Source organism: Pinus tabuliformis, chromosome 7 (assembly GCF_031772625.1).
Source record: "Pinus tabuliformis cultivar Carrire ecotype Pingquan chromosome 7, CPIR1, whole genome shotgun sequence".
Lineage (NCBI taxonomy): Eukaryota > Viridiplantae > Streptophyta > Pinopsida > Pinales > Pinaceae > Pinus > Pinus tabuliformis.
Window position 1 is genome coordinate 1,155,365,479 of NC_142293.1, and position 60,948 is coordinate 1,155,426,426.

Sequence of the window (60,948 nt, forward strand, 5' to 3'; positions counted from 1 at the left end):
TGATATTTAATTTTTAATTATTTAATAATATTATTAATCGATAATATTAATAATATTAATTAAACATAATAATATTTACTTAGTAACAATTATAATTATTTTAAAATGATTATAATAATCTTTAACTAATAATAATTATTTTTAATTAACAATTATTTTTAATGATAGTTAATTAACGATTATTATAATATTTTAACAATGGTTAGTTAAAAATTATTATAATATTTTTAAAATAATTATTGATATTAATACTATCTATTAATATTATTATTAGATAATTAAATAATATTAAAATAATTTAAAATTAATTAATATTACATAAAATTATATATTAAATAAAATAATAATAATAATAATTTTATTATTAATGTGGTTGTATATAATATTAATATTTATTAATAAAAGTAAGAAAAATTATATTTCTGAACTACGGAATGTTTTCTAAAATAAAATTATATATTAAATAATAATAATAATAATAATTTTATTATTAATGTGGTTGTATATAATATTAATATTTATTAATAAAAGTAAGAAAAATTATATTTCTCGACTACAGAATGTTCCTCTTTTCTTTTTCCCCATACAAATTCAAACGTGCAGCTTTAGATTTTACACAGAATTTAAAAAATAATAGTGATGACATCGCCATACACTGATCATGGCCTGGGCAAACCCATGAATGGGCAGTGGTATTGGGATTACATTAAAAATCAGTCGTCTTGGGATTACATTAAAAATCCTATGAGAAAATTGTTCATAAACCCAAGTTTTTAAGTCTAGTTGTGTGACATCCAGTCTGCTTGCTTCTTCGAGCCCTAGACATCCGTTGGAATGGGCGTCCATCGATGTCACCGAACAATCACCCTCAATGAGCGAACAATCAGCATCAATGAGCGAGTATGCTTGATCCAACGGAATTTCTGGTTAACGTCATCTGCGTGCAATTGGTTTTTCTGATATGTCTCCTCCTCATTACATCGCTCATTCGATCCCCTGCGATACATAAAGAGCTGAATCCGATTCAACGATTCTTGCACTGTCTGATCGGTCATATTCGCAAAGCAGAACCTAAACCACCCGGGCTCGCTACAATGGCAAGAAGAACCGGGAGAAACATTCAACCCAATCTCTTTTAAGATTATCTTCCACAGTCTTATCTCTCCTTCTTCGTTACGGGATCGCAGAAGATGTCTGAGATCCACCCAGTAGAACAAACCCGCATTGCCATTCAGGCAAGTGATGCCAGCCACACGCAGTCCAGAGACGAACATTTGGTGTCTCTTTCGTAGTCTCTTACTATTCTCTGCTAAATATTTTCTTACAAATTCCGTGTCAGATAGCATTGAAGCAATCAGGTGTTGTGTCTGTGAAGAAACCAACGAAAAACTGGACATTCTACGAGCAGCCGTAACCACCGTATCGTTGTAAGAGTAAATTACTCCGACTCTGAAGCCCGGCAGTCCCAGGTCTTTCGACAGGCTGTAAACAATGTGAACACGCTCTCTCAGGGAAATATTTTCAGTGGACAAAATCTCCGCAATGCTTGTGAATTCCGGAGATGAAAAGACTGATCCCGAATAGATCTCGTCGCAGACTAGATGAATGTTCTTCTCTGACGCAAAAGCAAGCAACTTTCCTAGAGTGGTTGCCTCCATGGTGGTTCCTAATGGGTTTGAAGGATTTGTTACCAAAAGGCCCTTCACTTGTACATTCCGAGCACTGGCCTGCTGATAGGCTGCTTCAAGCGCAGGTACCGTTATCTGGAAATCGTTATCGCTGCTACAGTGGACAGGTATGAGTTCGACCCCTGTCCGCCATTTTAGATCTCTGTCAAAACTGCAATAACAAAAAGATTCATTCAGTCATGCTTTTGAAATTCTACCACACATTGCACAATGATAAGTGAAGGGACAATTCAAAATATTTTGCCACTCTTATCGTGTACTGGGGCGTTGAAAATAAATATTCTGTGCTGACATATATTCATAATTTTATACCAAAACTGCAGAAACAAAAAGATTCATTCAGTCATGCTTTTGAAATTCTAGCATACAATGATTAGTTGAGGGACAATTCAACATATCTTGCCATTTTTATGGCGTAATGTGGCATTGAACTGAAATATATTGTGTTGACATATATCCATAACTTTGTACCAGCATGTCAGCACTAAAATCATATTTGATTATCTCAGCTTACCCTGGGTAATATGGCGTTGGTACTAGAAAGGCTTCTCCAGGATCAGCCAGACAGAATGTCAGCACCTCGTGGGCTGCAGTTGCTCCTGCAGTGAGAACAATTCTATCTCTTTCAAACTTTGCTTTTCTTCCTCCAACTTCTTCCATAAACATAGCAATTGCCTGAGTCAACCGTTAACCATACTAAGTCAATAAGCATTAACTCCGTTGCAGAGACACTGGCATTCCGTGAATTGCAATTTTTACCGGCTCGCATTTCACATGTACGGTTTGATTAACAGGAAAGAAATTCAAGCTTAGTCTGGAACATGTGAAGTTTGTAAACGAGTTACAATTGTGTACCTTTCTGCAAGCAGGGAGGCCATGGTAATCTTGATAGAGAGCGATTTCCTTAAAACTTGACACGCCCTCTTCGGCGCAGATCGATGCCTTCGGATGCTCAAGTAACCAGCTTTCCAGCAAATCGAATGACAACTGCATGTAATTTCAAACATGTTAAGTAACATGTAACTCAACGCACTCAAAATTGGTTTCCAGCACAAATGCGTGTGAGAAATGATAGAATATATATGAATAGATATGTAATGTTATCTACCTGATTCTCTGCCAAGCCCATTTGGATGATTCCAGATGGATTGCTTATTGGATGGTAGGGATTAGCGTCATACTCCTTCCAGCCATCAAAATAAGGAGAGTCTTCCCCATGGGCTTTAGACGTCGCCAATGATGAAAGTCGCGCTCCCCTTGCGGGCAATCGCTTAGAAGCTTGTTGTTGCTGTTGTGATCTTGGGCTGTCCATCTATGTCTTTACCTGAAAATGCTGGCTCTATGGAAAGTATATCCCAATAAGCTGCTCTGGGTGATTCCGTTGTTTTTTAATGAAGTATAAACAACCAGCGGCGATTATAGCTTTTACAAGCGACGTGTTTGTGTGGATGGAAGGGGAGCCTTTGCATTTATAATGTCACGAGTGCCGTGCAGAGAACTCAATGTCTAACTTCTAGCCCGCAATTAAACGAAGACCACTCAATGTCTAACTTCTAGCCCGCAATTAAACGAAGACCAGAAATTCCACAAATGCGTGCATTACTTTTGAAAAATGTATGAACGTGCGAGGAGCCCACTGAAACTCAAATCGTGGACTTTTAATGTTGGACAAAATTCCAATGCGAGAGTGAATAGAATTTTTTCCCTTTCCCTATAATCACGGTAGAGAAAATTCCCGGAAGTTGACACATACTAAATGTCCACCTTGCACACTCATAACTATCGTACATTCTTGGAACTTTAAAACACACATGCGGTCAGACTTGGAATTTGAAATTAAGTGTGCCCGTCAAAATTGACAAGTGATGGACTATTGAGGCAAGTTGGCAGCCGTATTCGTTTTTTTCTTATATTCCATCATATGGGTAAGGACCTGCGGTCCTTGGCACGACCGCCTGAAGAGCGACCGTGGATGAGCGCGAAGTGTGGTTGGAGTGATCTTGGAGTGTTATGCGACGATATGGAGGCCGAGCGTTGGTTTATATGCATGGAGCGTGGAACGATACGCTAGGTAGGCAGACCTACGATGGGAAGCAAAGCTGACATGTTGTTGGGGCGTTTTGCAATGGCGTTGGGGTGTTGGGCAAGTCAGCTGGGCAGCCATACTTAGCCCCACACTTGTGTATATATTGCAAAGGTGTTGAACACTTGGAGATGATCATTCGATCACTCATACATCTTCGCTAAAGGAGTAGAGGCGCAGTCTTGTGCGCAAATACAAGGAGGAATGGCGCAGTTTACACATGCGCCCATCCTTGGACTAGTCTCACAAATGAAAGCGTTTGGATGTGTGGCGCCCGGTTTGTGCGAAGGCGTGGGTGTCTTGGCGACTCGGGTGAGCGCTCGCCCATCGTGCAAGTGTGCACGAAGACTTGTTGGTGTGTTGGGTTGTGAACAGAAGTGTGTCTCGGTTGGAGGCCCCCGTGTGTGGCGACTTGGAGGTGTGCCCAAGTTGGGCAAACAACACGATCGTGCGACAAGGTGAACGAAGGGTTGGAGAGTCGTGCGGCGACCATGCGGAGGTGCCGACGCGCTGGGAAACCGAGTTTGCCAAAGTTGTGAAAATTGACTAAGTGTAAATTTGGGGTTTCCCAAGATTTAACTTGTACATTGTAAAAGTGAAGATTGTATAATATATTGATTCGGGCAGACTCATATTGTAGGAAGTTGCCCCTCCCTTTATACTGTTGTGCATTTCTCTTGTATAACGCTCTTGATAATGAATGTGTATGGGTATTCATTGGTATAAAGGAACACATTAATAATACTTGGTTGCGAAACACAAACTAAGTAGGATAAGTGGAATGATAGGCGTAGTCCACGAACATAAGTATTGGTAAAAAGAAAGTGTTCGGTGGTGCTGCACCTCGCTATAAGTGGTTTAAAGACTACCGCAGGTGTAGGGGCGTGACAGTTGGTATCACAGCAAGCTGATGACCGAGTTGACGATGAAGTGCTGATCCCACTGCACTATCGTGACAGTTGGTATCAGAGTTTGTACTTGACAGTTGATGGTAGTGGAAGCAGGTACTTGTAGGTGAAGGAAGTTGGTTTCGCATACAAGTGGAACAAGAGCTGGTTCATGGTTGTAAGGAACTTGGTGAAGCTGGTGAATGGTGAAGTAGGTTTAGCAGAGGTGAAGCTTAGTGCTTGGGCCAAGCTAAACGACAAGGCATGGCAGGTTTGGAGGAATGCAAAGGGAAGCTCTTGCTTACCTTATACAGGTTGAAGCGGATGAAAGAAGAGAATCCCCAGATTCGAAAGGAACTTGAAGTCTTGGAAAGGAATGTTGGAAACGAACTTCTTCAACTTGGTTGGAAAATGGAGCAAGATGAAGTTGCAGATTGTGCTGACAAGGAAGAGGAAGCCGTGATGATTGAGGATGTTGCAGACGTGACAACGATGGAGAATGAACTTGAGATTGATCGAGTTGGACCAGGATCATGCAGTTTGCAGACATGGATGGATGAGGATACTCATATGGAGGAGCCTCATGATGATGAAGTAAGTATTGATACTTGTGTCTTACTTGAGCATTTGGTAGATGGAGCGTATGCAGGGAAGGCCAAAGTCAGTTTGTCGTTGCTAGGGAGCATCTTACCATGGATGTTTATGGTGAAACCTTGTATGTAGAAGCAAGGATTGTTGACTGTTGCAGGACTTGTTGGGGTTGTTTGTGGCCTTATGGTAGAAGGTACAAAGGCCCGTGACAAGGGAGAAACATGATGATCGTTGTGGAAGAATTGGGTCATGCTTTAGCCACATGAAGAATTGGCTAAGTGCCTAACATGACTCATGAATAGATTGGAGGGCACACACTAGAGGTACGATGATTCTTGGGTGGACTTCTCATGGTCGAGACCAAGAGCAACTCTTGGTGGAACCTTCAGTGGAGGAGCCATGATGGAAGGGACTCGTGATGTGATGATGATGATATGGTTGCGTGACCGAGTTCACTAGATCGAAGATTGCAGACTTGGATGAGGATGACCAAGTGTTGTGATGGGTCTACTTGGTTGGACTACATGGGCAACTTAGTGATGGACATCAGGTTGGAGACATGGAGCATGGCAGTCTTATGCAGGGACATTGTGCATGAGCACTTGTAGAGGTGTCACTTATGAACATCCAATGAGGAGTGCCAAGGCAGGAGTGTTATGCAGGTGGATTTGCTGAGGAGACTTATTACTTATGAGCCGATGGAGAGGTTGTGCACTTATGTACAACAAGGCCATGGACTTGGATGGAGATGTGAGCAGACTATGGAGCATTTCTACTATGTGGAGAGCAGAGGCATCTTGCAGAGACCTTTGGGCCGAGACTTGTATGCTTGTTGAGATGTTGGTTGGAGATGACTCATGGATCTCATGATGACATGAGATTGTTGTGACTTTTGGGGGCTTCATATATGGTGGACTTGGGGAAACTTTGGAGCAATGGAGTTACAACGATGATGATGCCTTGGTGGCAACACTTGGGCATGGGTTGAGCTGAGACTCAACCACTTTTGACACATGGGGGCTGATTGATCTATGATCATGGACAGCACATGGATAGATGAGACAGGTGTATACTTGTTTCTATGGCAGACTTGAGGGATGACACATTGCAGATATGATGGAGGTTGCGTCATGGACCTGGATGTGGCACATCAAGAGTCAGAGTTTGATGAGATGGTCTCTTGATATTGAAGAGATACACATCTGGATGATGATGTTGGGATAGATGTGGCTGATTTCATGCAGCACATTAGTACCAGACATCATGGACATCATGTTGTAGATGAGATGAGGACTACTTCATGGACCTGAGCATGGCTTATACTTGTATGGAGATGGATTCTTGATTGAGTTGAGGATGTGACAGGATGTTTTGAGAAACAACTGATGGTGACATGAGGATGTGCATTCTCATGGTTGAGCATGACAGTTGGACTGGCCATCCAACTAGTTTAGACATGGGCGCCGGCATGTGCAGAGATGTGTTAGCATTGGGTTGGAGTATCATGGCAGCAGTTCACATGATGACACATGATGAGGTCGACACGAGATGTTGCAGGAAGCATGTAGCTTGAGATGGAAGGACCAGCCTTCCACGATGGGAAGCAACATGTGGAGATTGTGACAGGGTGATCAATGGTCATGGATTGAGATGATATCCGATGTATGACATATCGATGGGGTGTATACCTTGGTCTGGTGATCTTGGTGACAGATGGTTGCCAGGACAAGACATGATGGAGACGATGGTTCTACATATGTTGCAGAGATGTTTGCAGTATGTGGAGGAGTTGACATCATGGATATTAATGATCTTGGTGGATGGCTACCAGGATGGTATGTTGTCGAGGACGACAACGACTTCAGGTGGAGGAGGATGTAAGGACCTGTGGTCCTTGGCACGACCGCCCGAAGTGCGACCGTGGATGAGCGCGCCGGTTGGATGTGCGAAGTGCGGTTGGAGTGTTATGCGACGAAGTATGCGACGTTCTCTTGGAGTGTTATGCAACGATAATGTGACGATATGGAGGACAAGCGTTGGTTTATACGCATGGAGCATGGAACGATATGCTATGGAGGCCGACCTACGATGGGAATCAAAGCTGACATGTTGTTGGGGCGTTTTGCAATGGCGTTGGGGTGTTGGGCAAGTCGGTTGGGCAGCCAAACTTAGCCCCACACTTGTGTATATATCGCAAAGGCGTTGAACACTTGGAGATCATCATTCGATCACTCATACATCTTTGCTAACGGAGTAGAGGCGCAGTCTTGTGCACAAATACAAGAAGGAAAGGTGTAGTTTACACATGTGCCCATTCTTGGGCTAGTCGCACAAAGGAAAGCGTTGAACTCGGTATTGGGTGAAGGTGTGGGCAGGTGCACCCGGTAGTTGGGTGAGGCGTGCACGGTGGATGTGTGGCACCTGGTTTGTGCGAAGGCTTGGCATGGGTGTCTTGGCAACTCGGGTGAGCGCCCGCCCATCGTGCAAGTGTGCATGAAGACTTGTTGGTGTGTTGGGTTGTGAACGGAAGTGTGTCTCGGTTGGAGGTGCCCGTGTGTGGCGACTTGGAGGCGCGCCCAAGTTGGGCAAACAACACGATCGTGTGACAAGGTGAACGAAGGGTTGGAGAGTCGTGCGGCGACTGTGCGGAGGTGCCGACGAGCTGGGCAACCGAGTTTGCCGAAGTTGTGAAAATTGACTAAGTGTAAATTTGGGTTTTCCCAAGATTTAACTTGTACATTGTAAAAGTGAAGATTGTATAATATATTGATTCGGGCAGACTCATATTGCAGGGAGTTGCCCCTCCCTTTATACTTTTGTGCATTTCTCTTGTATAATGTTGTTGATAATGAATGTGTATGGGTATTCATTGGTATAAAGGAACACATTAATAATACTTGGTTGCGAAACACAAACTAAGTAGGATAAGTGGAATGATAGGCGTAGTCCACGAACACAAGTATTGGTGAAAAGAAAGTGTTCGGTTGTGTTGCACCTCACTACAAGCGGTTGAAAGACTACCGCAGGTGTAGGGGCGTGACAATATGGGTACAGAGAAGAGGCTTAGGCTTAATGCTGGATGAAAATAACCAACGTGCCAAAATTACATAAATATTCACTATTCACTAGTTTGTCAATGGGTATAAATATATGGTCGCTGTATATGTCTATGGTTAGATTATTAGTATATCAAAATCAAATAAAACAACCAGTGTATAAGGTCGTCAAATATTTATGACCCATAAATAAATTAGTTTTTTTCCAAAGGAAAAAGCGTAATCTTTCATTATGAGGAAAAATTACATGTAGCAGATGCCAGAGGCATATGCGATAATTGTAGGTCATGGACCTTGTCAAAAAATAGTTGTATCAAAATGTGTGGCCTTGCCATTCTTTGTACCAAAGTTTAGTGTGTATGTCTCTTTATCAGCGAAAATTATAAATATATACATATTGTTTTGTCTAAAAATTGTCAGCAAAATAAAGATATAATTATGGCCTTTCCACCATATAGTATTCCTGATCTATATATGGCATGTGATGATACTGATAGAACTCTGATCCCTGTTGTTCATCAATTATACACAAGCCTTGGGGTAGTATCGAGCCCTCCTTGGAAAGTCTGTCAGCATCTTCATTGTATTCCCTGTATATATGACGACAAGATGTGTTAAAAACTGCTTTGAGATTGATGACTTCATCCAAAATATTTTGTAGTGAAATAGCATGACAATGATTTTTGTTGTTGAACCAATTGATGATGATTTGTGAGTCACCAAAGATCTGTATGGTAGTGCAGTTATGAGCAAGTGCAAAATGCAGTAGGTGTCTGAGAGTGATAAGCTCGGCAAAATTATTTGTTCCCTCCCCTAGTCCTAATTGAACTTTGTAGCAATGTTGTTCTGAGAGGTATAACAAGAAACCCCCTCTGCAACCATGTGGTTGGGCAGCCCCATCGAAGAAGGCCCACCACTGTGATTTATCAATCTGTCCACGGCCCGAGATTTTGCGGGTGTGTGGATTTGCCTCTTCTAGGATGTCATGATAGATAGCCACTACCTTTGCAATGAGAAGTGGCCAGTTGGCGGATTCGTTCTTAAATATAATGCGGTTTCGGGTAAGCCATAAGGTCCAGTAGATGATAAGAGGTAGGCAATGTGCCTTTGCTCCCTTGTATACTGTAATCCAATGGTTCCAAGTTTCGAGGATAGAAGAACCTTGCCCTGCATTTTGCATAGAGAGCTATTGTGTAACAGCTTGCCAGAAATGAGAGATAGATGGACAGAGCAAGAACAAGTGCTTGGTTGCTTCAGATGCTTGTTTGCATAATACACACCAAATTGGGCCGTGTATAGATCTGCGGATGAGGGCTTCACCTGTGGGAGTTTTATTACTTAAAACACACCACATGACGAGGCGCGCCCATGGGGGAGTTTTCAGCTTACATAGCTGTAGCCACCAACCGTTAGTGAGTGTGGGCTTGCGGTCCAATAAAAGATGGTTATAGCCCAGTTTTGGAGTGTATTTACTATGCTCAGCTGGGATCCATACTAATACATCAAGGTCCTGATTGAGAGTTACATGTGCTTCAGACAACGCCACTAGATATGATTCCCAGTTAGGCTGCCATTGAACAGGAATATCCAGATCATGTGCTGTTCTCCAAAGTTGTCTAAAAATGGTATTGTGTTCATGATCAACAACTTGTGCAATTGTCGTGATATTCTTATGTTTTAGATGATGAATGAGATCCGGATGCAATTGGAATTTGTTTCCTCCACCTAACCATGGATCGATACCTAATCGAACGGATGTTCCATTGTTGATGTGCCAAGCCAAGCCTGCTCTTATCAAAGGCATCGTTTGTAGGATTTCTTTCCATACTATGGATATGCCCCCACAAGGTCAATCTTGTAAACGGACCCAGTCCAATGTCTGCTGCAGCCAAATGTATTTATGATATGTCACAGTCGTCCATAGATTCTGTGTTGTGAGAAGGGACCAACTCATCTTGCCTGCAAGAGCTTGGGCAAAAATAGGCAGATCTTTTAACCCCCACCCCCCCATTTTTTTGGCAAAGCAATTTTCTTCCATCTTGCCCATGCGAATGTTTTACCTTGCTTTTGGCCATTCCATAGATATCGACAACATAATTGTTGTATACGGCTGAGAATTACCAAATGGATCCAAACGAATGACATCCAATAAACTGGGGTGGCTTCCAATACTGATTTTATCAGGACAAGTCTCCCTTCTCTTGAAAGAAATGTATTGTTCTAGATTTTCAACCTCTTCTCAATTTTAATCACTAACTAGATCCAGCCATCAATCCGGTAGTTGTGGGGTTTGATCCGAAAACCAAAGTATTTGAGTCCATCCAAGAGGTTGTGTGATTGATAATGAAAATACTCATGGGCTACTCTATCCTCCTGTGGGGTGGTATATGACAGAGTAATAGTAGATTTTGACTGATTTGCAGCCATGCCAGTAGCTTTTTTAAAGAGGATTAGAATATCATGGAAGGAGGTTGAGTCCCTTATGCTACCATACAGGAAGATCATGCCATCATCTACAAAGAGCAGATGTGTGAGGTGGTAGAGTTCATTCATTTTCAGTCCTTTGAGTCTACCTTCCCTTTTTGCTGAGCTGATGAGTCTATTGAGACCTTCCATCACTAATAGGAACAGAAGACGAGACAAAGGGCACCCTTGCTGAAGCCCAAGTTCGGCATGAAAGAATTGGGATGCTGAGCGATTAACCAGAATACTAAATGAAGTTGTGGTTATGTAGTAGATAATCCTGTCTGTGAATGCTAGAGGGAACCCTATGTGAATCAGGATCATCTTGATGAAGAGCCGGTTTACCCGATCAAATTCCTTAGCAAGATCAATCTTGAGGATAATGCTTTTTAGATTCCTAGATTTAATAGAATGAATGGCTTCTTGAGTTGTGCCTATGGCTTCATGGATATGCCTATTATGGAGAAAGACAAATTGCTTAGGGCAAATATGGTGGGAGAGAATGGGTCAAAGCAGATTTGCAATGATTTTGTATAGGGTATTGCAGAGTGAGATGGGACGAAAGTCATTGAAGGATGTAGGTGGGTCAGATTTCGGAATGAGAGCAATAACAATGTAAACTTTGAAACGGGAACTGGCACTGTTACCCATTTCGTAGAGGTGGCAAAAAAATGACCCGATTTTCAAAAGTGGTGATGCAGAATACACATGTTTTTTTTAGAACATGGTTTTTGGAACTTTAATTTTTTTAAATTCTTGTTATGTACATTGCGTTTTAGAATGGTAGTGATTTTCATGCCGATTTAAAAAAGTGGTTATTCTGCATCAGACCCTTTTTTAAAAAGCCTGTTTTCTTGACTTTAACTTTTCTAATGTATGAAATGTAAACAATTATTTTGTAAATTTAATAATTTTGGAAGTGGTCTTCCTCTTCATAGTTTTTTGTTTTTTTTTTTTTTTTTTTTTGTAGTGAGGTTTTTATTGATTTGCATATTTAAAGAAGAAGGTCGATATTTTTCATTTTCGATATTTTACATATTTATACATCGTTAATTAAATTTTCAATCCAAATGAAATAATTCTCTCTAAAAAACAAATAAAAAATTATATATAAAAAAAGAAAAAAATAAAAAATAAAAAATATTAAAAAAAAATCTTATAAACCATAAAACAATTTGGAAATAAAAAACAAAATTAATATAGATATATATAAGTCAGTAAAAATTGAGAGAAAAAGAAACATGAACAAAAACTAGGGAAAAAAATTAAAAAACAAACTAATTAAAAAAAAAAAATTAATGAAAAAAATTTAAAAAATAGTAAAATTAATATTTAAAAAAAAAATGTTAAAAAAATTATCTCACAAACCATAAAAGGATTTGGAAAACAAAAAAAATACAAAATTAAAATATATATATATATATATATATATATATATATATATTAAGTAAGTAAAAATAGAGAAAAAAAAAAAACATTAGAAAAACCGGGAAAAAAATAAAATTAAAAACAAACTAGTTTAAAAAAAAAATAGAAATTAATGAAAAAAATTTAAAAATTAATAAAATTAATATTAAAAAAGAACAAAAAAAATTTCAAATTATAAAAAAAAAAGGTATATTTTTTATATATATAAAAAAAATGTAATTAATTTTTATTAAAAATAGATATTTTGTTTTAAAAAAAAATCAAAATCTAATTAAAAAAAAAAAAAAAAAAAAAAAACATTTTTTTATTATTAAAAACAAATTTTACTTTTATTTCTACTTTTTATTTAAAAATAAAACTATTCAACAGATCTTTTATATTTAAAAAAAAAATAAACCTATATTTTATATTTAAAAAAAAAATTTACTTTAAATATTTTTTTTTAAACAATGTTTTTAAAATGGGTTTTTTTTTTTTTTCTAACAACTATTTTTTTTTAAAACATTTTTTTTTTTTGGTTATAATTAAGAATAGTTTTTTTTTTTTAAACCAATTTTTTTTTTTTTTTTTTTTTTAATTTTAAAAAGTATTAAAAAAAAATTAAAAATTTAAAAAAGAGATCGTTTTTTTTTTTTTAGATTAAACATTTAAAAAATTCAAAATTTTTAAATTTTAAAAATTAAAAAAATTGGGTCCCCGCCCCGGGCGGGCGGCCCGGGGCAGGGACCCAATTTTTTTTTAATTAATAAAAAAAAAATTAATTTTAAAAATTTTAAATTTTAAAATTTATAATATAAAAAAAAATAAGATATTTATTTTTTTAATTTTTTTTTTTTTTTTTTATAATATAAAATATAGCTTTATTTTTTTTTTTAAATATAAAATATCTGTTGAATAGTTTTATTTTTAAATAAAAAGTAGAAATAAAACTAAAATTTGTTTTTAATAATAAAAAACGTTTTTTTTTTTTTTTTTTTAATTAGATTTTGATTTTTTTTTTAAACAAAATATCTATTTTTAATAAAAATTAATTACATTTTTTTTTAAAATAAAAAATACACTTTTTTTGGTTTTTTTTTTTTATAATTTGAAATTTTTTTTGTTCTTTTTTAATATTAATTTTATTAGTTTTTAAATTTTTTTCATTAATTTCTATTTTTTTTTTTAACTAGTTTGTTTTTAATTTTTTATTTTCTTTTTCCGGGTTTTTTCTAATGTTTTTTTTTTTTATTTCTCTATTTTTACTTACTTAATATATATATTTTAATTTTGTGTTTTTTTTGTTTTCCAAATCCTTTTATGGTTTGTGAGATAATTTTTTTAACATTTTTTGTTTTTTTATTTTTGTCTTTTATATTTGTTTTTTAAGTAATTAACATTTAAATCTTAATTTTAGTAGCTTATAAATTTTTTTTTTAATTTTCTATTTTTTTTTGAAATTTAGTTTGTTTTTAATTTTTTGTTTTTTTTTTTGTTTTTAATTTTTTTTTTATTTTCTATTTTCACCCACTAATTTTTTTTTATTTTTTATTTTTTTTTATTTTTTTTTTTCCATATATATTTTATTTTGCCAATTTTTTTTGGTTTACAAGATTACTCATTTTTTCCCCATTTTTTTTAAATATTTTTTTTACTATTTAATTGTTTATAATTTTTTTTTTTTTTTTTAATTTTTTAGTTCTTATCATTAATTTCGTTCTTTTTACATTTTATGATTGATTTTTTTTTTTTCATTTTTCATTTTTGTTTTATATTTTTATTTTAATAGATATTTTAATCTATGTTTTGTTTTTTGGTTTTTTATTTTTATTTTTTGTTCTGTTTTTTCATTGTTTTAATTTTTTTTTTTTTTTTTTTTTAATTTTATGTTTTCATTATTTTTTAAAATTTAATGTTTTTTCGGGGTCATGATAATTTTTTTTTTTTTTTTATTCATGGCATTATTTCGAGATGTTGAAATTTAGCTTTTGAAAAAAAAAGTCTTCTTCCAGAATCAACCCTTTTCATTTTGAGGGTGTTTTTGGATAATTTTTGCGCAAAAAAATGGTTTTCACCGGCATTTTTAAAACAGCCGCAAAATTGACACCTAAAAAAAAAAAACATCGTTCCAGTGTACACACTTTTCGTTTTGAGCACTGTTTTTGTGGTTTTTTTGGGGTTTTTGGGCCAGAGTTCTCGTTTTGAGTTTATAGTTCCCGTTTCAAAGTTTACATAGTTCAATGAAGGTGGCGTTGATGGCCTCATACATTCATCCTGAGGTTTGACACTTTTCAACGACATTAAGCAGATTGTTCCCAATGAGATCAAAAAAGGTTAAATAGAATTCAATGGGCCAACCATCTGGTCCAGGGATTTTATCTTTCTGAAACCATTTTAAAGTCCCTTCAAGTTCGTCTCTGGTGATTGGAGAAGTAATCTCATCTGCCACCTCCGGATCAACAATCCTAGGAAATGCCCTGCTACTTGAATGACCTTAGTAAGGTTTGTAATTAGCGGTTCTTTGTATAGTTGTTGGAAGTGTGAGATGCCCAACTGTGATAACTAATTAAAGGTTTTTGCAATACCACCCTCTGGGGTGGGCATTTTCCAGATAGTATTGGAGGCTTTCCTTCCCTTGGAAAAAATTTGGAAATACCTAGTGTTCTCATCCCCAGCTTTGAGCTAGATTGCATGACTCTTGAGTCTCCAGATTTCCTCTCTTTCCTTTAGAATTTTGGCTCTTTGATTTTCCAAGTGGATCAGGTTTAATTTGGCTTCTGCACTTAAGAAACCCCTGTTGTTGTCATCCATAAGGTCCGCCAAGGCTGATTCCACAGAGGTGACGGTATGGGAATCCCTTTGATGTTTATCCTTTGCCTAGTTGATAGTGAGCTTCTTGAGCTGACGAAGGTTTTTACAAAATCCCTCGGCCCAAGTGTGACCCTGTGAGGGAGGGTTTTGTGACCAGTAATTGGTAACGAGATTAATGAACGAGGGATCCTGTAACGAGGTTGAGTTGAATTTGAATAGGGCCTTGGGCTTGATTTGCGAACCAGATATTTCCAAGAATATAGGCGAGTGATTAGAGATGCCTCCGGACCGAAGCCACTGCCTGTAATGAGATAATCGCTGAATCAACAGATTTTTAATGATGAAACAATCGAGTCTTTTGGTGAGGGCTACCTCCCCAACCCTTCTATTCCTCCAAATAGGCAATGGTATTTTCATGGGGACATCTGTGAGGTGGGCCTGTTCAAGGAGATTTTCCATATTATCAGAGAGTGGATCAATCTGTGCCGATGATCCCCAGGACTAACTGTATCCAATGGAAAAGTTGAGGTCCCCTACCAAAATAAATTTGTCAAATGTTGTCAGGGAGAGATTGAGGAGATGATTCCAGAAGGCCTCCCTCCCTTGAAATGGCCCATACACATTCATGAGCTGGAACTCCATGCCCATCTCTACAGAGAAAAAAACTATGCCAATTAACCGCTTTCATCCCCAAGTCGATTTAAGGTTTATAGATTGGGGATTATATCCCAAGGCCAGACCATCTGATCGACCCACAACATCAAGAGAAATGTAATCGCAACCCGGGCATATGCTTTGCAAAACCTGTGTGATGAGATGAGCCTCCCCCAGGGTTTCTTGTAGAAGAAGAATATCTATAGTCATAGCAGTAAATAATCTGCGGAGGGCTAGTTTTTGGGAGAGCTAGCCAAACCTCTATAATTAAAAGATAGGCATTTCATGGGGGAACCATGTCGAGGGTTTTCTTTGCTCTAAGAACCTGATCTAATGAGGTTTGTCTTCCCGAGATCACCTTAGCGCCTGCTCAAAGAATAGCATGTGATAGGTATGATTTACGCCCCCTGAGGGGTTTGATGGATGTTGAGGGGAGGGTCAGGCCAAGGCCAGAGATTGATTGGTTTGATTCCCCAATGGATGGGCACGATCGCAAGTTATATGGGTGACGGGGTGTCGGGGGTGAAGAGGATGGAGATGGGGTGTGCTTCAGATGAGTAATAAGGGAGGCAGTGGAGTAAACTAGATGGTGAGGGAGAAGTGGACAGGAAATGGATGCAGTAGCGCTGGAACAATGCTGTGATAGTGCAATATGCATATGTTGTGCAGATGATGCATATACAGTAGATAGAAAAGAGGAAGAGGGAAGAGGAGTACCCACTGAACGAGCCGCTACTGCAACAGCCCTGGATTGAGTCAGAGGAGGAGAAGGAGGGTTCGAAGGGTATCCCAGGGAGTGTTGGACCGGCCTGGATGGAGTCGCCTTCCGAGATGGATCTAGAGTGGCCATAGAGTGCGTCTTGGGGATGTCCGAGGTTCCCTTTTCATTGCCGGATTCTTGTCCCACTGCTACTTCTGGGGGTTTCGGGACCAAAGGGCATTCTTTATACAGGTGCCCAACCTTATGGAACCTTTGACATCTAAAAGGGCACCCCTTCATAATCTAAGATCTTAACTCTGGTGAAATTACGCCATTGCAGTGTAATTTTTTCTACCAGACCTTCCCGGGTGTCTAGATGCACCATAATGTGGGCTAGCGTTTGATTTTAGGATTGGGCGATGGATTTGTCATAGTCCAGGAAGGTGCCAAGGGTATTCCCAATCCTTACAAAAACTTCTTCTAACCATTACTGGAGAGGTAGACCTGGTAGCCGCACCGAAAGTGGGCCTGCTCCTATCTGCTCTCTTTTCAGATCAAAAAGAGGGCTCCATCTTTTGAGCAGGACTGGTGCCATTTCAATATGCCAGAATCGAGCCAGAGCCAAGTTCGTGTATTCTTCAAGTGCAAAGTGGAGCGCAAACCACCCATGAGGTAGTATCTGAACCTCTAGGAGTTGTACGAAGATCTATCGCCATATTTTTTTTACCCATAACCCAAGCGTTCTGTTGTGTATGTTCTTCCATGAATTGTACCCACCAGCACTTTCCTTGCTTTTTCGGTGACTTCCCCCATGGTAAGTCCTTCACTAAACTTAATGGTGTAATCCTTACTAGATACCTTTACACACTTTGATTTCTTCTTTCCTGTCCTCGGCATAGTGGGATGATCCTGTAAAGGATCCAAGGGCTTATTTGTTGCAGGATGTGTCTCCGCCGACCTGACTCGGATTACCGGGGTATCAAAGCAACTTTATGGAGGAGCAAGGTCTTGTGTTTTCTCATAGGATCTAGGGTGTTCAAAGGTATTTTGTGTCTATGCATCCGCATCCGATTCAGGGCCCGGGCAGGAGGATGGAATTCGAGTGCAAATGAGGTTTGTGGGAGGCATAGGGTCGAACAGAGGGGATGAATAGGAAGCTAGCAGGTTAAGGGTGCTAGGAGACAATGATGGGCAGTCAAGAGCTGGCAAGTCAATGGAGAGGGGCCCGATGCGAAGAAAGGGAGACAAACATCACTGGAAACGAGCTGGATGATGTAGATGAAACAAGAGCCGTTTTAGGGTTAGGGTTGCAAAAAATACCTTGTTCCGAGTATGGATCTAGTGAGTAATCAACTGCATTGAGCTGCATACCCTCCATGCTAACCGTTAACATAGACATATGGAAATGATGCTTAGGCAAGGAACAACGTGTTGTGGCTGTGAGGCAAATGCTACAGAGACAGACTGCAGCTAACCATGGTTGGGGATGCGGCTAGGGTAAACTTAGGTAGAGCTACAGCGCCCCATCGAACCCTCCCTTCCTGGAAAGTCATATATATACCCATAAACAAATTAGTTATTTATTGTACTTAATGCTATATTTATTAGCATAATCAAATTAATCAGATATGGAAAAACATAATTCTTTATATAGTTTATAATGAGAAATGAAAAGCTTTATTGAATACTTTTTAGTATGCAATACGAATCCATATAATTTAAAAGAAATGGAAAAAATTTGAGCACTAAACATCAAAGGAACTCCGCTCTTTAAATCATTTAGTATTCCTGAAGGAGATTTAAATCTGGCTATAAACCAAAAATATGGAGGAAGAGTAAATTTGTAACCATGCCAAATCTATATTTGCACCTCTATTAATAGTTAACAAAATTGAAAGGTTTGATTTGCAATCTGATAAAATCATAATTATAAGAAAAAGTAAAGTATCTAAATCAATTTTAACATTTTTTTTCTTCCTATGGCTTTCTAAATTGAAATTTAAATAATATTTATATGTATATTTTCTTTTAACTTTAATTTGTTTTTAATCTAAGTATTTATATTAATAATTATGTTTATTTCTAAAATGATTTTAATAATATTAATTTAATTATCATAGAATATTTTATATTCTAGAAAATTCATAATAGTATACATAAATTTGGTTTTTTGGGATGTTGTATTGATAACCTATGATATTATAACAAAATCTATTTACACATTTTTTTTTTAATAATAAAGTGGGATAAATCTCCATGGTTAAGAATTTGTTCATATATATATATATATATATGTTAATTCTTTTTATAATTAAACTAGATTGTATCCATCTTATCTCTTAAGTTTTGCATCCAAAAAAAGAGGTTTGCATATTGGGAGATTTAATACATTTTGACCCTTGATAGATCCAAAGTGAAGATGGATCTAGGGTGGTTATAATACTATCAATTTCCATGCAAAGAGATTCCAATATAATTTTTAAATTGGAAAACTTGTACTTTGGTTTCAAATAATCATTTCTATATTAAATTTAGGTTGTTTAGTGCATTTTTTTTTTTAATTTATAAGTTGCAGTTATATACATCATGGGCAATCTTAGTGGCCATATGCCACTACAAAACACAACTTATTATTATTATTATTAAGAAAATAACTAATAAGATTTATGAGTCAAAGGATTAAACAATTTATAAGCTATACACTCAGTGCAGTATCCTACAAAGATGCAATTCATGGCTTTAGGATGTAACTTCTTGCTCTCATCCTTGGGAATATGGGCAAAGGATTTTGACCCAAAAACCCTTAAATGATTCACTGCAGGCTTATATCCATAAAGTGCTTCAAAAGGAGTTTTAAAATTGAGACTTTTGGTTGGATTCCTATTTTTCAAGTAACTGTAGTGTTAATGGCTTCAGCCCAAAAACCATTAGATAGACCCTTACCTTGAAGCATACTTCTTGCGCACTCGACAAGGGTTTTGTTCTTTCGTTCAAAAACTCCATTCTATTGCGGAGTGTAAGGTACCGTGTACTGTTGAATAATCCCATGATTCTTGCAAAATTTCATAAACTCTTCCAAATTGTATTCTCCCCCTTGATCAGAGCGGAAAATTTTAATGAATTTCCCTGTCTGCTTTTCCACCATATTCTTGAATTCTTTAAAGCATTGAAATTTCTGACTATTCTTTCTCATAAAATATACCCAAGAGAATCTAGTGCAATCATCAATAAATAATAGAAAATAATATGCACCACCTAGCGACCTAGTCTGCATAGGTCCACATATATCTGTATGCACAAGCTCCAAAATATCTCTTTTCTTCCTATCAACATTCAAAGGAAACTCTTCTCTATGCATTTTCCCTAATGCACATCCATCACAATCTAAATGAACATTCTGAAAAGAAGGTAATCCATCAACCATACATTTTCTTTGTAGCAACATGAGATCTTGTAGGTTCAGATGACTGAATCTTTGATGCCAGAGATTCTCGGTTGTCAATCCTATTGAAGCCAGAGCTTGGTGTGGCATGCTCTTGACATTCAACCTATACAGGCCTCCCACATGCACTCCTGATGCAACTGGTTCCTTCTTGTTGTCCTTTATGACACAATATGATCTGAAGAATTTGACTTGTAGGTCCTAATCTGCCATCATTAAAACATAGATCAAATTTTTCTTGATCCTGGGTACATACATCACATTTTTAATATATGTAATATTACCATCATTTTACATCACCAAAAAATCAACATACCCCTTGATTTGATAACCTTTGTCATCACCTAAATATATGTTAGCTCCACAAGTAGTTTCTTCGAAAATTTTGAACCAATGCCTATTTCTTCGTAAAAGCATGTTAATGTGTATCAAGTTTTCCCTTTTTGTGGCAAAGAAGTTTTATAAAAATAAATGGAGTTGGAATGTTTACTCTTAAATTCACAAAATCATCAAAAACTAGGTGGTGGTAAAAGAAGACAAAACATGTCAATTTAAATTCAATTTCATGTCATATTTTTTCTAAAATTTAATATATAATTTTTATCTAATTTATTCATTTTCTTTAAAAGGTATCATTAATATTTTACATAAATTTTTAATTAGTGACAAAACCGCAACCCCCCCATTTCTCTATTGATTTATGTTTTTTAATTCCAATTTCTTTAAGAGATGTGTTGTAAACATTATAAAGATTGCTAAACAAATTTAAAAATAAAAAGTAAGCATATTTTTTAATTATTATTAAAATACTAGTAAAAATGATCATATTTTCGTATATATAAAACCGCGACCCAAGAAACTACCCTTTCAAGTTTATAAAATAATTTTTTTTAATATAAATTTGAAAATAACATATAACAAAATGTTAAAATTATTTTTTGAAATTTTTTAAAATATATCTTATATTTTTTATAATAAAATTTTTAATTATGATTATAATAACGTATTTTATATTATTCAAAATATAATATGTAAAATTATTTGTTTAGAAATTCTACTTCTATTTTTATATATATATTTAAAGAGTTTTAGTATTTCATTTAACTTTGCATCAAGTTATTTATATTTTGTGAGTGATTAACCATAGCTTTTACCAATATTTACTATCAGTTGACTTATTTGCAAATTTAGTATTTAATTTTTATAACATTATTTATATTTTCTAAACCCATTAAATAGGTTCACTATAGCTTTTACCAAAATTTATTGTGAGTTAGCTTTGTTACAAATTTAGCATTTATTTTTTATAATTAACAAGTATGAAACTCAACTCATTTAATTGATATTTTTATATTTTTTTTTTTTATATTTTTTTATTTGAGTACTTTTTTTCTTTTGCCATATAATGAGACACATTAACATGCTTTTACCACGTGGTCTGTCATATGTGAAGACGTGCCTGAATCTATGAACCATATTTCGGACTCATCCTGCTCAATCGTTAAAAGAGCATAATCAACAACAAATAATCGAAGATCATGATTGTGACCCTCATCAACAAAATGCCCTGTGTGTTTTCTCTGTTTATTTCCAGCCTCAACTTCATGTTTCTTAAAGCAAAACTTAGATAGATGACCGATTTTCCCACAATGAAAAAATTTAATGTCAGATTTATTCGTAGACATACCTCTAAATGGTCTCTTTCGAAATATGCCACCGTGTTTATGTCCCTGTGGTGGTTTCCCTTTGTATGGATTATTCTTCGCCATCAGAGCAAGATCGACACGTTGTCATCTCAAATTTTGTCACCACTTTTCTTCTTGTATCATTATTCTTGTTAGCTCTTCAAATGCAGGGGTATCCTTCCTTGCAGACAAGCCTATGATGAACATTTGGTATTAATCCATCATCCCGTTCAATGCAATTGTGACAAGATCAGAATTAGAAACCTTCTCCCCCATGTCTCTCAATCTGTCCTTTTGGTCCTTGACCCGTGCAACGAATTCGACAACGGATTCATTCTTCTCCATCCTCATGGAAAACAACTTGCCTTTGAGCGACAAGATGTGATTGGTGTTCTGTGTCTGGTAGAGGTTCTTGAGTGTAGTCCACATGTCACTGGAAGATTTACAGTCTTTGATATGCATGATAATATTGTCGTTAACCGACATCTTCAATAATATTTTCACCTTATTCTCCCTTTTATCCCAATCCTGCATTAGTGTTGTCATGTCACCCGCTGCCATGGTTGGCTTCTACTCATTGCCACTAATAGTCGACCAAGCACTTGATCCCTCAAGCAACATTTGTAGCTTGAATTTCCAATTGGTATAATTGGTCCCATCAAGTTTATTGGACTCCTTGAGATAAGCTTCTATAAAATTGTTCATTTTCAACTAATCAGAATCCCAATCCCTTGATCTAAGTTGATTCTCAACAAGTGAATAATAAAAACCTACCAAAAATTGCTTTCTCAAAACATACCAGAACCTTTGAATCAGTCAAAGATCTGCCACCAAACTGCCCAATCTGCCTCTGATCTAGTTGATCTGCCATGAATCAAGCACGATCTTTGTGTCTGCAACTCAGATCTGCCACCAAACTGCCTAATCAAAAACTCAAAACCATAAAAAGGAAGCCATCACTATTTTAGACTGAAAAACAACGATGATTTAAAATACCTTTAACGAGAGGTCGATCATTGCAGGTTTGACCCTAAGATCCACGATGATCATTGTTATTGTCAAGCTAAAAAGCATGATTACTGATTTATGCTCAGTTGGAGAAATTCCGAGACCTATGAGAAAATGAATTTCTCGTGTGAGTAAGGTACCTCACTCTGCTACCTAAACTCCGAAATTGTGAGTACTGAGGCTCTTTTGTTGCCACTGGGGCATTGTAGCCATGAAGGCTCCATAGCCACTAGGGCTCTAATGTAACCAATAAGGCTCTGTAGGTAAATGAGGCTCCCTAGATCCAAGATCCGATACCATGTTAGAAAACTGGAAAGAAAGAACATGAATTGAATTAACTAGCAGCTCATACGTGAGCAAGGTGCACCTAGAGACTGCAAAAACTGGAGCGTACACTCTCATATTACATTAATCAAAGATGGGACAATAAATACATCTCAAAAGAATAAGGAGGTGAGAACAAACTCCTACAACCTAGGAACTAACCCTAACGTAAGGAGTTACATTACAACCATGTAATCATTTTCCCATTAATACAATATAATATTAGTTATTTTCAACTACAATCTGGTGGAAACTTTTGACCAAAATCATGAACAATACCGGTTTGAATCTGACGAATTATTCACTGTATCAGAATTAACAATTTAAGTATTTTTTTTACTAATACGGATGAACTAGGTAACTATGCTCTAAATTACTTTAACTTTATTTTTTGTTGTATGTTCCAAATTTCAAATTCTTAATAAAATATGAAGGTCGCATAAAACTCCATACGGCTGAACTGGGTAACTATTCTCTAGATTACTTTAACTTTATTTTTTGTTGTGTGTTTCAAATTTCAAATGCTTAATAAAAAATGAAGGTTGCATAGAACTCCAAAAAGAGTAGCTTGTCATTAGAGGTCGTGAACACAAAGATAATGAAGAGCTCAACTTCAAGAGGTGTTAGAATTAATGGAGAATAGGATATTATTGTTATGTAGTTGAGTGTTTACTTTTCATATTTGTTCAGTTCCTATTTTCTATGGATATGATTTATTGTCCCTAACTACTTGTAACTATTTAATACTGAGATTAATGTGAAGCTATGTGTGGCATTTTGCTTGAGGTAGCTCCTGGTGATCCACACCTGTGAGCTCCTCTAGTTCTGGTTTCATTATTTCCTGTCTTCCCTACGCAACTCTTAACATGGTATCAGAACTGCAGGAGTGAGGAAGCCTGTAACCTTGAGTGGTGACAGAAGTTTTACTGGCGCATTTGGAGGGCAATCAACGCTGATTTTAAAGTGATAGTTGTGCTAATTTCACTTATAGACTTACGTGGTTTTTTGTGTCTAGAACAACGCGAGTGGAAAAGTGAAAATTGCACCGACCGTCTATTGTAAAACGCTGTGAGACTGTTGAGGAGGGTGCTGCCTGCCTTTTTTGCTTGACAGAGGTCAAGATCCTGGATTATGTAGCATTTTTTAATCACTGTGGAACTGCATCTTGGAAGGCAGTGAACAATGATCCGTGGGGGTGGAGAAAAGTCAGCAAAAAAAATCGTGTTGACTGTCAACAAGGGGAGGATACTTACTGTAGACAGCTTGAGGCATTGCTGTAGAGGCAATGTTTGACTGATACCAGATTGTGGTGGATCACCTTCGTACAAGAGGCTGAACAGGTGTGGTGAAACCATTTCATGGCTGCATAGAAGCTATTGAGCATTGAGGTCATCATCCAGGGGGTGATCCACAGACTGCGTAGGAGGCGAGCAGGAGGTCGCCATCTGCGTGAGAGCTTGAGGCTGAGCAGCTCGTGTGAAATCCATTGATTGGAGTGGATCACTGCTAAATTTTCTACCTGCTCCCATCTGTTTGGCATGGTCGTGGATTGGCGCAGATTTGTGTGGCCATACATTGGTGTGGACGACAGGATCACAGTCATGGAGTGTTGAATCAGTGTGGAGGAGGCCGTAGGAGAATTTCATTGCATGAGGTCTCCATCTGCATGAGAGCTGCTGGTGTGTGAGATGAGGCTGTTAAATCCCAGAAGGAAAGGTTGGTTGCATTGAATCAAAAAAAAAAAAATCTCCTGGTTTGATCGTGGCGATTGTGTTGTTTTTAATAGTCTTTTGAGTTGGCCCCTTGTAGCAAGAATAATTATCAATTTGATAATTAATTTTTTTTTTTTTTTTTTTTTTTTTTAATTAAGGTTTCAAATTATTTAATTATAAAAAATACGGAGGCTCTTTATTGATATAAAGAAAGGGGTTTAATATTTGATAAAAGGGGGTGTATTTAAAAAGAAAAGGGAATTTGGAGTGATCAAGAAGATCTAGGGTTGTTTTTTTTTTAATTATTGGAGTTGAAATTTTTATTCAAAATGAATAACCAAATTGCGGAAGCTTATCTCAATGACAGTAATAATCTTGATGGTTCCAATTACACCAATTGGAAGTTTAAGCTCCAAAGTCTGCTTGAGAGACAGAATGCCTATGGCATTGCCACCAGTGATGAGGTCAAGCCGACTACTGCAACTAGTGGAAAAATACAGTAATTCAAGACTGGGAGAAAAGGGAGATGAAGGAAAAGGTTCTCCTCAAGTTATCAGTCAAATATTGCATCATCCCTCACATTCGGGTTGCAAGATGGCGAATGAAATATGGACGACTCTCAAAGAAATGTACGAGATCAAGAATACCAATCGAGCTTTGTTCCTCAGGAAAATTATTCTCTCCATCAAGATGGAGGAGGATGAGTCTGTATCGTCATTCATATCCTGGATAAAAGATGTTAAATATAGACTAATTGATATCAGTGAGGTTGTGTCGAATGGTGATCTGGTGATGATTACCATGAACGGCATGACGGATGATTATCATATGTTTATCACGAGATTTAATGCAAGAGAAAAGCCTCCAGGCTTTGAAGAGCTCGCTAGGATGTTTCTACAAGAAGAGGAAAGGAGGTTGTCCCTCAAACCTCAAAATCCAGATCTTGTATTGATGACCAAGATGAAGTTGAAGGGGAAAGACTGGTTGATCACAGGAAGGGCAACATATCACGGAAAAGGTCAGCACAAGGTATGACCTCCCATAAACATGACTCTGTTCCTAAACGTTTTTATTGTAGTAAGATAGGCCATATTGCTAAATTTTTCGATAAGAAAAAGGCAGACGAGGAGAGGCACAAGCATAAAAGACATGCAGGTCATCTAGCTGATGCAGACCAGAACCAAGATGTCAGATTATTTATGATTGAGATTGCACTAGCCACTAAGGAGGATGAATTAGAAATCTAGTTCGTAGATTCGGGAGCCTCCTCGCATATGACAAGTAAAAAGCAATGGTTCAAAAATTTTAGAGAACCCAATAGTGGAGTGAAGGTATACCTTAGATATGATAGAGGGTACGAGATAAAGGGACGTGGAGATGTCCTTGTCACTCTACCTGATGGAAACATCAGGCATATATATGATGTGTGGTATGCACCTGGTAGTAAGAAGAACTTGATTTTTGTATCAAAGATAATAGATCAGGATCTTAAGGTAGAATTCTTTAAATCCTATTGTATTATTAAAGACTTGTTGGATCGTATGAAGCTTATTGCTACAGGTGTTCATATAGGAGGACTCTACAAATTGGATGTGAAGAGTACAACACAACAAGCATTAATGTCATCGAATAAGTTTGCTGAAAACTTGTGGCATCAACAACTTGGGCACATCAATTTGAATGATCTTCTACTATCGCAGAACAATGGTATGGTGAATAGTCTTCCTATTTTGAAAAACTTGCATATTGATTGTGAAGCATTTTCATTCGGAAAACAACATAGAGATGAATTTCCTGCTGTTAAAGATAGAAAATAGAGGGATACACTCAAACTTCTACACATTGATTTATGTGGGCCTACGCAGACAAGATCATTAGGTGGGGCCTACTATTTTTTAATTATAGTTGATGAATGTACAAGATTCACATGGGTGTATTTTATTAGATATAAGAGTCACGCCTTTGAGTATTTCAAGCAGTTCAGGAGCATGATTGAAAAGCAGATAGGAAAGTTCATAAGGATTCTTCGATCAGATCAAGGCAGAGAATTCAAGAAAGGGGATTTTTTCAAACACTGCAAATAACATGGAATACAACAGCAGTTTACAACTTCTAGCACTCCTCAGTAGAATGGAGTAGCTAAGAGGAAAAATAGAACACTGGTGGAGAGTGCTAGCAGTATGCTGAAAGGTAAGAATCTAACTAATGGTTTTTGGGCAGAAGCTCTCAATACTACAATATATTTGAAGAATATGAGTTGCACTAAGAGCCTTGATTATAAAACTACTTTTGAAGCGTTGTTTGGCTTCAAGCCTACAATAAGTCACCTTAGAATATTTGGTTGTAAATATTTTGCTCATATTCCCAAAGAAGACAGGAAGAAGTTAGATTCAAAGGCCATTAAATGTACTTTCATTTGATATTGCAGTGAGTATAAGGCTTATAAGTTGTTTAATCCTTCTACTCACAAGGTGTTTGTTAGTAGAGACGTAGTATTCCATGAACAGGTTGATGATGGAAATTATGTGCAAGATAATGAAAAATGGCATGTATCCTTATTTTCAAATGATGATGTTGAAACAGGGATCAGTCAGTAGCAACAACAACAACAACAACAACACCAACAACATCAACAAGATAAAGAGGAGAAAATTGAATTCAGTCCACAAAGAGGAGAACATAGTAAAATAGAGGACACCCCGCCACTCAAGAGATCTAGTTGGCAAAAACAGTTACCAGCTCGGTATAAGGATTGTGCGCTCGTGGCTGGTATTTTAAACATTGCAGAACCTTCTAATTTTCATGAAGCTAGTAAGAGTTGTGAATGGAAGGAAGCAATGAAGGAGAAATATGAATCTGTTATTAAGAATAATAATTGCGATCTAGTGAAGCTTCCTCATGGTAAACAACCCATAGGTTGCAGATGGTTATTTAAGTTGAAATTTAAAGCAGATGGATCTATTGATAAGTATAAAGCAAGGTTGGTTGCAAAGGGGTATTCCCAGAAAGAAGTCACTGACTTTGAGGAAACATTTTCCCCTGTAGCAAAATTAAATACTATCATATTGATTATTGCTTTAGCTACTAAGCATCATTGGAAAATACATCAATTAGATTTTAAATCTACTTTCTTAAATGGTGATTTAAAAGAAGAAGTATACTTAAATCAGCCTAAGGGGTTTGTTAAGAAGGGAGAAGAGCATTAGTCTGTAGATTAAAGAAAACTTTATATGGTTTAAAACAGGGTCCTAGACCCTGGTACGACAAAATTAATTCATTTTTCCTCATGCATGGTTATAAACGAAGAAAAAATGATCCTAATTTGTATATTGTGTTTAATGATGAGGGGTAGATAGTGTTTATTTCTTTATATGTAGGTCATCTGATCATGACTAGAAGTGTAGACAACCTCTTTTAAGAAATCAGACAGCTGTTATCACATAAATTTGAGATGAGGGACCTTGCAGAATTGCATTAATGTTTGTGTCTAGAACTTTGGAGAGATTCAGGTCAAACTTTCTTGTCCCAGGGTCAGTATGCTAAGAGTTTGTTGAATAAGTTTAAATGGATGAGTGTAAGGCTGCATTTGTACCTTTACAGTGGAATGGAAAAACTTAGGTGAATGATGGCTTGAAAAAGGGAGATGCAACATTGTACAGACAGTTGGTTGGTAGTCTTATCTATTTGACTACAACGAGGTCTAATCTAGCTTATGCAGTTAGTGTTTTGAGTCAGTTCATGGCTCAACCTCATGAGAATCATTGGATTGTAGGGAAAGGAGTACTGAGGTATCTGCAAGGAACTTCAGACTTTGTTATTTTGTATTCTGGTTCATTTGATGTTAGCTTGACAGGTTATACAGACTCTGATTGGGCAAGAAATTTAGATGATAAAAGATCAATTATAGGTTACACCTTTAGCATTGGATCCAGGGTCATCTCTTGGTGCAGAAAGAAGAAACATACTATAGCCTTATCCTCAACAGAAGCAAAATATCAAGCTATGTGTGCAACAACACGTGAGGTAGTTTAGTTGCGTAGACTTCTCCACAATGTAGGAGAAGAACAGACATAAGCTATGGTTATCAATTGCAATAATCAAAGTTGCATCAAACTAGCTTAAAATCTTGTGTTTTATAAAAACACTAAGCACATAGACACTCAATTTCATTTTGTTAGGGAAAAGGTGCAGTCTAAAGAGGTATGTGTTGAATATTGTAATTCTGTGGTAATATGGCTAATATATTTACTAAGCCTCTAGGAAGATTGAAGTTTGAGTTGTTTAGGGACATATTCGGTGTGTTTAAGAACCCTTTCTCCATTAAGGGGGAGTGTTAGAATTAATGGAGAATAGGATATTATTGTTACGTAGTTGAGTGTTTACTTGTCATAGTTGTTCAGTTCCTATTTTCTAGGGATATGATTTACTATCCCTAATTACTTGTAACTATTTAATACTAAGATTAATGTGAAGCTATGTGTGGTGTTTTACTTGAGGTAGCTCCTAGTGATCTGCACCTGTGAGCTCCTCTTGTTCTAGTTTCATTATTTCCTGTCTTCCCTGCGCAACTCTTAACAAGAGGAACTCACAATCACTTGCGATTTTTATTTTTTGGGTGACTAGTTAACGCAAGAGATTAAGCAGTCGCCGAGCCACCCTCTAGAAAAAGGGCATGAAGTTTAAAAATAAGCACGAATTCATGAAATTGGATTCGATATGGCTTGATACTCAATATACTAACACTTTGTGTTGTTTATTCATGAGGCTTCCTAGAACGAAAAGACGAAGCAAAGTAGATTGGAAGGATGGTCAAAGATAATTCACAAAAGTGATATGGGTTATTTTTAAATTTTGTTGGATGAACTGTGCTTCAAGCTTATAGTGTTTTGAATCTTATGAAACATTTAAAAAGGGGTTTCTCATTTATTTACAAAAAGGACTCTCATTATATTAAGCTTTTGTTTTGATAAAATAGATTATTTGAAGACTTTATAGCTCATATTTGAAGGAGCTACATTTGAATTAAAAGGTTTGTGAAAACCTTTGTAAAAGCATTGTCTTTTAGAGACATTTTTTATTTGCATCCATGTTTAAAATACCTTTCAATGAGATATTTTTTAGTGAAGTGGGCAACCCTCTATGTGTAAACCCCTTTATCATGACTCATGCTGATGCTTATTATAGTTCTTTCATATGGAGATTTATGAAAATGTTTATGACATCTTTCCTAATAGTATATATGCAATAACATAGAGTATTATTTAAAAAATCACATGTATAAGTTATTGTTAAAGGTAATTTTGCGTAGAATATTGGAGTGAAGTGGAAAGTGAATGGTTAAATGTGGAATTTTGTTTTTGGTAAAAGGAAAGAGTGTTGGATATGCAGTGTTTAACCTTGTAATTGTAGAATATTGTAGTGAAGTGAAAAGTGAATGGTTAAATGTGGAATTTTATTTTGGCTAAAATTAAAGAGTGTTGGATATGTAGTGTTTAACTTGTGTGAAGGAAAGAGAGTGTAAAAATGGGAAAAGCTAAAAGGTTGGCAATGTCAAAACAATGATAGGAGATGTTTGAGATCTTTTTGAAAGATTAGGAAGTGAAAAGGCAAACAAATGTCTTTGCATTGAAATTCATAAAAGAACATGTAGCTAATAATATTTCACCCTTCATTGCAAATGCAAAGACAATTAAGGAGACCTGTGATACCCTTGAAATGAGTTTTGGTGTAAGTAGAAAAATCTAGTTGAAGATGAAGAATTTGGTGAATCCCACTATGTTCAACCACAATTGGATAATGATTGTGAAGAATTTGTAGAAGCATCAAAAAGGAGCACATAGATGCATGTGAACCCCACTGTGCATAATCACAAGTGGACGAAGATTTGGTGAATCCAGTAACAAAGCTTGCTAATGATAATGAAGTTATCATTGAAGTAGTGAGTGTTATGGTCAATCCAACAATTCAATTTGTTGATGTTAAGTTTGATGAAGATTTTTTTCCTAATGATGAATGGTTGTGGATAATGCACCAAAAGCATCATATTTTTATGATGCTATTTGGTGAGACAAGCCAACCTCAGTCTAAAAACCAAGTGGAAGACGACCTATTTGTAGCAACACAAGTTAGTAAAGAAGTTGAAGAGACAGAGACATAAGAAGAGGCAGAGAAGGAAGCTCTCATTGAAAAGCAGAAAGAAGAGAAACAATGTGGTTCTGCACATGGTTTTACACTTACCATTGATTTCCAAAGTGTAAGTAAACATGGCGACTATGAAGAAGAAATAAGTTTCCTTGAAACATGACTTGCAACACCATGTCTTGATGAAATATGCAAAGACGAAAACCTTGATCAAATTTTCATCCTTTGTCACATTTGACTAATGATCATGGGATAATCCTGACACAAATCTACACCTTAGATTGCCTCACCCATCATTGGGCAGTTGTATTGGGATTCAATGAAAAATCATATGAAAATGTGGTTAACCTACCATTTCCTTTCCTGTACTTCTTCCAATGAGGTAATAAACATTGACATTCAAATGGAGTTGTGTGACATGTTAGAAAATGTAAAGGGGGTAGAGGAGAGGAGTTTGCCTCAAGAAAACTGTTGTGGCAATAAATTTGCAACTGGACAGAGGCTTAAGTAAAACAAAGAAAATAACTCACGACAAAACAGAGTAAAACAATGTGGTTGCAGTAAATCTACTCATGAAAGTTTAAAGCCATATCGCAATAAACCAAACCTTGGATTATATTATAAAATATATGTAAATACATGCACAAGATAAATTGGAGGTTGTTGCTCCAAGTAAAACAAAAAAGCCTTACTGCAATTTACGCTTCACCAGGGGTTACAGAGTCTGTAAAACTCTATAAAACTTGTTTTCGCGTGCCCACCACAAATTTCTCCACGATTTTATCCTCACGACCTCACAAACTTACACCCTCTCTCTCTCTCAACCATATAAATGACTTTTACATTCATATTTATCTAATCTTACAACTTTGACTCATTAAATCATGACAAATCAAAACATTAATACACAATATGGGTGATTTTACATAATAAATGACTTTCTGAACTTGCAGATGTTGTGGAGTGTAGATAACAGTCGCGGAGTGAATTTTTTCCCATACGTATTTACAAAACTTCATTAAGTGCTTTAACTCTATGATGTGTTGCGGAATGGTAAGAATTTTACTTCTGCTCAGAACTTCAGTCCTTCTGCTTGCAAACAAAATCGCAACCTGCAAAAGTTAACTAGGCAAGTATGGTGGTTGTCATTGTGTTTAAAGTGGTGGTTGGGATTAATATTTACAACACTCCCCCTTAATCAAAAATACCACCATTGACAATTCCGAAACAGTCTCTGAGATAAACAAAATTTTCACGTGCCAATGGCTTTGCGAAAATATCAACAAATTGTTCGTGTGACCTGCAGTGCTGCAACACAATTTCATCATTGTTAATTAACTCTCTAATAAAGTGATATTTAGCATCAATATGCCTGGTCCTCTTGTGAAAGACAAAATTCTTTGACAATGCAATGGTGGAAGTGTTGTCGCAGAAAGTAGTTGTCATTCCCTCTTGGTCATGGCGAAGATCCCTCAACATCCTTCTCATCCAAACTGCTTGACACACTGCTGCTGTTGCGATGACATATTCAGATTCTGTTGTTGACAGTGACATTATTGGTTGCTTCTTGGAGGCCCATGAAATGGCCTCAGAACCCAAGTGAAAAACATATCTTGACATGCTCTTTCTTTCATCGACACTTCCTGCCCAATCACTGTCAGTGTAACCAACCAGCCTGAAATGATCTGTTGTGGTGTACAAAATACCATATTGTTTTATCCCATTGACATACCTTTGAATCCTTTTCATTGCTTGCTAATGCGTCTTCTTGGGTGTCTCAATGAACCTCGACACAAAACTCATTGCATACATTATGTCTGGCCTAGTGGTGGTCAAATAAATCAAGCTGCCTATCATACTTTTTTCTAATGTCGGATTGACATTGCTGCTGTAATATTCTTTGCTCAACTTCATCCCCATGACAGTTGGATTCAGTGCAGGCTTACTATTCTGCATATTAAACCTCTCCAAAATGTATACTACATACTTTTCTTGAGAAATGAAAATTCCATCTTCTGTTATCTTAACAACCCCAAGTTTGTCATTTCAAATTCACTCTTCATGACATCTTTGAAATCAATGATGAGGAAATCATCATTGCGGGTAAAAATAAAATCATTTACATATAAGACAACAATAAGAATCTTACCATCACTCTCTTAGATGTAGAGAGTAGGCTCACCGTCACATTTGTTGAAACCACTGTCCAACAAGTAAGCATCTATTTTGCTATACCATTCACATGGTGTTTTCTTCAGCCCATAAATAGATTTCCTCAACCTATACAACTTGTCTTCTTTTCCTTCAACCTCATAACCAGGTGGTTGCGCAACATAAACTTCCTCTTTCAACACCATTCAAGAACACTAATTTTACATCCATTTGACACACTTTCCATTTATGTTGCGCAACAATCACCACAAATGTACGCACTATCTCCATCCTCGTGACTGACGCAATTGTATGTGTATAATCTCTTCCATGTTGTTGCTTGTATACTTTGACAACTAGCCTTGCTTTATATCTTTCAATATTCTCCTCAATTTTTCTCTTGGTCTTATAGACCCACTTCACTCCAATGACTTATTTGCCTTGCGGAAGGTTCATCAACTCCCATGTGTCATTCTTTTCTATTGCTTCTATTTCTTCCTCCATTGCAACAACCCATGTTTTTTCTTTGATTGCATCTTCAAAATGGATTGGGTCATTTACATGAAAAAATAATGCAAATAAGGAATTTAGACCAGTGCTATTATCAAATTCATCTTACTCATAAATCTCATTTAAATTTCTGAATTTTGGTCTTCGTGTGCTTGCTGAAGATGGGCTTGACATGTCACTTGGTGTTGTGCTTTGAGGCATTCTTGGAGAAGGAATTTCTTGACTGCATCACAATGTCCTATTATTTATTGATGGTGTTACTTGTTGTTTGTTTTGTTGCACTTGAATAGGAGTAGAGGGAGTCACTATTGAGGAATTACTTGCTGCTACTAATTCCTCTTTGTCCTCATGTGGTATTTATGCTTTGACATTGATTGTCTTCTATAAACTTCTATCCCATGCTTCCTCTTCTATGAGATACACAACTCTGTTGATTATGACCTTCTTGGTTGATGGATTGTAGAGCTTATATGCCTTGGATTTATCAATGTATCCAACAAATATGCATTTCTCCCCCTTACTGTCCAACTTCTTCTTCAACACATTTGGAACATGTGCATAAGCCACACATCGAAAGACTCTCATGTGAGTGACACTGTGATTTCTTCCACTCCATGCCTCTTCAGGAACCACATCCATGACACTTTTGGTTGGACACCTATTAATGATATACTTTGGACAAGCGACAACTTTAGCCCAATAATCATTTGGAAAATGCTTTTCCTTCAACATACACCTTTATGTTTCAATAATGGTCCTATTCTTCCTTTCCATGACACCATTTTTCTAAGGTGTATACCCTGTCGTAAATTTCTTGTGAATTCCATGCTCCTTGCAAAAACATAGGAAATCATTTGAGATGTATTCACCACTTCTGTTAGTCCTAAGGACTTTGATGTAGTGTTCACTTTGCTTCTCAATAAGAGCCTTGTATTGGAAAAAGTGCTGAAACACTTCACCTTTCTGTTTTAGGAGATAGACCCATGTCTTCCTTGTGTAGTCATCTATGAAGGTCAATAAATAATGGTTGCCACCAATTGATGGTGTTTGCATTGGTCCACATAAATCTGAATGGACAATCTCCAAAGGTGCCTTTTCCTCTATTGACATTCCTGCTGGAAATGTCTCTCTATGTTGTTTTCCCCAGATACATCCTTCACATAGGCTGTTTGATTTTTCTATGTGTGGAAATCCCTTCACCATGCCTTTACTATTCAACAAATTCAAACCTCCAAATTTGAGATGACTAAATCTCAAATTCCATAACCAATTTTCATCTTTGACCTCTGCTTGATAGTTCACTTGTGTGACAACTGCAACATTTATTTCGTCCTCTTGTGAATTCATTGACATTTGTTCTTGTGCATCCTCTTTGTAACGAACCTCCTTATCCTACCCGAGAATTTAGCCTCCAAGACCCATATATTTAAAATTTTTGTTTCATTCATAGTTAAAGCTTTACCCCTCCTTACATATCTTGTCTTCTAAAATTACCTCAGCCATATCACTGTTAGGCCATAGTACAAATTTTCTCATTAATTGTTTTACTGGTTCTCTTATATGGAACCTTAGATTCGTTATAGTGTTATTGGCCAGTCTTTCATTCCCATGCATACTAGTTATACATGCAATACAGATACTTAACCCATTAGTCATAAAATAGGATACATATTCCTCAATTGGTGAGTTTTCATAAACAGATATTACTTTAGAGCATTATGAGCATACCATATCTCTGTAGTCGATGTAATATGATCAGTTAGAGAATCCACAGAATCCACATTCATCTCACATATTCATACATAATCTCACCATAACCCACATTTCTTCCACTATTAACTCTATTCTTAGATGTAAAATATGTCATATGTATAATACTGCCATCACATTCATAGTAACCCATTAGCACAGGTAATCTAAGTATGTTCATTATGCTACCCTGCATGGGTACTAAAACTGTCAATTCATTTAATGTACTTCTACTAATAACTTCACACTAGAAGCCACATGCAAGTCGATCATGAGAAATCTAAAGCGGTGACACCAGTACCAACAACTAATTACCATGATACCACCATTTCTCATACACATTAAAGTTCACATACATAAGACACAGATAATACCTTATCTATACAACTGAGCTTCATGGGTTAATCATTTCAACGAAAAACTGGAACAATAACAAAAACTGGTGAAAATATTCTCATAAACAAACTCGAAACCATAACCGAGAGAGAGAGAATAAGAGTCAACATACAAACATTTCATGCAAATAACACTAACTAAATCTCACTTGGAGGGAGGAGCACCACCACCTAGCCATGAATGACCTCTGATCCCCCCCGAGCCGAAGATCTTGCCAGGGATCAACTATCCTCAATTGATTGATGCACTGGGTATTTAATACCCTCTTTCATGATTTAGTTACCATTAGCGGCATCCCACTTTATGGATTTTTCCATTTGCCTAGGTCCTATCCAGAAAATCTCGTCTTTATCTCCCATGACGCTTTTCCACATAAAAGCTTTCCTTTATCTCCCGTAAAGCTTTTATGTCTGATAGATTTTTATCTCCCGTCCATCCAATGGATATCCAATCCATTCAAGCTTATCTAGAATCACATCTAGAAGCTTATCATGAAAGATTCATCTCTATCTCATTCCTCATGGGATTTGGCAAGCATCTCCTCTCTCTTTGTGCTCCACCCTTCAAGTGAATTATTTTATTAATTTATTTAATAATACACCTGCTTTCCATACTACATATCACCTAGCTTTCCTCAGCTTAGGTGTAGAATAGTTTAACCCACAAAGGAGGGCATCAAACCTAGCTTTCCTCAGCTTAGGTTTACAACATTTAACACACAAGGGAGGATATCACACCTATCTTTAACTTAGCTTAGGTTTACAATAATGTAGTACACAAGGGAGGGGTGTTACACTCTTTGTTCAAATCTGATCATGTCTTTAGGGGAAACATTATATTGTTTGTCATCTGAACCTTTGCAATCAATTGTCTGCTTGGATGCCTATCAAAAATTGTGAGCTCATTATTTTTTGAAAAAGACACTGTAGCCCTTTTGCATGATTTTTCCAATGCGTATGAGGTTATGCTTCAAAACAGGGACAAAGTAAACATCCAATATATATTTCTTCTCCCCCTTCTTTGTTAGGAAATTAACTCTTCCTTTTCCCATGAAAGAGACTTTGCTATCAGTCCCTAATTTCACTTCATATTTCACACTTTCATCTAGATTGGAAAACATTATTATGTTCCCTCACATGTGGTTGTTGCACCCTGAATCTAGATACCATACATCACTTTGTTTTTTCTTATGCTACATTACAACATAAAAACATGTTATCATGGTTTTGATTTTCCTTTGTGAAATTTACACTTGGTTTGTTACTTATGTCATATTGCTTCTTTCTACATTCATTTGCATAATGACCATACTTCTTATAGTAATGCCATTGTACTTGAGATTTATCATACCTTTGACCTTGTGCTTGATTTTGGCTTGGGCCTTGACTTCGATTTTGATTGCTACCCCTTCCACTTGAGTTTGAAGTGCTGCTTCTTCCACCTTTATGTGGGCTTCTTCTTCTTCCTCTAGCATATGATCTTCTTCTGCCTCTACCTTGACCAAATGAAACTTTTGCCTTGAAGACATGCTCCAATGAAGAGCTTGTTTCTCTATTTAGTCTATGTTCATCAGAAATCCATGATGCATGAAGCTTATCCACTGATAACTGTGAGATATCCTTTGTATCTTTTATGGCCATGACAATGGCATCAAACCTTGATGGCAGGCTTCTGAATACTTTCTCAACTATTCTCCTTTCCTCCTCGAGTGTCTCACCATGAGACATGATTTCAGTAATTGGTCCAATTACATGTGTAAAAAACGAGTCTACATTCTCAGATGCGTTCATACAAATTGTCTCAAAGTCTCTCCTTAGCATTTGTAGCTTTGTTGTCTTTACTTTTTCCGTGGCTTGGTAGGTTGTGTGAAGAGTGTCCCATGCTTTTTTGGACTTTGTTTTTGCTACAATTCTTGGGAAAATACTTTCATGAACTGCTTGAAAAATGCAGAAGAGGGATTTCGCATCTTTCTTTCTGTTGTCCTTCAACAAATGCCTTTCAGCTTGAGATAAGGCATTGTATGTTGTTGCATCCGCTGGTTCTTGAAAACCTTTCTCCACCAAATCCCAAATGTCTTGAGAAGAAAGCAAGGCTTTCATTGTAATAACCCAATGATCATAATTTTTCCCTTAAAATGAGGTATGTGAGGATTAGTCAAGCTTGTGCTTGATGTTGCCATTTCTGAGTGAAAAAAAAAACTTTCTACTTGCTGTTAAATACACTTCAAAATTTTGCCCTCAAAACAATTTTGTGGCAAGCAAATCTTCACGAAAGCAAATCGTGAATGGATAGAGGCAATTTTGTGGCAAACAAATCTTCACGAAAGCAAATCATGAATGGATAGAGGCTTAAGTAAAACACAGAAAATAATTCACGACAAAATAGAGTAAAACAATTTGATTGCGGTAAATCTACTCATGGTTAGGTAAAACACACAAAATAACTCAGGACAAAACATAGTAGAACAATGTGATTGCAGTAAACCAAACTTTGGATTATATTATAAAATATATGTAAATACATGCCAATGATAAATTGGAGGTTGTTGCTTCAAGTACAACAAAAACAACCTTACTGTGATTTATGCTTCACCAAGGGCTGCAAAGTAAAACTCTTGTAAAACTTGTTTTCACCCGCCCACCACAAATTTCTCCACGATTTTCTCCGTACACAATTTTGCTTATTAATTCATAACTTTCATACATAATATGGGCAATTTTACATAATAAATGATTTTCTGAACTTGCAAATGTTGTGGAGTGTACATAACAATTACTGAGTAAATGTATTCTCATACTTATTTACCAAACTTCATTAATTTCTTTAACTCTATGATGTCTTGCGGAATAGTCATGTTCTGCTCAGAAATTAGTCTTGGCAAACAAAATTTCAACCTGCAAAAATTGACTAGGCAAGTATAGTTATTTTAAATGTGTTTAAAACCGTGGTTGAAATTAATATTTCCAAAGTAAACTATTAGCCTCAGTGAGTGAGTACGTTGGATCGAAACAGAATTTCTTGTTAAAGTCATCTGCATGCACTTGGTTTGTCTAATATGTCCCCTCCTCGTTGTATCGCTGAGTCGATATCCTGCAATACATAAAGAAATGAATCCGATTCAACAATACTTGCGCCGTGTTATCGGTCATATTGGCGAAGTAGAACCTGAACTACCCGGGCTCACTACAATGGCAGGAAGAGCCACGAGAAATATTCAACCCAATCTGTTTTAAGATGATCTTCCATAGTCTAATCTCTCCTTCCTCCTTACGGGATTGCAGAAGATGTCTGACATCCACCCAAGAGAACCAACCGGCGTTGCTATTCAAGCAATTGATGGCAACCAAATGCAGTCCACTGACGAACATTGCGTCTCTCTTGCGTAGTCTCTTATTATTTTATGCTAAATATTTTCTTACAAATTCCGTATCAGATAGCATTGAAGCAATGAGGTATTGTGTCTGGGAAGAAACCAAGGAAAAACTGGACATTCTCGAGTAGCAGTAACCACTGTATCGTTGTGATAGTAAAATACTCCAATTCGAAAGATCGGTAGTCCTAGGTCTTTCGACAGACTGTAAACAATGTGAACACACTCTCGTTGGGAAATATTTTTGATTGCTAAAATCTTTGCAATACTAGTGAATTCTGGAGATGAAAAGACTCATCCCGAATAAATCTCGTTAGGGACCAGATGAACGTTCTTCGCTGATGCAAAAGCAAGCAACTTTCTTAGAGCGATAGCCTCCACAGTGGTTCCTAATGGGTTTGAAGGATTTGTTACCAAAAGGCCCTTCAATTGTATATTCCGAGGCCTGGCCTACTGATAGGATGGTTCAAGGGCAGGTACCGTTATCTGGAAATCGTTATCACTGCTACAGTGGACGGGTATGAGCTCGACCCCTGTCCGCCTTTTTAGATCTCTGTCGAAACTGCAATAAGAACAAGATTCATTCAGTCATGCTTTCATTAGTGAAGCTACAATTCAAAATATTTTGCCATTTTTATGGTGTACTGGGGCATTGTAGAGAAATATTTTGTGCTGACATATATTCATAATTTTATAGCAGATTGGCAGTACTAAAATCGTATATCATTAACACTATATATAAAAATGAGTTTTTCCTAGGTAGGGAATCAGCAATCGATTTAAGTGTTGGAATTTAATTCCAACTGCAACAATGAATAGCTGGACAAGAATCTGATCTACAGTAAATACTCTAGGCTTATCGGTGCATCAAAGTCAAGCCCGATATTTTTGCACATTAATATGCATTAAAGTTTCAATTGAATTCCCCTGCAGACAGCCGACTTGTTTTTTGATAGAAGCATCACCGCCTTGCTGCATTAAATTCGGTGATAGGCATTAGAAGATATTTTGTAATATTTTATTGTTTTAATCAGATATGTTTTAGCATATAAATACCACACAACAGTTCTGTTTTAAGGTTAGCAGCAGATTGATAGAGAGCAGAGGAGAGCACGCAACAACGTGAAGATAATACCTGCCAGATAGTGAAACGCACAGCAGCGCACAGCAGGAGTAGATGCAACAACGCAGCAGACAGCAGAAAGGGAAAATGCACAACAGTGTAGAAATTTGAATGTAATTCGTTTTTGATGTTTATCTGTGTGGAACAGAAGCGTTCCTTAATGAATTTCTGAAGTAGATGTTCAGCAATAGAAGTTGTGAAATTCCCTCAGTATGAGGAAGACAAATCTGTAAACAGTTAGTTTTATTTTAATAAATACAAGTTATTTTTCCTGTTGCTGTTACACCATAACTCAAAAAATACTTGACGTCAAAATTTACGTTGCTGCAACACCACGAATAGCGTTGTTGCAACACAAGTTACAGCAAGTGAAGAAAAAAAACTGTGTTGCTGAAACACCGTTTCCAGCAAGCGATTTTCTGTTTTTCTGTGCAAAACAGAGTGCAAAAATAGAGCAATTTCTGTCTGTTATGGAATTTATCAGAAAATTCCAACATGGTATCAGAGCTGGTCTAGGCACTCAGTGAGTCAACAACAGAGCTTGTTTTTCACTGTAGGAGCTGTAAGAAGTTTGTTGAGCAGATTTTTCCAGTAGAGAAAGTTTTTGCTTGTTTTCAAAATACAATCAGTATATTTTCTTTACCAATACAGGTTAAGATGGCAGATGCTGGAACAGGTTTGACAAATCCCCAACTGCCACAGTTTAATGGGAAAAATTACAGTTATTGGTCCATAACAATGAAAGCATTGTTTGCTTCTCAAGGACTATGGGAGCTGGTTGAAACTGGCTATGCTGAACCTGCAGATGCAACAGCACTGGCTGCTTTGACAGTAGCAGAAAGAGACCAGTTGAAGGGTGACAGAAAGAAGGATGCCAAAGCCCTCTTTTTCCTCTTCCAATCAGTACATGAAAGTGTTTTTCCGCGGATTGCTGCAGCAACAAAATCCAAAGAGGCATGGGATATTCTCCAAACTGCCTATCAAGGCATGGAGAAGGTGAAGACTGCAAAGTTGCAGATGTTGAGGAGAGACTTTGAAAATCTCAGCATGAAGGAATCTGATACAATAGATTCATTCTTCACTCAGGTTATTGGCTTGATAACCCAGATAAGATCTCATGGTGAGATTCTTGAAGATAGAAGGATTGTAGAGAAAATCTTGAGATGTTTACCCTCAAGGTTTGAGTCTATTGTGGTAGCAATAGAAGAAACAAAAGATCTCTCACAGTTCACGGTAGATGAGCTGAGTGCTTCACTTTTGTCTCATGAACACAGACTGAGTAGAGGAATAGATTCCTCATTTGAGCAAGCATTCAAGACTTAGATGTCTTTTGGCCAAAGAAGAGGCCGAGGCAGAGCAAATAACAGAGGTCGTGGAAGAAGCCAAAACAAAGGCAGAAATTATCCTGTTAGCACAAGCGGAAGGAGATGCAATCAGAACCAAGCTGAAGGTTCAAGCAAACAGCAAGCTCATGGACAAAGGTATGACAAATCCCAAGTCCAATGTCATTATTGTAAAAAATTTGGGCACTACGCCAATGAATGCAAGAAAAAATAAAATGACATGAATAATAGGCTGAATGCTAATTTTGCAAATGAAGAAGATAAGAACCCAAAGAACATGCTGTTAACATGTAACATAGCACAAGACAAACAAGAAGATTTTTGGTTCTTAGACTCAGGTTGTAGTAATCACATGAGTGGAAATATTGCAATGTTTGCCAATCTGGATGAAAATGTGAAATCTGAGGTAACAACAGGGACTGATGATAAGATATCTGTCAAGGGTAAGGGCAGAGTCAGTATTCGAGCAAAAAATGGAGAACAGATGATTGTGCCAGAGGTATACTATGTACCTGGTCTGAAATGTAATCTTTTGAGCATTAGACAACTCATAAACAAAGGTTACAACGTGTTCTTCAAAGATTATTTGTGTACTATCAGAGACATACCTCCAAGTAAGAAGATCATTGCACAGGTGCAGATGACCAGCTGATGAGCCCCAAAAATGGGCAATTATTTGGGCTCATTCAACCTCCTAATTTGACTTAATCCACCATTCTCATTAGTTTATTGCATGTTTTTGATTATATTTATGCTAATAGAGTGAATTTGGTTAGTCATTATGCCAACAAGTCTAATGGGTGCTTTGTGTAGCCTTTTTGGTCAATTTGGAGACAAAATTGAAGGTCTTAATGAGCACTTGGCAGCCAAATTCGTGGGAAGACAAGGGAGAGGATTTGTAGGAAGGTGTCCCCTTCATTTATGGGCCCTTACCTCGAACTCTCCACCATCAGCTCGGAGTTCAAGGGCCACCGAATCAATCAACACAAGGGCAGCCAAGCAAGTCAAGTAGGATTGTTGTTAACTACAAGTCTTGGGCAGCCGAGTCCCTAAATTTTAGGAGGACTATTGGGTCCTCAAATTGTATAAATAAGAAGGCTTAGGGCCTCACTTTGGTTGGCCAGTGGATGTTAGCTAGTTAGCCAGTAGATAGTAGCTAGTGGTTAGTCATTTTGCAGCCATTAGTTAGCTAGTTTGTAGTTCGATTTTTATGCAATAGATTAGCTTTGCTTTCAGCTCATTTTCAAGTCCTTCTTGTGGACAGTTTTGATGTAACTCTTCATTTCTTGATCAATAAAGATGAATCCAGCTTTGCACCAGCTCTAAATCTCTCTTGGGAGGCTGTAGCTCTTGGAGTTGGGCCCATCTCAAGCGCCCAGTACCTCCTTCGTTTATCTTTATGTGTTTGCTGCATTCTTGAAATAAAATATGCTATTTAGATTTAGATCTTGCTTCGTTATTTAGATCTCTTTTGATGGTTAAAGTAGCTGTTTATGTTCAGAATATATTGGTAGGATAATAACAGGAAAAAGCTCCAAAAAAGGGTCAGCAAACGCTTTTGGTTTCACCTCTTCCTTATTGGATCAAGGGCTGGAGTTGAGGTAACCATGTTGTCCCAAACAAAAACACTTTCTTTGCTTCACCATGAAATCATTAGTGTTTGAATCTCGTTCGTAGAACTTGATATCAGTTTGGATGCATGCTTAGGTTTATGATCACTTAGTCTCATAGTTGTTTCACATGGTTTCACTGCCAATAAACTTCTGCTCATTTCCTTTTGTTGTTACTTATGTCAGAATAGAGTAAAGTAACTAGGTCATAGGTTTTATAAGTGTTTGTGTGTTCAGTTTGAAATACCACTTGCAGAGTACCTATTACCCTTCCTTACCTGCACATACCCCATCCAACCTACCTGCTTCACCCTTCACTCAGAACCCTTACCTTACATTTGCCTCATTCGCTTGCCATCATTCTCATCTTCTTGTGCAACATCGTTTCATCCCTTCTTGGAACAAATCTAGCCATCTACACCTTCTCCTCAACTCCATCCTCCAAGGATTGAACTCCCCTACACCCCTATTTCACCTCCATACTCATTCCTCCACCTCTTTCCCTCCATCCATGCTCCAAAATTCCATTACTAAACATCCTGTAGAAGAATTACAGAACATCCTGTAGAAATCCTAAACATCTTGTAGAACCCCTGCAGACTTCCTGTAGAAGCTCATAAACACGGTTTCGTGGCAGCCAAACTTTGTGAGACTCTCTGGAAGGGTGTTAGGGACCCCTTAGACCATCTCTGAACCTTGCCAACCTTTCCCAAGCATTTCTCCTCCTTGATCCACCTCTGCACAGTGAAAATCCAGTTAAAAGCACATGCATGATAATTCTAACAACTTAATCAAAAATACAAAAAGATGTTTTCTTCAGATAGTGGTAGTCTAGACACATGTATTTTACCTTCATAGAAGTAATGGCATCTCTTTCAGTAGTTTGCATGCTCTCCTTTGCGTCAGTAGGACTAGCTGGTAGAATTAGGGTTTGCTAGGGTTTGCGTTTCTTTTTGGCTTTCGGTTTCTTTTCGCAATTAGATTAGCTTCCTTCGAGTTAGCTTTCGTCCATCAATTAAAAAGCTTCTTCTAAGAGCTCATAGAAGTTGTCTTAAGCTCCTAGCGGACTTGTGCCAGCTCACCAAGTGACAGCTGCGACAAGAGCTAGTACTTGTGCATACAGCACCGTCGCTTCCAAGTTTGTTACGAACTACCGGGTTGATAAAATTAAAGAAGGGAGTTCCAAGAGTTGTAGCATTATTGCTACAATACTGGGGCCCACCATCTTTTTGGCGTCGTTTCCGGGGAAGCGTTAGATTATTGGTGATTGCTGCTATTCTTCTATTTTCTACTACAACCTTCTGCTAAGTAGTTTATTTCATTTCCATTATGCAATTTCGTTTCTGCAAAAGTAGATTAGCCTTTCCCGCTTTTATAGATTAGCATTTCAATTCCGCAATTTCATTTCTGCAAGCGTAGATTAGCATTTCAATTTCGCAAGCGTAGCGTAGAATTTCATTCTTTCAATTTCATTTGAGCAAAATAGATTAGTCCTTTCCTGCTTTCATTTCAATTCGCATTTTCATTTTAGCAAGATAGTTAGTTGCAGTTCAATCTATCTCAGTTTTGCAGGTAGAAGTAGAAAAAAGAAAAAATCAACCAAAAAGATTTCCTTTGATGCCTGGTAGGAGTAGAGATAAGTTAGAAAAATATTTTCACAACACCCCCCTTTGCTTCACATAGCCAACCTTCTCTCTTCTTCGATGGTTGTGACTAAGAAGAACCCCTGGGTGGACATCAAGGCATATTTAAAGAACCTCTAGGGTAGAAGAAGAAGGAGCCATTCCTCTGGAGAAAATGGCTACAAGCAGAAATGTTGGGAGCAGTCCCTTATCCAAAGATGAATTTGCAAATCAGCTGGAAGATTTCAAGAGTGATATGAGGCAGTTTCTTGCCATGCAACTGGATATCTTGCGGATCCAAAAGAAGCAAGAAGAAGCCAAGAGGGCTTTGGCCATTTTTTGTCCTAGGTGCACTAGAAAACGTCCTAGGAACGAATGTCCATTGTACTCCATAGAAGTGTGTTTTGTTTGTGAAGAATACCATCCTACGAATCAGTGCCCTTCCTTGCCTGGACTTAAAGTTGCATATCAAAGAGTTAAAGGAGCCACTGAACCACTCTATTATATGAACCAAAGGAAGCCGCCTGGACCTAAATCTTACCAGCAGGAGCTGCAAGGGACACCTGAGACCTATTATGACCCCTATCAAGCCACTTTCATGCCTTCTTGGGGTCCCTCTGCTCATCCTTCCTAGTTCACACCTACTCCTTGTTCCTTCACGGATCCATATTATGCCCAACCAGTTGCTCATTCATTTCACTCTTATGCTCAGCCACAGCCTCAGTGGAATGCACCTTATCAGGAGGGGAGGCCCCAGTACAACTCTCATCCCGCTCATTTTCCTCTACCACCTGCTCATCCGCAACCATCGCCTCCTGCTCCACCAAGGCAACCCCAAATGCCTGCTCAACCACAACCCCATCCACATCCATCTCAAATATACACCCCCACTCAGCTACCCGTACCACCATTTCCAAAACAATATAGTGGAGTAGCTCAACCCAATTGCAAAGCTGAGGCACAACATGTGCAAATGACTCCTTTTGAGCTCAATGATGTTCACCAAAGCTCAGGAAGAGTGTTGCAAAACAGAGATTATATTGGCAACATTGAAGGACCAAAGGAAAAAGAAGATTCCAAAGAGGAGATCAAAGAACCATGGGCTGCACTTGATGAAGAGAAGAGATCAGAATCAGAGATCGAGAGAGTTCCTTCATGGTTACCATCAAATCCTCCATGTACTCAAGAGAAAGATCAGCAAAAAGAGGAAGATGAGAATGTCATGTTAGAAGGTGACATGAAACATGATCCAGATCAGCAAAAGAACCAAGGATATCAAAGCTATATTGAGATATGGTTTCAGACGGTCACTAAGTTGCAGCGGTACTATCTTCCTCAACTATGTTTGATCCCTTCAAAGTCAGATCATTTGGTCTCTGAAATCTGGATACCTGTCAAAGCATGCATTTCGAGCCTTCACATCATCTTGTCTCTAATCTCGATGTGCACATGGCTCCATTGGAAGTATTCTTATACTTGAAAATGATTTTGTTTTTCAAGTAGGGTAGGGTAGAAAAAAAAAAGAAAAAAAAAAAGGAAAAAAAGTAAAGAAATGAAAAAAATGGAAATAAGAGGAAAAATCTAAGGTGAAAACCTCCTCGGAGGCGCCTTAGATTGGCTCATTGATTGAAAACCTCCATGAGGCGGTCAATGGGTTGGAAAGAAGAGAAAATAAAAAGGAATAAGATCCCTGGGTGAAAACCTTCCTTGGAGGCGCCCAGGGCAGGCAATTAGGGTGAAAACCTCCATGAGGCGCCCTAGTTGTTTTTCAAAAAAAAAGAGAAAAAGAAAAATAAAAATAAAACTAATTTCCATTGGCTAATTGCAGGTTGCAAGAAGGACGTTTTATGACAGGAGGAGCACTCAAATCAAGGTTAAAGGAATTTTTCTTGTGCCTTCTACAGGGAGCTCTGTATTTCTACAGGAAACATCCTGTAGAACCTTTGGATGAACCAAATTCAAGTCTAAAATGGAATCTGATGGTGGGAATCTGTTGATTAGGCCTACAAGCACTTGTGTGTCCATCCCTTGCCTTTCTCCATCATTTTTTTCCACCTCATTGTGCTTCTCATTGTGCTTCTACAGGAACTTCCTGTAGAAATTGTGGGAAACTAGACATGGATTTCAAAAAGTGGTTTGGCGAACATGGTAGCTTCCTCAAGGGTTCAGAAGTCCTCATGCAATCTTTCAACTCCTCCTCCATCATCTCCATACCTGCATCACAGCCAAAATTCCTTTTTTCATACCATGCAACAAAAATGCAAAGTGCCTTGAAGCAAAAACACATAGAATAGAATTTGTTTTTGCCATAACTTGAAAACCGTGCATCCATTTGACAAACCGTTTTATGGGGAATTGTACAAGGGTGATGACAACATGCCTGAGCAGTTACATGCCGTTCCGATGCACGGTTTCCAAGAAATCAGCCTCCATCACTATCAGCCATTTTTACATTTTCGCCATATCCGTGCATCCGTTGTAAAACCTGTTTCATGGGGAGATGCACATGGGTGATATTAGCCTACCCAAGAAGTTTCAGCCGATTCCGATGCACGGTTTCCGAGAAATCGATCTCTGAAATCTTCAGCCATTTTCCATTTTTCTCGAAATCCGTGCATCCATTGATCACGATTTTGCTATGGGAGGTGCATCATGATGATAGAAACATGCTCAGCAAGTTTCAGATCGATCCGCTTTACTGTTTGGGAGAAATGGCGAAAACAAGTTCTGGTTCTGTGACAATACAGCAGCAACAGCTTGAACATGCAGATCTGAACATGGAAATGAACTCTTGTTGCATGCATCTGGCTAGAGGACACCTGCACATGGAAACCAGTCATGAATCAGCAACCAAGCCATCATGCAACCATAAAATCAAATGCATGCAGCAATGACAGCCCACAACAGCTCACGACAGCCATTCGACTTCCAGGTACGTGACTGAAACTAATTCCTCTGATTGCATGAATGTAATTTAGAAACTGCATGAGCAATGAGATGGTCAGGATTAAAAAAAATCGGTGGCCAGCTAACTGGCCACCCGCATCTAGTTCAACAACGCTCGGTGGTTGAGTAAGACACGTGCGCTCAGCCATCTCAGGAGGAAATTGGGAAACAAATAATGGTGACTGTTTGACCTTCAACGTGATTGATGGAGTGATCATAGGTAGGAAACGTGATGATTCATGACAGCACTTCTGTCTGCATGGCCAACACATGTTCTTGCCAGCTCACCACAAATCACGCAGCAACTAAAGAAGGCTCGGCTGAAACTCACGAACTGTTGTTCATCTGCACTTGCCACATCGTCAACTGAAGTTTGCACAAAATGATTAACTAGTCATCCTCCACCAGTTTCTCTACCTGTGTTCTAGATTCTGATGTGTATTAGGCTCGCTCAGAGGTGCAGGGAGCTTTACAGGCATTTCTACAGGAAGTTGTCTACAGGAAAGGCAGAAAACAGCCCTGCAGAAAGAAAACACAGGATTTTTAGAAAATTTCAAGCTCAAAACGAGGTATGCTCGAGAAAACTCCTCTATGCATGGTATGTTTTGAAAAGGTGGTGAATTGGACAGCATCAGATTGTGGAATCAGAGAAAAATCTGCCAGTGAATTGGAAGAAAAACGTTTGCCTGTGTATTGCACTGGGTTTCCCAGTCATTTCTGCATCAAGATTCTCGTCCATGTTTCCTGTTTTTAAAATTCTCCTGTAGGGAAGATGTATGCAACTGTGGGGGCCAGCCTGTGTATGAAAAATTTTAAATTTGCATATCTGTATGTGTGCTGAGAAGAAAACTTGATCTCTGTACTCTGTCTGTGAAAACAAAATTCTTCTTTTCAAAAGCAGAGAGTCAAATTCAGTACAAAAGCAGTTTAAAACAAAGGGAAATATTGCAATTTGATGTTGTAAGGAGAAGCACATGGAAAATTTCTTGTTTGGTTTCAGAAAAAGGTGAAAATTCAGCTATCCCTCTGTTTTCAGTTCTACCTACTTTCTCGCCTGAGCATTTTTTTTAGAAAAAAACACTCAACACCACATGGAGGACAAGCAAAAGGAATTTAGAGAAACAATAGCCAAGGGAAGAGACACAGCCTGATGTTGAAATGAGGATAAAGCAGCACCAAGAGAGGAAGTCTCAGGCAGCAGCTGAAATATTGATACTGAAACAACAGTTGTAGGAGAGAGAAGCCCAGATGGCCTGCACAGCCAGCTAGGCAATAGAAGCCCTGCAATGGAGACAACCAGCTAGATCCTATGCATTGTATCTTAAAGACCAAGAAGCCCTCCATACATTCACACTCCCTAGTTGGGAAGTCTTCAGGGACATGATAGCAGAAAGTGACATAAAAGCCCTCACCTATGATATCAGTCCTTCTAATAGTGAGGAAGAAGAGCAGAAAGGGGAAGAAGATGAAGGCTGCCACAGCCAAAGCAGGAACAAAAAAAAAAAAAAACAACAACAACAACAATAGGAAAAGACACACCCTGAGATATCAAGGACACAAGCAGAAACAGAAGGCATAGAGATTTCTACAGGAAGTGAAGGGAAAGAACAACAAAAAGAGAAATCCCCTGAAATGTTGGCAAGGGAAGCAACAGCTGTGCATGCTGCATTAAGCACACCTACAAAACAAAAAGAAAAAAGAAAAAGGCAGGCATCCATGTATTTTAAGGCCAGGAAAAGCATAAGAATTCAAACAAGCAGAATAGGAGGAGTAGTGGAAGGACATGGAAAAGAAGCACAAGACAGACCACCACAGAAGGAACAAGAAGAATGAGTGAAATGCCAAGCTGCTAAGGCCAAAACTGTGGGAGGAATGAAGGCACAAACACCAAGGGAGAAATGGTTTCAAACACGGGCAGAGAGGACTAAAAACGTCAAAACAAGTAGGGACACACCCAAGGCAACCACAACACAGGTCAAGGAGAAGGCATCTTCAGTCAAGCAGGCAAAAACATTGAAGACTGTTTCTACAGGAAGCCAGAACTCAACTACAGGAATTTCTACAGGAAGTTTGGAAAAAGGGCAGCAGAAGGAGAAATTGGCCGAGATTTTAGCCAAGGAGGCCACCAGGGCCATCAAAGATGAGGAGAGAGATTGGTTGCTCAGAGGATGAGCAACACTTTCAGTAGGGGGTGATGATGAGCCCTAAAAATGGGCAATTATTTGGGCTCATTCAACCTCCTAATTTGACTTAATCCACCATTCTCATTAGTTTATTGCATGTTTTTGATTATATTTATGCTAATAGAGTGAATTTGGTTAGTCATTATGCCAACAAGTCTAATGGGTGCTTTGTGTAGCCTTTTTGGTCATTTTGGAGACAAAATTGAAGGTCTTAATGAGCACTTGGCAGCCAAATTCGTGAGAAGACAAGGGAGAGGATTTGTAGGAAGGTGTCCCCTTCATTTATGGGCCCTTACCTCGAATTCTCCACCATCAGTTCGGAGTTCAAGGGCCACTGAATCAATCAACACAAGGGTAGCCAAGCAAGTCAAGTAGGATTGCTGTTAACTACAAGTCTTGGGCAGCCGAGTCCCTAAATTTTAGGAGGACTGTTGGGTCCTCAAATTGTATAAATAAGAAGGCTTAGGGCCTCATTTTGGTTGGCCAGTGGATGTTAGCTAGTTAGCCAGTAGATAGTAGCTAGTGGTTAGTCATTTTGCAGCCATTAGTTAGCTAGTTTGTAGTTCGATTTTTATGCAATAGATTAGCTTTGCTTTCAGGTCATTTTCATGTCCTTCTTGTGGACAGTTTTGATGTAACTCTTCATTTCTTGATCAATAAAGATGAATCCAGCTTTGCACCAGCTCTAAATCTCTCTTGGCAGGCTGTAGGTCTTGGGGTTGGGCCCATCTCAAGCGCCCAGTACCTCCTTCGTTTATCTTTATGTGTTTGTTGCGTTCTTGAAATAAAATCTGCTATTTAGATTTAGATCTTGCTTCTTTATTTAGATCTCTTTTGATGGTTAAAGTAGCTGTTTATGTTCAGAATATATTGGTAGGATAATAATAGGAAAAAGCTCCAAAAAAGGGTTAGCAAACACTTTTGGTTTCACCTCTTCCTTATTGGATCAAGGGCTGGAGTTGAAGTAACCATGTTGTCCCAAACAAAAACACTTTCTTTCCTTCACCATGCAATCATTAGTGTTTGAATCTCGTTCGTAGAACTTGATATCAGTTTGGATGCATGCTTAGGTTTATGATCACTTAGTCTCATAGTTGTTTCACATGGTTTCACTGCCAATAAACTTCTGTTCATTTCCTTTTGTTGTTACTTATGTCAGAATAGAGTAAAGTAACTAGGTCATAGGTTTTATAAGTGTTTGTGTGTTCAGTTTGAAATACCACTTGCAGGGTACCTATTACCCTTCCTTACCTGCACATACCCCATCCAACCTACCTGCTTCACCCTTCACTCAGAACCCTTACCTTACATTTGCCTCATTCGCTTGCCATGATTCTCATCTTCTTGTGCAACATCGTTTCATCCCTTCTTGGAACAAGTCCAGCCATCTACACCTTCTCCTCAACTCCATCCTCCAAGTCTTGAACTCCCCTACACCCCTATTTCACCTCCATACTCATTCCTCCACCTCTTTCCCTCCATCCATGCTCCAAAATTCCATTACTAAACATCCTGTAGAAGAATTACAGAACATCCTGTAGAAATCCTAAACATCCTGTAGAACCCCTGCAGACTTCCTGTAGAAGCTCATAAACACGATTTCATGGCAGCCAAACTTTGTGAGACTCTCTGGAAGGGTGTTAGGGACCCCTTAGACCATCTCTAAACCTTGCCAACCTTTCCCAAGCATTTCTCCTCCTTGATCCACCTCTGCACAGTGAAAAGCCAGTTAAAAGCACATGCATGATAATTCTAACAACTTAATCAAAAATACAAAAAGATGTTTTCTTCAGATAGTAGTAGTCTAGACACATGTATTTTACCTTCATAGAAGTAATGGCATCTCTTTCAGTATTTTGCATGCTCTCCTTTGCGTCAGTAGGACTAGCTGGTAGAATTAGGGTTTGCTAGGGTTTGCGTTTCTTTTTGGCTTTCGGTTTCTTTTCACAATTAGATTAGCTTCCTTCGAGTTAGCTTTCGTCCATCAATTAAAAAGCTTCTTCTAAGAGTTCATAGAAGTTGGCTTAAGCTCCTAGCGGACTTGTGCCAGCTGACCAAGTGACAGTTGCGGCAAGAGCTAGTACTTGTGCATACAACACCGTTGCTTCCAAGTTTGTTACGAACTACCGGGTTGATAAAATTAAAGAAGGGAGTTCCAGGAGTTGTAGCATTATTGCTACAATACTGGGGCCCACCACCAGCAATAGAATGTTTCCTCTCAAACTCAGGGCAGATTTAAAGGAAGGCAGAACTATTGCGGCTGTAACACAAGAAGTCTTTCAGGAACAAGTGAAAGATGTGAATTGGTTGTGGCATTTGAGATTTGGACATCTCAATTTTGGAGGCCTGAATCTGTTGCACATAAAGGGCATGGTAAAGGGATTGCCGTTGATTGAGAAACCAGACAACCTTTGTGAAGGCTGCATCTTGGGAAAGCAACACAAAGAAAGCTTTCCAGCAGGAAAGAGTATAAGGGCAAAAGCACCCTTGGAAATTGTTCACTCTGATGTGTGTGGATCGATGCAAATACCATCATTTGCTGGAAATAAATATGTTTTAACCTTCATTGATGATTACACCAGAAAGACATGGGTGTATATGCTGAAACAGAAGAGTGAAGTGTTTGAGAAATTCCGACACTTCAAAACTCTTGTTGAAAAGCAGTGTGGGCATTATATCAAAGTGCTCAGAACAGATAGAAGAGGAGAGTACATCTCCCAAGACTTTCTGCATTTTTGTAGAGAGAATGGCATACAAAAGCAGTTTACCACAAGATATACACCTTAGCAAAACGATGTTGCTGAAAGAAAGAATAGGACCATTCTTGACATGGTCAGAAGTATGCTGAAGGCAAAACACTTGCTGCATGAGTATTGGGCAGAAGTTGTTACTTGCACAGTTTACATCTTGAATAGATGCCCAACTAAAGCTGTCATGAACAGAATACCAGAAGAGGCATGGAGTGGTAAAAAACAAACTGTCACTCACATGAGAGTATTCGGTTGTGTTGCATATGCACATGTACCGGATCAGCTAAGGAAAAAGCTTGATAGTAAGGGGGAGAAGTGTGTCTTTGTTGGCTATTGTGATGAGTCAAAAGCATACAAACTCTATAATCCATCCACCAAGAAATTAATAGTAAGCAGAGATGTGCAGTTCATTGAAGATGAAGCTTGGGATGGAAGCTTGGAAAAAACAGTGAATGTGAAGACAATTGTGTCTCATGAAGAACAAGAGGAAGGGACAACAGCAAATAATCCTTCCTTGGTGGCTCCTCCTACACCACAACAAGTACAACAAACCACACCACAAGTTGGAATCCGAACAGCCTTGAGAAGTCAAGAAGAACAGATGCTATTACACCACAAACAGCTGTTGCTGAAACACCACAAGGATCAGATATACCCTCAAGTTCGGATGGAACTCCAAGCACACCAAGAAGACCAAGATTCAGAAATCTGAATGAGATTTATGAACAAGGAGAGGTAAGTAACAATACTGGTCTGAATTCATTATTCTCTTTGTATTGTCATATTGATGACCCAATCCATTTTGAAGATGCTGTAAATGAAGATAAATGGATTGAAGCAATGAATGAAGAAATTGGTGCAATTGAGAAGAGTAAAACATGGGAGTTGGTGGACCTCCCTGAAGGCAAAGATGCCATTGGAGTTAAGTGGGTCTATAAGACCAAAAGCAATGCTGAAGGTAAGATTGACAGGCACAAAGCAAGACTTGTTGTGAAAGGCTACAAGCAGCAACAAAGCAAAGACTATGATGAAACCTTTGCACCAGTAGCAAGGATGGAAACAGTGAGAACATTGTTGTCTATTGCAGCACAACACAAATGGAAGATTTATCAAATGGATGTTAAATCTGCATTCCTGAATGGAGTGTTAAAAGAAGAGGTTTATGTTGATCAACCTCCGGGCTATGAAGTTGAAGGCCAAGAGCATAATGTTTGTAAACTGAAGAAGGCTCTTAATGGGCTGAAGCAAGCTCCAAGAGCATGGTACATCAGAATTGATGCTTATCTGATTGAGAATGGGTTTGCTAAGTGTGATGGTGAACCCACACTCTACATAAAACATAATGACGGTAAGATTATTATTGTTGTTTTATATGTAGATGATCTGATTTTTACTAGCAATGATGCTTCTCTCATTGTTGATTTTAAAGCAGTCATGAAGAGTGAATTTGAAATGACTGACTTGGGCTTCTTAAGATATTTTCTTGGAATTGAAGTAGACCAAAGTGAAAATGGTGTTTTCATTTCTCAAGATAAGTATGTAGAAGCAGTGTTGAAGAGATTTAACATGCAGAACAACAAGGCTGCTGTGAATCCAACAGTAGTGGGGCTGAAATTAACCAAAGAAGATAGCAACAAATATTTTGATCCAAAACTGTACAAGAGCATAGTTGGCAGCCTTATGTACTTGACTGCAACTAGGCCGGACATTATGCACGCTGTGAGTTTAATTTCCAGATTTATGGAAAGACCGAAAGAGACTCATTGGCAGGCAGCCAAGAGAATTCTAAGGTATGTGAATGGAACGAAGGGGTTTGGTATTTTATACTCCTCTTCTGAAAATTTCATGTTGACAGGTTACACTGAGAGTGATTGGGCTGGAAGTGTTGATGATAGGAAAATCACATCGGGATATGTGTTTCATATGGGATCGGGAGCCATCTCATGGGCTTCCAAGAAGCAACCAGTTGTGGCTTTGTCAACAGCAGAGGCAGAGTATGTGGCAGCAACAGCAGCAGCATGCCAAGCAGTGTGGCTGAGAAGAGTTCTCAGAGATTTGTGTCATGAGCAAGAAAAGGGCACAACCATTTACTGTGACAATAGCTCAGCAATAGCATTGTCTAAAAACTCTGTTTTTCATAAAAGAACAAAGCACATAGACACCAAATTTCACTTCATACGTGAATTGGTTAACAATGGTGAGATTGTTTTGCAGCACTGCAGAACAGAGGATCAGCTAGCTGACATCTTGACAAAACCATTAGCAAAGAAAGGTTTTGATCATTTTAGAAAATGTCTGGGTATGCAGCGGTTGAAATTAAGGGGGAGTGTTGGAATTTAATTCCAACTGCAACAATGAACAGCTGGACAAGAATCTGATCTGCAGTAAATACTCCAAGCTGATCGGTGCATCAAAGTCAAGCCCAATATTTTTGCACATTAATATGCATTAAAGTTTCAATTGAATTCCCCTGCAGACAACCGACTTGTTTTTTGATAGAAGCATCACCGCCTTGCTGCATTAAATTCGGTGATAGGCATTAGAAGATATTTTGTAATATTTTATTGTTTTAATCAGATATGTTTTAGCATATAAATACCACATAGCAGTTCTGTTTTAAGGTTAGCAGCAGATTGATAGAGAGCAGAGGAGAGCACGCAGCAGCGTGAAGATAATACCTGCCAGATAGTGAAACGCACAGCAGCGCACAACAGGAGTAGATGCAACAACGCAGCAGACAGTAGAAAGGGAAAATGCACAGCAGTGCAAAAATTTGAATGTAATTCGTTTTTGATGTTTATCTGTGTGGAACAGAAGCGTTCCTTAATGAATTTCTGAAGTAGATGTTCAACAATAGAAGTTGTGAAATTCCCTCAGTATGAGGAAGACAAATCTGTAAACAGTTAGTTTTATTTTAATAAATACAAGCTATTTTTCTTGTTTCTGTTACACCGTAACTCAAAAAATACTTGACGTCAAAATTTACGTTGCTGCAACACCAGGAACAGCGTTGTTGCAACACAAGTTACAACAACTGAAGAAAAAAAACTGTGTTGCTGAAACACTGTTTCCAGCAAGCGATTTTCTGTTTTTCTGTGAAAAACAGAGTGCAAAAACAGAGCAATTTCTTTCTGTTATGGAATTTATCAGAAAATTCCAACATTAAGCTCAGGGTGTTCGAACTAGAAAGCCTTCTCCAGGATCAGCTAGACAGATTGTCAAGACTTCATGAGTTGGAGTTGCTCCAACAGTGAGAACAATTCTTTCTTCCTCCAACTTCTTCCATAAACATAGTAATTACCTATTGAATTGAGACTTTTGTGATCCATATCAAAGTTTTGAAGAATTCTTTGGCGAAAATCACATGGAGAAATTTTTGTCGACGCTTTTCGAACCAACCAGTGTGGTTCATCGTCAGGACAAGTTGAATGAGCAGATCTGGCATATGCACTTTAAATAGACCGGGCAGAAAGGTAACAGCGAGAAAAACAACAGCTCGATTTGACAATTATATTAATTTATATTGTTTATTTATTTTATTTATATAACAGAAATAAATTAATTATAAAAATTAATTTTAAATATATTAATAAACTTACATTAATTTAAGTTTGTTAGAAATGTATACTATAATAGGTAAAATTATAATAAGTAAATTACTAAAAATAAATAAATAATTTCAAATATATTAATTTTGAACTTTTAAATAAAAATATTAGTTAGTTATACCAGTTAGTTTGACCATGATAAGGGCTAGTTTGATAAGGCGAATTTATTTATTTATTTACTTATTTTATTTCAAAAATGGAATTAATAAATTATATTAGGTAAATCATAAAATATATTAATTAATTTAAAATTGTTTGAAATATAGAATAAGTAATAATAAACATAAATAATTTCAAATATATTAACTAATGGGAATAAAATTAATTTCCAATTGTTACATTAAAAATATTAGTTAGTAAAAAATTTATTCAAGGTTTATGTAATGGTAAAAATAGTATTTTAAAATTAACTTTACTTAAATTAAGTTTAAATGGATTTAAAAAAAATAAAAAATAAAAAATAAAAAATAAATAAATTTAAAAATAAATAAAAATAAAAAATAAAAAATAAAAAAGAAATATATATATATATATATATATATATATATATATATATATATATATAAAATAAATTAATAATATTAATACTAATTTTAACCTATTAAAATTAAATAATAGTTTAAATTAATAATTAAAATCGATTTAAAATTAATTTTCTTAGATAAATTAAGTTTAAATTAATAGTTAAAAATAATAATAATAAATAAATAAATAAGTAATAATAATAATAATAATAATAATAATAATAATAATAATAATAAATAAATAAGTAAATAAAAATAAATAAAATAAATTACTATATTAAAAATTAATTAATCGATGAAATAAGGGAGGAAAATAAAGAAAAAGGAAATGACTAGGGGGAGAGGGCTGGGATCCAGCAACTACTGATCTTCCAGCCATCCTCTCTATTGAGATTTTTCGGTCTTTTTTCAATCTTCAAGGCTTCCCTAAATTTCCACTGATGGAATTGCGACACTCTAGCAATCACACTAGCCTTCTCGATGCAGACATGATGATTAGTTTTCTCCACATGTTCTGCTAAAGTGGACGACTTAGTTCTCATATGCTTGAGGTCAACCGCGTGCTCACTAATCCTTTAATTAATGGAGTGACCAGTCTCACCAATATAGGGGGTCCCACACGAACAAGGAATAATATAAACCCCTTTCATGTCCTTAGGGTCGATGGGATCCTTTACAGATCTGAGGGATTTACGAATGGTGTTGAGAGGTCTAAAAGATGCGGGGACATTATGCTTCTTAAGAACCCTCGCAATATTATCCGTGGTCCCCTGAACATATGGAAGATGGACACTAGGAATCCGCTCTTTAGGCCCTCTTTTGGTTAACGAATTCTTAGCCGCTTTGAGGAAAGCCTTTTGTCCCAAGTGTCTACTATAACCGTTTTCAACAAAGACATTAAGGAGGTGGGCTTTCTCCTCCTCGAAGCTCTTATCATCAGAGATCCTTAAGGCACGAGTTGCAAGGGTGTTGAGAACCCCCAACTTCTGGGCTGGAAAATATATATATATATATATATATATATATATATATTTTGTTATATATATTAGTTAATATATTTAAAATTGTTTATGTTTATTATTACTTATTCTATATTTCAAACAATTTTAAATTAATTAATATATTTGAAATTAATATATTTTATAATTTACCTATTATAATTTATTAATTCCATTTTTGAAATAAAATAAGTAAATAAATAAATAAATTCACATTATCAAACTAGCCCTTATCATGGTCAAACTAGCGGTTATAACTAACTAATATTTTTATTTAAGAGTTCAAAATTAATATATTTGAAATTATTTATTTATTTTTAGTAATTTACTTATTATAATTTTACCTATTATAGTATACATTTCTAACAAACTTAAATTAATGTAAGTTTATTAATATATTTAAAATTAATTTTTATAATTAATTCATTTTATGATTAATTTATTTCTATTATATAAATAAAATAAATAAATAATATAAATTAATATAATGGTCAAACTAACTGTTATCAGGTCAAATCGAGCTGTTGTCTTTCTAACTGTTACCTTTTTGCCCGGTCTATTTAAAGTGAATATGCCAGATCTGCTCATTCAACTTGTCGTGACGATGAACCACACTGGTTGGTTCGAAACGCGTCGACAAAAATTTCTCCATGTGATTTTCGCCGAAGAATTCTTCAAAAACTAATAATTACCTGTGTCAACCGTTCACCATGGTCAGTCAATAAGCATTAATTGCTTAACTCCGTTGCAGACACCTGCAATCAGTTATTACATTTTTTACAGGCTCCCATTTCACATGTACGATTTGATTAACAAGAAAGTAATTCAGGGTCATTTGGGAACATGTCAAGTTTGTAATCGAGTTACAATTCTGTACCTTTATGCAAGCAGGGAGGCCATGGTATTCTTGATAGAGAGCGATTTCCTTAAAACTTGACACACCCTGCTCAGCGCAGATCTATGCCTTTGAACGCGCAAGTAACCAGTTTCCAGCAAATCTAACGACAGCTGCATGTAATTTCAAACATGTGAAGTATCATTCTATTCGATGGAATTTAAATTGTTTTCCAACACGTGTGTGACAGTGAGAGGTGATAGAATATGAATACATATGTTATGGTGTGTACCTCATTCTCCGCCAAGGCCGTTTGGATAATTCCGGAAGGTTTGTTTGTCGGATGATAGGGATTAGCGTCACATCCTTCCAGCAATCAAAGTAAGGAGAGTCTTTTCTATAGGCATTAGGCATTGCCACTGATGAAAGGCGGGCTCGTCTTTTAGGAAATCTCGCAGGAACTTCTTGTTGCTGTTGTGATGTTTGGCTCTCCATCGATATCTTTGCTCGAAAATTCCAAATCGCAATTCTCGTTGGCTCTATGGAAAGTATATCCCAATTAGCAGCTCTGGGTGTTTCTAAATGTCTGTCATGCAGTCAGACCATACTAAACGTGAGAGCATCAAAACTGAAGGAAATTCTTGGAAGTTTAAGGAACAATAAACCACCTCCGCCCTGTGGTCAGACTAGGAATTTGAAATTAAGTTACGAGTGTTGGACTATCGAAGCAAGTTGGCAACCGTATTGGTTTCTTTTATATCAAATTCCAGCGCTGCTTGTGGCTGCAGATAAAAAAACTTTGTGATATCTCTGTCACCACCATCCAATTTGGTGAACATAAAGAAATATATAATATGTAAAAACATAATTCTTTAAGTAGTATAATGGAAAATGAAAAGCTTCATTGACTACAAAAATTGAACATCAAAGACTAAAGGCACTTGTTACGCACTTTTTGAATTTTTTTAACGGCGGTTAAAGATGGATATAAACTTTATTTAACTATGGGGAACATTTTCAACCATAGTTAATGATGTTCTATGATACATAAAATTAATTTAACAACAACATCGTGATCTACATACTCAACGACATCATGATCTACATGATCCAACATGATCACTGATATTCAATATGGGAATCACAGACAACCATGGATAATCACATCCATAAACACATATTTCTTTTATCTTTTTTGTATATTACCTGCCATATTCCTTATCTACTGTTCCTATAAATCATTTGTTGGAATGCAATGAATGCAAATATATATGTATATGAGAGAAACAAAAGATCCATGTGGCATTGTGTCCATAAAGAATCATTATTGCAAGATGAAATTATGAAACAAACATTGAAATGAGATTGTGTAAAAAAAAATGAGGTAAAACTAAATGTGAGAACATATTATAAAAATGAAACAAAAGTAACACCATATAAATTCCAAAACCATAAAAACAACAAAAAAAAATCCAATAGAAAAACCTTAGTGGCATAATGTTATGTACTTAAAACCCAATTTCAACCTCAGGAAAAATGGTCAAACATCATTGACATGTTCAACCATGTTCAACAAGAATAATTTTAGGGGCGAATGTTCACCCTTTAGCGAAATTAAGGGGTTTTAAATTTTTAGTGGGCGAATATTTTGTATCATAGTACATTTTTACAAATCACCTCAAATAGCCCACCTTATTTTAAAGGAGAGGGTAAAAAAGGTAAATTTAGCCCTTGAAATTAGGACTTACAAACTTCCATTCACCCATTTCCAAGAATAAGTTTTATTTAAGTAAATCCATTCGCCCATCTTCAAGAATAGGTTTTATTTAAGTGAATCCTATGGGCCAAATACCATATTTATAAAAGAGGTATGGTAAATTAATAAAAATATAAATAAATGAGAGGTATGGTAAATAAATAAAACATTTTTTTATATTTACTCCATAAGTAACCTTATATACATGTAAGAGTGTAAACAAATAAAAATATAAGTAAAGTGGAGGTATGGTAAATAAATAAAACATCTTTTTATACTTACTCAAAAGGTATGGTAAATAAATAAAAATATAAATAAACTAGACGTATGGTAAATAAATAAAACCTCTTTTTATATTTAGCAAAAAATAGGTTATATTTAGGTGAAACCTATGGCCAAAATACTATGGGACAAATACCATGGACTAGATTGTTATTAATACCATGCAAAAAACCATTATTAACCATAATATTAGAATTAATAAAAATAAAAATGGCACATGGTGTTGACCCATGGTATTCACCAAAATGGCACATGGTATTGACCCATGGTATTCACCTGGAATGTAGCCTATTTAAATGGGGGAATTAAACTAGCATGTAGCCTATGCTAAGATTCACTAGGACTTTACAAAGTTTTATTATTTAGTGAAAGACTTGCCAAGATCTTACAAGATTTTATAATTGATTAAAATATTCGCCATGCCTTGTGAGAGATTCGCCAAAAAATTATATATACATATTATATTATTGATAAAATTGCCTTCCATTTTTCCTATATACCATGGAGATTCGCCCATTTATTATATTTATAAATTTAGGG

The 60,948-nt window shown here is 37.0% G+C and overlaps 1 protein-coding gene and 1 pseudogene across 1 annotated transcript; both read right to left on the reverse strand.

The window, feature by feature from the left end:
- Positions 1-711: 711 nt before the first annotated feature.
- Positions 712-3,141, reverse strand: LOC149251584 (1-aminocyclopropane-1-carboxylate synthase 7-like). The gene is made up of 4 exons (XM_089456544.1): positions 2,797-3,141; positions 2,544-2,675; positions 2,203-2,363; positions 712-1,839 (listed from the first exon to the last, which is right to left on the reverse strand). Exons 1-4 carry the CDS (start codon positions 2,998-3,000, stop codon positions 852-854), a joined length of 1,485 nt encoding a protein of 494 aa, XP_089312670.1. The 5' UTR covers positions 3,001-3,141; the 3' UTR covers positions 712-851.
- A 35,367-nt stretch (positions 3,142-38,508) lies between these two features.
- Positions 38,509-58,865, reverse strand: LOC149251585 (1-aminocyclopropane-1-carboxylate synthase CMA101-like; annotated as a pseudogene).
- Positions 58,866-60,948: the final 2,083 nt, after the last annotated feature.

Bases quoted from the DNA above. Each gene is read 5' to 3' on its own strand.
- LOC149251584 (XM_089456544.1), bottom strand. From the start codon at position 3,000: ATGGACAGCCCAAGATCACAACAGCAACAACAAGCTTCTAAGCGATTG. The intron at 2,676-2,796 runs GTAGATAACATT...AATTACATGCAG, and splicing joins TGGGCTTGGCAGAGAATCAG to TTGTCATTCGATTTGCTGGA. The intron at 2,364-2,543 runs GTACACAATTGT...CGGTTGACTCAG, and splicing joins GCCTCCCTGCTTGCAGAAAG to GCAATTGCTATGTTTATGGA.